This window comes from Silene latifolia, chromosome 8, assembly GCF_048544455.1.
Source record: "Silene latifolia isolate original U9 population chromosome 8, ASM4854445v1, whole genome shotgun sequence".
Taxonomy (NCBI): Eukaryota; Viridiplantae; Streptophyta; class Magnoliopsida; order Caryophyllales; family Caryophyllaceae; genus Silene; species Silene latifolia.
In genome coordinates, this window is record NC_133533.1 from 12,246,701 (window position 1) to 12,318,789 (window position 72,089).

Sequence of the window (72,089 nt, forward strand, 5' to 3'; positions counted from 1 at the left end):
CTCCGTAAAGACGAATTATATCAGAACTAGGTAAGCGATATTAGGGTGTCATACTGTCATTAGAATTCTACATACAGAACCAGAACCAGTGCGATGAACTGTAGAACAATCTTACAGTTTTTCATTAGGACACAAATTGTTTCTTGTTATACCTCCAAACTCACCTTATTATGTTAGAACTCGAGTTATTCAATATTATTTTATTAAGAGTTTGATGTTATCTAAAAAACTCCGATTCATAAGTATAAATACTGTAACTCTCCTTTAACATCTTACACAACTTAAACCATCCGATCAATTAAATCAGAATTGAGAATCAGCCTCTACAACAACATGATGAAGGGAGTTTTCGTTTTTCTACCTCTACTCTTCGCCATCACTTTTGCTCAAGGTCAATATTCCGCCGCCTCTGCTGATACGAATGACGAGAAAATCCACTTCCCATTCCACGGAATCCCGTTCCATGGATACCATCATCACCCATACATCCCCCATCACTATTACCTACCACATCCACACTTTCCTCATCGATTTCCACACCCGTTTCCATTCCCAAGCCAGCCTCCGTCTTCCCCTTCTACCCCTTCCGACAACAACGACAATTATCAAATCCCTGACGAGAAAATCCCATTCCCATTCCCATTCCACGGATTCCCGTTCCATGAACACCATCATCACCTATTCCCACCTCACTTTCCCATACATCCACACTTTCCCCATCGATTTCCACACCCATTCCCGTTCCCATTCCCGAGCCAGGCTCCATCTTCGCCTTCTACCCCTTCTGATAACGGAAGCCAGTGACGGATTCTTGTCCGTATAACAATCACTTTCTAGCACACCTTGCTGCTCAACATTGCGGAGCTCCATATCCTTCTAGTTAATATTATTTCGTAGTTTCATACAATAAATATTTTACGATAGTAGTTAAGTAGGTTTATGGAGATTGTTGAGCTTATTGCGTTGATGATGACAAACCAAATGTTACTAACGTTTTCTCTTAAGTTTACTTAATAGGAATTGTCGACTTGTTGATTCAAGACGATTGAAGCATTGGATGAAGACCGCCTTGTATTTAATTTGGGTCATTAGAATTGAGATAGAAAATATTGAGTTTGCTATGCCAAGGCAACAGTGTCGCCCACTGTTGCTGTTCTAGACGAATAAACCATGCTTTCCCAAAGATGTCTTTTAAATTGTTAAACAAGTTTGTGAAAAATTCCAACCAACTATTCTGAAAAGTTGGTTTAGTTGGTATCATGTAAGCTTTGCCCAAATTGGTTAAATGTTTTAAGGTTGATTTTTTTGAAAGCACTTTTACAACCTTCCTTTCTTGTCCAAGTCACATGTGTGACTCTTGGCTAGGAAAGGAAACTTATCTTTTCAAAAGATGGTTTTCAGATTAACCATTTTGGTGCAAGAAAGAAAACTCCAACTGAAATGTTTTGTCACATACTACTTGTCTTTGGATTGACTTTCAAACTTGATTTTTTATATTAAAAGACTCCTCCTTTTTTCTCTATAAAAGGAGTGCTTCATTCCTTGAGAATGCACGCACTTTTCACTTTGTCAAAATCTGAGAAAGAGATAGAAAAACATTTGCAAAAGCTCTTAATATTTTCAAGTGTCTAAAATCTTTTAGTTGCAAATTTTTCTTATTTCTTATGAGTCTCAAATTGGTTTATTCATCTAGTATGACATAGCTCAATATCTTCTTTCTCTTAGTTAGATCGACATTGAGTCTCTCCCGTTCTTAAGTGAACAAATTAGAGACATTTGATCTTGTAACTACTTGAGAATTAGATGAGCTTTAGAAACGGAGTAGTTTCTTGAATAGCACAATCGGAGTAGATTGTGGGGATCTCATTGTAATAGAATAATTGTAGTTAGAGTTAATTACATTATCAAATTATTAATGAGAAGTAGATTGGACGTAGGCCTATAGAGTGTAGGCCGAACCAATTCAAAACTGATTGTGTTGATCTTATTTCGTTTATTTATTTCCGCTGCAATTCTTAGTTTGTCGTTTTTATTATCTTCAGCAACAATCTACTATCTTTGTCACGTTGGTCCGTTGTTTACGCTTTATACAAAGACAACAAGTTACATCCGTTACACTGTTGCCTTCATCATAACCAACGACACTTCTTTTAATCTCCATTTAAAAGAGGTTGTGTTAGGTATTTGAGATATCATTTCATTTAACTAACTTAAATCAATTAAGTTAAGTTAAAATTTTAAAAGGTACCTAATTCACCCCCTCCCCCTCTTAGGTACTTCGGGATCCTAAACTTTTCAGAGATTTAGCTCAATTTACAGTTGTATTATTACGATTTATATTTAAATTTATATCAATAAATTTTAATATATTGTTAATTTTTTTTTTCTGAGGTACTATGTATGTATTTATTCCAGTTTCAAGTACTACTCATCATTGGTATATTGTTAATGGAGCCGAACAAGGTCACAATTTATTCAGTCAGAAAAACTCAATAATCCGTGTACAAAATTTAACTAAAACCAATCGAGAATAGCCAAAAACCGTATTTTTAACTAATGAGATAAACAAATAATCAGGACGGCAATATTTAACAATTTTGAGCTTTGAATCGTTAATGAAGCATATCACATACACTTGATGCGCTTTTAGTTCAAATACAAAAACTCTTAATAATACAGTCTTATTATTCTTTTTACTATGTGAATCAGAAGCGAGGCATTGTTCTCATTTGAGAACTAATAGGAATAAATATAACAGTTGGGCTTCAACCATCTTATATTTTTTATTCCTATTAAGAGCAAAGGTCGGCTTACGGCCCTTGTCGTGTGCTAAGCAAGCGCAGTAGAAGCTAGGGGTGAGCAAAAATTTCCGAAACGGTTTTTTAATACGGATACGATACGGTATACGGTTCTCATTATACGGTTTTCCGTATATACGATTTTTTTTTTCGTATACCCGATACGGTTTTCTATAAACCGTTTCGTATCCGGGTCAGGAAAAATGAAAACCGGATACCCGGTTTTGACACGGTTTTGAGTAATATTAAAAAAAAAAAAAAAAACAATTATATATATATAAATGACCTCACCAGTTCACCCTCACCCTCATAATTCATAACCCTAATTTCTAATTTTCTATCCCCAAACCTCTGCCTCCTTACTAGTCCTTAGTCCTCCACGCCTCCTCAGCCTCACAAAGACCTTTCGATCCCTAAATTCGATCCACAATATCGAATTCCTCCTCTCAAACAACGGATCTGTTGCACAAAATCACAAATAGTCACTATCAATTTTTGTGTTTTGGTTGTTCATGTTCATGTTTTCGATTAATTTGATTTTTTGTTTTTTTCATTATGTCGTCATGGTCAAGTACTCCTTACTTTTCTGGTACTATTTTGGCTGCTACAAACTTACAGTAGCGAAATTCTAAGGTAGGTGCTTGTGCTTTTCTGGTACTATTAACTTTTGATTAAAGTTGTACACAATAGTTATATCCGGTCATCTTCAGAACAATTGCACGTCATTTTTGGTGAATCGGGGAGGAATTGGAGTAAATTGGTTATGTTTATGAACACTTTACTTGGTCTGTTATGTAAATTATTGATAGAACAATAAATTCAGCATGTCAAATTGTCAAGTACTCCTTACTTTTGTAAATAAATCGTGATGGGCAATACAAAGTCTACAAGCCTACAATGCTACTGACTTTACAAAATCAGTGTTCTATTTTTTTTATTTTTTTTTTTTAAAAATCTATCTAATAGAGAAATAGGGTAACCGTATTCGGTACCGGATTTCGTCACGGTTTAATCGGGTACCCGAAAACCGTATACACGTTAAAATCCGTTTCGTATCCGGAAGCAAAAAATTGGTGTTCAAAAAACCGTATACCCGAAAACCGTATCGAAACCGTATCGGGTACCCGGTTTTGCTCACCCCTAGTAGAAGCGACATAGTGGTCGTACTAAATTTAATTATTAGCAACAGTAGTTAAGTTTATTATCCATTGAGACAAGTTCAATACACACGACTCGATGAGCCATTATAGGGAGCAGAGTAACTTGTTACCATGAACCCCAAAGATTCAACCTACTATGAGGCGTCAGTCATCCCTGTCGCCCCGACAAAACTATATTCCAGTATTTACGACACTACTAGAATCAGCTGATTTACCGACTGTTTCGAAATCAGTCGGTTAATTAAATTACCAACCGACCTTATTTGGTTGCAAGTTCAAAAAACCGGTCAAGTGATTTAGTGACTAATTTTTAACCTTACCGACCATAATTAGGACTAAGATTCTAGCTCCGTACAGTCAATCATATACTTTATCTTTTTCTTGTGACTCGAATTCGACCAAATAAAGTGATAGCAGGTTATCTATCATTACAGTTTCTCATTAGGACACAAACTGTTTCTTATTTCTTTTAAACTCACCTTATTATGTTAGAACTCGAGTTTTTCAAAATATTTTATTAGAAGTTCAATGTTATCTGAAAAACTCCAATTTATTGCTTAGGACACAAACCGTTTCTTATTACCTTTAAAAGAACTCACCTTATTATGTTAGAAGTCGAGTTTTTCAAAATTATTTTATTAGAAGTTCGATATTATCTGAAAAACTAACGTAGAAGATTCTTGCCCGTACAACAGTCACTTTCTGGAGCATCTTGTTGCTCAACATTGCCGCGTTCCGCCTCCTAATTAATATGAGTATTATATCATTGTTAATAGTTACCCTCTTTACAACCTCGAAATATATTATTTCGCTATATAAGTATAAGTTAGTCTTATGGTGATTTAGCACAGTTTAATACAATAGCATACCCTTTACCTTGCGATAGGCTTGTCATAGGCGGGAGTTGTTGAGACACTAGCTAGTAGGGTTATTTATATATACTCCGTGTATATATATGATGTCGTAATTGTTTATGAAATACAATGGGCAGTGTTTTACTTCGATTTATGATTTCGATATCCATGCATGTAGGTTAATATAACCGGGACCATCTTGTTCTGAATGACATGAGAGTATATTTATTGTATATTATTGTATATTGCACAACTTGCTCTTGATAATAAATCAGGGCAAATGGTTCATGTATAGTTAGTTAGACAAAAACTCTTTATAATATCAGAAAGTCTCGCGAGATGTATATTTAGCAAATCAGCACTAGCTTTAAAATCCTTATATTATATATGAGAAAACACTAACCATGAATAATTGAACAATTGCAGGCAAATGAAATAATGGATCAACTCAGAGTAGAATGATGGTCTTACACGAGTTCAGATAAATCGCAGGAAATCCTAATTTTATATAGCAAAAAGACTAACCATTAATTTAAGTAGACATACGCTTACCTCTGTGGTGTGTATAATTAGTTCTTCCAAGTGTTTTAAACTTTTCATCAGATGATACATGCCTAAGAGGCAGCTTTCAAAGAAGTCATCCAATTCCAGAATTACCCGCTTCCATCTACTTTGTAAAAGCTACAAGTTTCGTATTATATGAAGGAAATGCTAAATGGAAGGAAATCGACATTAACAATCACGGCTGTATAACAGTAAGTATTCTGATAAGTAGTCATGAAAGATTGATAGAAACCACTATAATCCAAGAATTAGCAGATTAGATAATTCAGAGTGTAAATAATAGGAATAATTATAATAGTTGGGCCTCAACCATCACCTTAAGGTTTTGGTTGAGATGGTTCATCTAGCATGGTATCAGAGCCAGTGTGACCGAAGGTAACTCGAAGTGGAAACCCAGCACACGGTACGGGGGAGCCGGTGCACAACCAACCACTCTTCAAGCCCAATGGGCATTTGAGTGAGGGAGCGTAATAGGAATAATTATAATAGTTGGGCCTCAACCATCACCTTAAGGTTTTGGTTGAGATGGTTCATCTATCAGTAAATACCTTCAAACTTTTCCAACATTTGATTTAATGCAAGTACTCCATCGGCATTCTTGAAGCGCCTTTGATATTTGATGTAGATATCACGAACAGATGTAACATCAATTATGTCTACTCGGGTCAAATTTCAAATACAAACTTTTAAGGTTTGGAAAATTAAGCGACAACGGATTGCTCCATCCATATGGACTTGTTTGTACAAGAGATAATTTATCAATGTTTGGCACACTGAAACTTACACTACAAGAAAACAAGACAAAGGCGACAGACATGCTACAGTCGCCAATTTGGCGACAGAAAAAAAAACTCGGGCGACCACTACCTGTCGCCAATTTGGCGACTATACCTTTTTATCCAAAAATCCGTATGAAATCCAAGGGCGACAGAATATTATCCAATTTGGCGACCGAAAACAGTCGCCAAATTTGGCGACCATTTCCCGTCGCCAAATTGGCGACCAAAAACGGTCGCTAATCCTCTGTATATTTTTTTTTTTGCCAGTTTCTTCACCCCGTCCCCTTCATTCATTCTATCATCAACTTAAAAAAAAAAATCGTCAAGAAACCCGACGACCCGACGCCACCACCAACTACAACGACCACCGGACGCCACCACTCGCCGCCGCCATCCGCACACTACATCACCACATCACTACCGACCCTTTGTTTTTAATAAAGGTTTGTTTTCGACTCAAATCGATTTAATTACTTCAATCCTTCATATTTTGTTTAAGTTGTGATGCTTATTTAGTATCTAGTTGTAATTTATACATTAGTGATGCTTATTAATGTATGTAGTTGTAATTTAATTAGCATTTTTGTTAATTAATTTGAGTTAGGGTTAGAAATTGGGGTTTTTGTTAAATTAGTAATGTGATTTGATTAGGGGATGTAATTGAAGGTTATCTTGATAATATTAGTATTATTGAAGGTAGTAACTTAGTTTTAGTAATATTGAAGTAGTATTGTTGAAGGTAGTATAGTTTTATGAAGGTAATATAATGTTAGGATTGTATAAATTTGCCTTATAATTAACCAAATTAAGTTAGAATGAGCATGATGTATAAATTTGTTAAATTAGTAATGTCATTTGATTAGGGGATTGTATAAATTTGCCTTATAATTTTGTTAAATTAGTAATGTCATTTGATTAGGGGATTGTATAAATTTGCCTTATAATTTTGACAACTTGTTTAATATATAATGACCTAGTAACCGTTCAAGAATTACTCATTAGGAGCAATTCTTGAATAGTCCCCATTTTGGGATCGTCTTTTACGCGTTCAAGTCACTTAGGTAGTAAACACATAGTTGTGATTTTATTAATGAGAAAAGAATTTGGTTGCAATTTTCTCCAATGTTCTCTGAATACATATGTGAAATATGTATCTTTTCCACATTGTGTATTTGGAGAACTAAGGGGAATTGCCGAATTTTTTTCTCATTAATAATTCACAAATGTGTGTTTGCTAGTGACTTGAAACGTACATTGATGGGTTTAGGTTGGAGTGATAAGGACCCAATTGAAATCTTGAAATTAGCATAAAATGGAGGATGAGATAACCATTGCTTTTTTTGTTGAAATTAAATATTATTATTTAAAATGGTTAGTTTGCTATATATTGCTTATAGATTAAAATGAAGAGATCTGAACGTAGTTGGATGTACGAAGAAAGAGTAGATAAGAAGAAACGTCCAATCGCTAGATTTGTAAAGGGAGTTCGTGGATTTATTGAATTTGCTAGATGTCAAGATTCATATGATTTGGAACAACATAAACTTAGGTGTCCTTGTACTAAATGTAAAAACTTAAAATATTTATTTGACATTGAAGTAGAAGAGCATCTTGTTACAAATGGTTTTTTTCCAAACTACTACAATTGGATCTCCCATGGAGAAAAATATTATCCCGAAGAGCCTCAAATCCAACAAAATGAGAACCCATATAGAGAAATGGTACTTGATGCCTTTCAGTCTAATGATTTCATTAATGACGACCGTGTACCAATGATTGATGAAGAACAACCAAACCCAAGAGCAAAAGCCTTTTTTGACATGCTAAGTGCTTCCGAAAAAACCTTATATGAGGGGAGTAGAATGACATTGTTACAAGTTGCATCCAGGATAGTTTCTTTAAAATGTGAGTATAATATGCCATTTAAAGCCGTTGATAGTATTGCTACGTTGGTTGAGGATGTTATACCCGATAATAATGTTATGACCCGAAATTTCTATAATACCAAGAAAGTGGTCAAAGGTCTTCAACTTCCACATGAAAAGATTGATGCATGTCCTAAAGGATGTATGCTTTTTTGGAAAGATGATGCTTTGCTTGACAAATGTAAGAAATGTCAAAGGGATAGATATGAGACAAGTGAAAGAAATATTGTTTTGAAGGGGAAGAAGGGTAATAAAAGGAGTGGAAAGAGAAAGAAACCAATATCAGAAAACACATTAATTTATTTTCCATTAGCTCCTAGACTTCAAAGAATGTATGCCACGAAAAATCTTGCCAACCAAATGAGATGGCACAAAGAAAATCCTCGTACACCAGGAAAGATGTGTCATCCGAGTGACGGGGAGGAGTGGAAGCGTTTTGATAGGTTATATCCCGATTTTGCCGAGGAACCTCGCAATGTGAGACTTGGCTTGTGTACGGATGGGTTTGACCCTTTTGGTCAGTTTGGTAGAAACTACTCGTGTTGGCCCGTAATGACCACGCCGTACAATTTACCTCCTTGGCTTTGTCTGAAAAGACAATTTATTTTCCTCTCTTTACTTATTCCCGGTCCTGATAACCCAAAAAACCATCTGGATGTTTATTTACAACCGTTGGTGGAGGAACTGAAGTATTTGTGGGAAGTTGGTGTAGAAACATTTGATGTGTCGAAGAAGCAAAATTTCCAACTAAGAGCTTCATTGTTATGGACTATAAATGATTTTCCCGCATATGGTATGCTATCAGGATGGGCAACCGCTGGGCGAAAGGCATGTCCTTATTGCATGGATAGGAGTAAAGCATTTTATCTTCCTAATTCCAAAAAAATTAGTTGGTTTGATTGTCATAGATGCTTCTTACCGGATGGACATATTCATAGAGAGAACAAGAAATCTTTCTTAAAAGGTAAGGAGGTGCGTGACAATGCTCCGGTTCGACTACAAGGGGATGAGATATGGGAGGTTGTACGTGATTTGCCAACAACTGTCGATGGGACTCAAGAGTTTAAAGAGTTGAAAAAGAAAAAAATGGTTGGTTTAAAAGAAGTATTTTTTGGGAGCTTCCCTCTTTGGAAAACAATGTTGATCGGACACAATTTGGATGTGATGCACATAGAGAAGAACTTCTTTGAGTTACTTATTCATACGATTATGGATGTAAAAGGAAAGACACGTGATGATATTAATTCAAGAATAGAATTGAAGAAATTTTGTGATCGTCCTAAACTTCATATTCGTAAGGATGGGGCTAAACCAAAAGCCATATTTACTCTTGACAAAGCTCAAAGAAAGGTATTGTGCGATTGGATAGGAAACTTGAAGTTTTCCGATGGATATGCATCCGATTTGAGCCGTTGTGTTGATTTGAAGGAACTGAAGTTGAAAGGGTTGAAAAGTCATGATTGTCATGTTTTCATGGAGCGCTTATTACCCGTGGCTTTTAAAAATTTACTCCCGACTACGTTTGGAATTCGATTCTGAGAAATAAGTCAATTTTTTAGAGATTTATGTTCCTCCACGATATCAGTTGAGGACATGAGTCGTTTAGAAGAGCAAATACCAGAAATTTTGTGTAAACTTGAGATGATATTTCCGCCTTCTTTTTCAATTCGATGGAGCATCTACCTATCCATTTGCCATATGAAGCTAAAGTTGGTGGACCCGTCCAATATAGGTGGATGTATCCTTTCGAAAAGTTTCTTAATCATGTGAAGAAAAAAATTGGTAATAAAGCTCGTGTGGAAGGTTCTATATGCAATGCCTACCTAACGGAAGAGATTGCCAATTTTTGCTCTCTTTATTTTGAAAAACATATTGAGACCAAAGCAAAATACTTGAATATTGATGAAGCGGATGAACTAGACACAAGTATACCCAAGTGTTTCCAAATGCGGGATGAAATAGGGTGTTCATCAAATGGGGAACAAGATTTCTGGATGACAAGGAGTATAACCGTGCCCACCTTTATGAGCTATCTAATTGTGAGGTTTTGGAGCCATATGAAGCTCAATTTGTGACAGATTTCATTAAAGAACACCCTAATGTGAACAGAGAGGATGTTTGGCATAAGCATGAGGATCAATTTCCAGCCTGGTTTCGGAAGCATGTATGTAAGCTAAATATTCAAGATGATGTGATAAGAAGCTTGGCTTTGGGTCCTTCTCGAAAGGTTGTGACGTGGAATCGATATTCAATTAATGGGTTTAAGTTTCAAACATTTGACTATGGCAAAAATAAGGCTAAATGCAACTACGGCGTTACTATTTCTTCTCTTGATGGCAATGAATATTATGGCATATTAGAGGATATCTTTGAGTTGTGCTACAATGGCCGGGATCGGATTTATAAAACCGTCTTATTCAAGATTCAATGGAGGGATAATTCCGTAGCTGGAACGAGAGTCCATGATCGTTACAAACTCGTGGAAGTGAATCATACTCGAACCTACTCTCAATATGACCCATTTATACTTGCACAACAAGCTCATCAAGTTTATTTTGCATCTCTTCCGAGCACAAGTAATGATAGACAACAAAAGCAATGGTGGGCCGTTTTTAAAACAAAGGCACGATCAGAAGTTGATACATCTTTTTTCCAAGAAGAGGTTGTATCAGAAACAGTTTTGTCCCCAGTTGATCATGATAAAATTATTTATGCAAATGAGATAGAAGGGGAGGAGGAGTTAGAAGAGGAAGAAGAAGAGAATGATAAGGAGAGGGATGAGATAGAAGAGGGGGAAGAAGAAGAAGAGGAGGAGGAAGAGGAAGAAGAAGAAGAAGAAGAAGAAGAAGAAGAAGAAGAAGAAGAAGATGAGGATGATGATGATGATGAGTAAGAGAAGGTATTGAAAGTATACATATCAAAATTTGGAAACAATTATTAGCGTTTTATTTTTTCTTTTATACCTGTTTATTAGGTTTTATTTTTTTGTATCTTATAATAATTATCCTGTAATATTTGCTAACACTTTTTAATCAATTGTAGTACAAATGGCTCGTGGAGGAGGTAGGCAGCGCGGAGGCTATAGTGAGGGAGGTAGTAGCTCCCGAGAGCAGGAGGAGGACGTTGACCGTTCTACTACGGAGGTGAGTGAGGAGGAGGAGGAGGAGGTTGGTGTACCCCGACATACTGACGGCAGGATGATCCTAAATCCGAATGGTCTTTGGTAATTTTTTATTCATTCTATTTTGTAATTTTTTTATTTAGTAATAAATGACTTTTTTTAGACATATGTTAATTATACATTATTTTTTATTCCTATATAATTATGTTTTTAACATGTTTGATTTCAGGTTTAGAAGTCAAACAGTTGTTCGTGGTGTGACTAATAGCACCCAAGAGAACATGACACACGGCGTTACTTGTTGGAGTAACGCTAGTGATGAAGATAAGGAGATGTGGTTCAACAACTTCCGGGTATCTATTTATAAAATATATATTATTAAATATAATTTATTTATTCTTTTTACCTTATTATTAATTTGTTTCTCATCTATGTGTTTACTTTTTGTAGCGTGTGTTCTATTGGCCAACCGACCTTGAGCGCCTAGTTTGGCAAAGGTATAATGACATTGGCAAGAAGAGGCTAAGGGACAACATGTATAAGGTGTCTAAGAGGAAGAAGGCGCCATCTTTCATGAAAGGTATTTAGTTTCTTTTAATACCCGTAATTAGTTAAAATTCATTACATATTTTGAAAATATATTAATTAATAATTGTTATTTTATTGATTACGGGTTCGTCATATGAGGAATATACCAAGTACCGGAACAGTCCTGAGTTCAAGGAAGCATCGGCCCGGAACAAGATCAACAGGAAAGGAGGAGATAAGGACGCGAAGTTGAGCCTACTCATTATGGAGGGTCTCAATCTTTTCATGATCGTGTGGTGTTAGATGTAAGTTATTTGTCTTAGCTTTTAATTTAATAGTCTTCTAATTTAATTAGTCTCATTAATTATCATGTTTGAGTAACAATTTCCTTGTTTTTTTTCCGGAAGACCAAGAAGAATAAGGGTAAGGTACCCACGATTGTTGATCTCTTTGTTGACACTCACGCAAAGAAGACAAGCAAGGGCAAGTTGATCTTCGCGAAGGAAAAAGATCAACAGTTATATGTAAGTGTCAAAAAATAAAAATTTCTTAGCTTTTTAAAGTATATGTTTTATCAATTTTTAGATAAGTAACCTCTAACCATTAATGTTTTATCAATTTTTTAGGAACAATTCCTTGTCCGTAGGAAGAACAACCCGGAAATTGATGACAATGAGCTTTGATCTTGTTGAGGGGTTCCAAAGAGGAGATGTGTATGGAGCCGGGTCGGCAAAGGAGATTTTCTACCCTCCTACAAGAAGAAGAGGGTCAATTTCCTCCCAACAACAACCTTATACCCCAAGTGTCGTGAGTGTGCTCCAAGCTCAATTAGCCGCCAGGGAGAGGCAGGATGCCGAGAGGGAGAGGCGGGATGCCGAGAGAGATGATGAAATTCGGAGGATGAAGGAGGAAATGGAACGGATGAACTCCTTCTTCGCCAATTGCAACACTGGGTGGCGTCCGCAACCAAAGGATCCTAGAGATCCTAATTATGGAGGTGGTAGTGGAGCGGGAGCAAGTTTCCCTGTTATGTAGTTTTTTAGAGAACATGTTATTCCCGGATAATGTTAGATGACCAAAACTCGTAGAACTCGTAGTTGTGTGTATGGAACATGATTTTCTTTATCAAGTTTGGTTGTGTTGGCTTCCCATGTGTTCTCTGCTGGAAGTGTTGGTTTATTTGCAGGTTTTTACGTATTTGGCTAGGTCAAAAACGATTTTTAGGCTAAAAAAAATGTAAATTTGGCGACGGATACTGGGCAATTGGCGACGGGAAACCGTCGCTAAGTTTCTGATCATGAATTAATTTTAGGGTCATTGGCGACGGGGAACAGTGCATTTGGCGACCAAAATCAGTCGCCAAAATGGCGACCAAAATCAGTCGCCAAAATGGCGACCAAAATCAGTCGCCAATTCTGAAGATATGGAGATGACGTGGATTGTAAAAAGGCGACTAATGACGATCGCTAAAAAGCGACTAATGACACGTCGCCAATTTTGGCGACAATTTGATCGCCCGCTTTAAAAAAATTCCGTCGCCAAAATTGGCGACGAAGGCCTGTCGCCAAAAGCGACTAAACCTAGCTACGAAGTGCGGGCGACGGGCCTTAGTCGCTTTATTCTTAATGGCGACTGTTCTCAGTCGCCTTATATGGTCGCCAATTACCTTATTTGTTGTAGTGTTAGCTTCTCCATCTGCAATGGATTTATAATAAACAGTTCTTGTAAGGAAGGACAACCATATATAAACCTTTGGAAATTTTCATCGATTCTTGTAAGGAAGGAAAAACGGAGGAATTCACTGGAGTCTAATAGTTAAAACTTGGATGAAATTTCAAGGAGATCCAGGTTCAAGGCAGTTGAAGCCTCCCCAAGAGCAATTTGTGGAGTATTTATGGTCTGAGTTTATGTCTTCTAGATTTTGAGCATGTCACCTTCGGGTGGCTTATCTTGGTATAAATCGGGTAGCGGCTGCACGTTTCCTTGTCAACAAAGAGAAAAAAAAAATGGAGGAACGACATTGTTAGAGCCGGACAGGTTAACTAGGTTGGGCAAACAGACAAGCCTGGTCCGGATGCAGATTGAGTTAGAGTATGGCGGGGTAAAGGTTATGCCAGTCATGGGTATAGGTGGCGATCGATTCAACCTAAGATAAATCATATCAAATTTGGGTCATATACCGTGCTATTAGTGTAATCCTTCGGGTCAAGTTGGGTTTGGATTGGGCCTTTATCATGTCGGTAGATGTTCCGGGTCGTCGAGTCGGGTTATCACATTATTATATTCAATTTATTATTCCTATTATAAGTTTAGTGTCGAGTTATCAGATTGCTAAATTCTCGGATTTTACGCGACAGGTCGTGTTAAGTTTGACGGCTCTTGTTGCATGGTTTTGCAGTCACTTGACAAATTGAGTATGTTACCCTACCTTGTTTATAACATTTGATTTAGGCTAGGGATATTTCTTCGTCTTGATCATTCTTGCATCATCTTGAGGAATAATTAAGTTTCAAATGCTATTAACAATAACTAAGAAGCAAACCATTAAATAACAATGAAACTTGACATCATCAATCATGTGAGGTCTAACAGGGGCGAAACTGAAATTGGTCGTTACAGTTCCATCTCGATAAGCGGTACCATGAGACGACAACCTTGAAGGTAGTTGATTTGAACTCAAGGGGCAAGGACAGCTCAGTCCAAAAGCTATTAGCCACCCTCTCTAAAACAATCACATGCATCAGTTCAAGACTTTAAGGTGCAAGAGTCAAACCCAAAAAAGAAGGCATAAAGATAAAAGACACAGATTCATGACAACATTTGTACTGCACAAGAGATGAAACTATAATTCTCATATAGTCTTATGATGTACAGTTACACGTGATGTTTCCTGGAATAGTTACATCGTTTTGTCATTCCTCGAATAATTGCTATACTACGAGGAGTGCTTCTCAAGCAAAGACTACCCTGACACTTGGTGAGGCCCTTCGGAAATTGGCAACGTCCTTAACAAATTCAAGCTTCTTTTCTGCTTTTAATTGATGACCTTTCATGGGGACAATTACTAATTTGTCCAAGACAGCTGCGCGTTTGAGCAAGAATTCTATTAATTGAAGCTGATTCCTCCAAGTTCTCCCATAGCCATACAGGGTGATGGTCTTAAGTTGTGGCGTCACATAAGGAGAAGGAAGTCGTTGTAAATAGGTTCTAGCATTGAATGTCTGGTATTTCGAAGACTTACCATTAATAAAGTAGGCAAATGAATATAATAACTTGTCATTAGACTTGTAGTACTAAATACACATACCTTTGTGGTGTATATATCGAGTTCTTCCAAGTGTTTTAGACTTGTCATCAAATGATAAATGCCTAAAAGGCACCGGTTAGAGAGCTCCTGCAATTCCAAAACTATATGCTTCCATTTATGTCGTAAAAGTTGTACATCTTGTATTGCATAGAGGAATGGCTGAAATGGAAGGGAATGGACATTAAATTAGTAGTCACAATAATTTCTCAATCATCGCATCGATACAAAAAGAGAAACATGAGAAGAAAGGTGAAGTACATACCTTAGAAGCATCATTTGACAGTTGAAAAACTTCAATATTTTCAAGTTTTCCGAACATTTTCTTGGTTGTAAATGATTCATCGCCATTTAAATTTAAATTCACAGGAACTTTAAAATATTTGACGTAGATATCACGAACAGAAGAAACGTCAATGATGTTTAGTTCCCAAAAGTCGATTTCCAAATACAAACTTTTAAGGTTGGGGAAATTAAGCGAAAAAGGATAAGACAATTGAATATCACACGTAAGAAAAAGAGATAATTTAGCAATGTTTGGAGCACTAAAACTTAGGTCGTTCGTCCAATAAGGATTTTCAATAACTAGTTCTTGCAAGGAAGGACATCCAGATATAAATCTTTCGAAAATTTCATCACTCATATCAACCCAGTAAAGTGACAATTTCTTTAAAGATCCCAAATTAACTTGCAATTCTCCCTCTAAATCGCAGTACATGAGATCAAGTGTAACTAGAAATTGGCTCGTAAGGTTAGGCAACATCGAACTGCAATCAATATTAAATTCAGCGTCATAAATTTCACCGGATAATCTGATTTCCTTGGCTTGTCTATCCAACGCAAACCTAAACCATTCTCTCAAATCATCCACAGCCGCCTTGTCGAACTCTATACAAAGATCAAATGTATTAATAGAGAGATTTTGGTGAAGCATCAGCACATTGTGGATGAAACGACAGAACCACTTATGTTGGGTGTTTCCCTTAGTACCTAACTTGTCCCGAAATTCAGCATAGTCAAAGTTAAGGGTATGAATAAAGGTCCAAAGGTTTCCGAAACGACGAAGTAAAACAGTTCTAACAGCATCTATTGTAGGCATACATGAGAGAATGTTAATAATTACCTCATCTGGCAATTCACTCAACCTATCTCGGTCTTCCTTTGACGAACATATATGCTTTTGAGGACAAAATTCCATGCTTATCAAGCGTAATTACCCTAAAAATTACGATTTCAAATTAAAACTTTCAGATATTAGACGACGACTCAACTCATAAAAATCAGGGTTATGCTAACACTTCCAACTTTTCAGTTATTTGTTTAACTTTAATTTAAATATCTCCGAATAATAAAAGAATATTGTGAAATAAAGAAAACATATAAAAATAATATAGAGAGCAGAGAGAAGTTAATATAGAGAGAAGATAGTGAAAAAATTAGGAAAACAAAACTATATATTCTTATTCCAGGGATATATTAGTATATATACACATATAGGGACACCGTTTCCATAAGATAATTTATTCTATAATCAATTATGATATGCATAATAAGATAACAACTGGATAATATATACACAAATAGGGATACCGTTTCCATAAGATTAAAAAACTCATATCCACCAAGTCACCAAGGAAAGCGAAGGTGGCTAATTATAAGATAACAAGTGGATCAAAGTAAAGCTAGATCCAATTGTCCATCAAAAGCATTTCTAAAATAAAAAAACAAACAATTTAGTGAGACACCAAAATTAAATTAAATACACAAATAAATAATCGAGTAGAGGGAGTAATATTTTATGTAAGAATTACCCCTTTCACTCTCATTTTTACTTTTATGCGTAAATTTAGAACCGTTAAATATTGTCAATATGTGATCCGGACCATTAATAAGAACTTACCTCTCCATTTCTTTTCGAGAATGGAGAGAAAATGGACTCCTACTTATTAGGGTTAGTTGTTCATCACATTCACCCGTATTTTAATTTATTTGCCAAATCCAAGTAATGGTGTCCGACCTCATCCTAATGGGTTTAAACACCTTTCCTAAAGGCGGTGTAACTTTGGACTTTAGTCCGAGAACAGGAAGATCCTTCCGATACTTAGGTGTAAGATATTTTGCAATTCAAGCAGTGTCCAACCGGCTTATGGTGGAGGCGCCAAAAATTCTTCATAAGATATGCTTGGCTTAGAATGGTCACCGATTTAATACCAAACCCGCCATTGTCTCTTGAAACGTGTAAATGTTGTTGAGATAGCCAATGAAGAGAACAGCGTGATGTATTTTTACTCCACCAGAAAGCCGCAATTAAGGAGTCAAGTTTCCGAGAAATGGAAAGAGGTAGAGGGACAACAGCTAGAATATGAACCAGCGAACCAAGCAGAATAGAGTTGATGATGACAAATTTGCTAGCCTGAGACAGATGAAGAGATGACCAAGATGAAGTACGGGTAGTGATCTTGTCAATTAGTCCGTGAAAAGCAGTCATCTTTCGTTTAGGGAGATCAACCGGGTAAATCACCGAAATTGCATCTTGCACCGATGCTTTGGCTTGGAAAGTTGGCAACGATACTTCAATTAATCCTCTTTCTAGTCCATGGGTACAGGGTAAATCACCGGAATTGCGTCGGGATCAATCTACTACCGGTCCAACTATCTCTGAGTTGGTTCTCGATGTTGGCTCCTGAAAACCGCAAATTGTCTTTGAACTTTTCGAACAATCTACTGCTAAGGATATCTTGGCTATGGAACCACCTGTTCTAGACTCTGATGACTTCCTTTATTGGAAATACACTGAAGAAGATGGAAGTTATAATATAGAGTCTGGATATACGTATCTCTTATCTAAACTTTCGACACCGGCACCGCTGCTCAGGTCTTTTCCTTGAAAAATGGTATGGCTTCTCCCTTTTTCAAGCAAATTTCCTCTTTTAATATGGCGGCTTGCACATCACATCCTTCCGACTAAGACGATTCTTGCCCATCAGGGACTTCGCCTTGATACAATCTGTCCTTTATGTCGATGCGATACTGAAACTCCTGAGCATTTATTCCGCTCTTGTGATGTTATTCAACATGTCTGGCGCTCTTCTGTACTTGGTATACACTCTCTTGACAACCCAAATATTTCTTTCATCCGCTGACTAGCTGATCATATATCCTACCTTCATCGGATTTCTTCAACGGAATTTAATTCCTTACTTTATTTCTATTGCATCCTGCGTTCCATCTGGCCCACTCGCAACTCCATTGTTTTTGAGAATTGTGATGTTGTTCCTGCACGGTTTCTTCAGCTGGCAGACGCTTTGCACGGTTCACATTTACGCCTCCCTTCTTTACGCCAAGATGGTCCTCTGCCCAGAGCAAGCCCTTTAACGGCAGGTAATCATTGCTCAATCCCGGCGTGTCTCTTTCTTACTATCTTTGCATTTGTAGGAACTCTTTCCAAAACGGCTACACAACTACTTTCTCAACATCTCTCTCGGGCCTTGCTGACCGCTACTATGTTCGTGCAATATCTCCTCTCGACGCCTATTCACAAGCTTTACTCAAGCTTATGTTGCGACCACACTTGGATCCGTCCTCATCGATCACCTTTTGGGTGACCTCCCGAAAATTATCTTTAGTTCTGGCTTCTCAAAAACCAGTCCCAATAGCTGCGCGAATTTCCTTACTTGGAATTCGCATTCTACTTCGTCTACATCGTAATTGGTCAGTTAGCTTTGCTACTGGCTAAACTACTATGTTTGGTTGTATTTGTAATGACACTATATTTTCTTTAATACATAAGTTTACAAGAAAAAAAATAAATGTTTAATTGTCGCTTGTCGGTAAAGGATGTCTTATCTTATGTTCCTTCGCCTTTTCTATTAGATATATAATATTATCATTTGTTTTAAGAGATGATGTATGTGTCAACACAATACTTTTCATATCGAAATGACTCGAAAAATATACTTCTTATATGGAGTTCTTTGTCAAAATAGGCGTTTTTCACCAGCTAATTATCAAAATTGATCAATTTTGAAATTTATTACCCAAAATGGATCCACGTCAACACCGAAGCTAGGCTCGGTCCAAGTCGTCATGTCGGTCAACGACCTAACTCAAAGAGTAACCAAACCTGAGTTTTGCAGTTAAGAGCCTTCTGGACACAAAATGCTATGCGGGTAGGCGACCCAAATTCTTATTCTGATAGGTGTTCTCAGAACCAAATCGCCAGGGAGCTGGCGTCTTGGTTTTTTTTTTTTTGAATAATGAACACCGGAATGGGGGATTAAGCTCTGTTTTTAGCCCAACATCAAGTCGCCAAGCGAGGTGGCAATATGATTCCTCAACCCCGGTTCGATGAATTCGATACGTGGACCTATTTTGGATAATAAATTTCAAAATCGACCCATTTTGATAATTAATTGGTGAAAAACGTCTATTTTTGCAAAAAATTCTTGTACATGATATTATTTAAATCCTTAATCTCTATGCAAAAAGTAAATGTTACAATATTTCGAAGGAATCGAAAGGAATATCTAATTATCTACCTAATAACATGTATTACATGTGTATTAAAGTGAAGTTGAGCATCCCCTTTCTTCTCGATGGTCAGATCGAGAAAACCATTCAAGCTCTAGAAGACATGTTATGAGTCTATTTCTAGAATTTAGCGATAGCTTAAAGAAATAAGCCTCTTATCAAATCTCGTATAACAATCGCTATCACGCTAGTTTAGGTTGTGCTTTTGAGACATTGTATAATACTCCGTAGAAAGTATGTGTCAGCAGACGAAAGTACAATAAAATGGGAGAGGGATTTAAACCTCCGATTCTCCGAACTAATGTGGATTACTATGATTAATGATATAAACCATCCAACACCAACCGAATTTAACATCATCATAAAGTTCGTTTTCGTTAGATTCCTAAAGAAAATACAATATTCAATTCTCTGAACTAATGTGGATTATCTTCAGGTAATATCCAGGTGGGTTGTCATCTGATGTTTTACACAAATCCTTGTGTAAGGCGACCTTACACAAAAATTTGTGTAAAATGGGTTTTTGGTAAACTTTATTTTTTTAAATAATATTTTCGTTTGTGGGTTGGTTTCTATTAGGAAATATAATATCATACAGAAATAAAATATTTAGAAGTATTATTGTGTTTCCTAATAGCTTCAGTATATTAATATAAAACCGTCTCAAATCATAAGACCAATTGTATATCTGAATGATTGAATATAAATCTCTTTTATTGAAATTGTGATCTGCTTATCACTTGATAATTACCATGACATCAAGGATCCAAAATCGTATACGTTCGTCAGAGGATAATATTAATGTCGACCGAGATAGATTGAGTGAATTACCAGATGATATAATTGTGCGCATTCTTTCATGTATGCCTACTATTGATGCTGTTAGAACTGTTTTACTTCGTCGCTTCGGAAACCTTTGGACCTTTATTCATACCCTTGACTTTGACATGGCTGAATATGTTCACAAGTTTTGTCATCGTCAGAAAGGCTGTCGCAGACATATTCGATGGTTTTATCGTTTCGTCCACAATGTGTTGATGCGTCACCAAAACCTCTCCATTGAGAGATTTCATCTTTGTATTGAAAATATAGATTTCAATTCTTATGACAAAAGAGAAAGGGCTGATCTTGATATACTAGTATGGTCGAGGTTTGAATTGTGCCAACAAGCTAAGGAAATCTGTATATCTGATAAATATTGTTGCAATTCCATCTTGCCTAATTTCACAAGTCAATTTCTTGTTACACTTGAACTCGGTTTTTGTAAATTCCAGGGAGAATTTCAATTCGAGCTAGGATTCCTAAAGAAGTTGTCACTTAACCGTGTTTGGATGACTGATGAAAGTTTCCAAAGATTTATACGTGGATGCCCTTCATTACAGGAACTTGTTATTTCGAATCCTTTTATGATGAAACAGCTAAGTTTAAGTGCTCCAAATATTGATAAATTATCTCTTATTCTTACGGAAAACCGTCGATGGGAAAATCGTCTATCGCTTTACTTTCCCAACCTTAAAAATTTGTATTTGGAAATTATACCAAGGCAACTAGATATCGTTGATGTTTCATCTGTCCGCAATATCTACATCAAATATTTTTTAATGAAGTTTATCTCCAGTGACGATCTTGTACGCAGGGGCGGCCCAATAGTTGTGCCATTCGGTCCTCAGCACAGGGGCCCAAGAAGAAATAGGGCCTCGAAATTTAAGCCCAATCTATTACATTAAAAATGAAAATGACTGGCCTTTTTCCTCTTCACAGACTACTTCCTAATCCGTATAAGTCAACATACAACTATGCTTGTCTACAGTTTACACACTAGACCATCTTTACTTCCCCCCATATACACGTGCATCAACAGATTTTTTTTTTCCTTTTCCTTATTTTTTAGTAGACCATAGGCTTCAAAGAATTACACTCTTTCACCTTTTTGGTTCTTTTGTTATTTACGGCGACTACGATATTCATCTTTCAACTTTTTAACTATATTTATACCTTATATTTATTTATTATTGTGTAAAATGGTTTCATTATGTAAAATGACAATTTATTTATTACAAATAAATTAATAGTTATTTATAAAAGTGAACCGTCTCATGATGTAAAACCGTCTTATTTATATAATTTGTGTTTTATATATGCCTAAAATAAATCATAGCATTTCCTTTTTTTCTCAAATTTTTATTTTTTCGTTTACTTAGTAAAAATGTACGATGATGATCAATTAGCTCGATGAAAAGTGATTAATAATTTGCATTTAGGACCTTAACTAAATGGCGATTAATAATTTTGGGGCCTCAATTTAATATTCGGAACAGGGCCTTCGAAATTCACGGGCCGCCCCTGCTTGTACGTACAATAAATCAAGTGTTAGTCGGAAAGTCTGAAGGTATTGAAGTTTTTCAACTGTCATGTGATGCATCTAAGGTATGTTCTCATGTTAATGTTTTTCGGAGTAACTAATATTGAGGTACTTGCTGACCAATTAAAGGCGGTTTTGTTCTGTATGTGCTGCTTGCTATTTTCTAATGTTCATTTTCTTCTATTTCAGCAATTCCTCCATTCAATTAAAAAATTGCAGCCCTCACAATGTAAATGGACGCGTATAGTTCTCGAATTACATGACTTCTGCGAAAGCTGCCTCTTAGGCATTTATGATTTGATGAAAAGTTTAGAACAATTGGAGGAACTCATTATATACACCACAGAGGTAAGAGTAGGACCATCTTGTAATTCGGAAAATTAAAATATATAACATACATGCGAGTTTAAATTGATTCATTTACCAGCAATTATTAACAGCTAGTCTTTTCTCTTATATAATATCAGGATTTCAAAGTTAGGGGTGATTTGCTCCGAATCGGCCTTCCTTCCCCTTATGTGAAGCCGCAACTTAAGACCATCACTCTATATGGTTATCGGGAATCATGGAAAAGTCAGATTCAACTTGTAAAACTCTTGCTCAAAGGCGCAGCTGCCTTGGATGAATTGATAATTGTCCCCATGAATCACCGGTTAGAGAAAGAGGAGGAGCTCGACTTTGTTAAGAATGTCTCAAGCTTCCCGAGAGCCTCACCAACTACGAGGGTAATCTTTTCCTGAGAAGTGTAGTAAATGCCCGAAAAAATAATTTTTTTTTTTTTTTTTGACAGCGGTAAAGAAAAGTTCTACAGTTCTACGGTCTCATGACCTGACGAGCCAGACCATGTGCTAGAGTATTAAGATGTCCGAAAAAATAAATTGACTGTTCATTTACACAGTTACACAACACCAAATTTAAGAGTAAAGTTGGACCATGATTGAGTTGCTAGTTTATTTGATTGTTTTAATATAGTTGAGTGATATGTTTCGATGGTAATTTGGTTGAAACTGAACCCATACATTTATAATGTGATACGTCAACTAAGTTACATAAAGTAAATAAGAGACGACTCACAAGACATTGCAGACCACTCAACAAAATATGATCTTCCTATTTAATTTGGAGCCGCATTATATATCATTATCATATCAACTATCCATAATCATAAATGTAACCGATACCACAACAATATTTTGTTGTGATAAAGTTTCAGAATTTCTAAAATTCAATCAGGATGATAACGTGCATTATCACAACCGAAATTTAATACCATCAGAAGATACACAGAGGCATTTGCTTTGAAAATTGAATTGAGAGGCAACGATAGGTCGATAGCTCATTTTATAATCTATAAAATATAGAATTAGTAAGAGATTGAAACAAGAAAGTTGCTCCAATCAGAAGACATTTAAGATAAGTTATTTTTGTGTTATTATTATTATTATTATTATTATTATTATTATTATTATTATTATTATTATATTAAGGGTAAAATTAAAACATCTAGTATAACACTACTTTTCAAATTTTATTTCTAAAATAACTTTTTTTAAAAACTTATACCTAAACTCTCAATTTCTTCCAAATTTAATACCTAAACTCAAAAAAAGACAGAAATCGACCATTTTACTCATGCTAATTAACTCATCCACACTCTCTCCACCACATTACCTCACCCCACCGCATCTACTATATATAAAAGCTACTCCCTCCTATTCCAGATAATCGTCCCATTGTCCATTTCCGTCTAGTCGGGTAACTGTCCCATTGTCTATTTTTGGTAAGTGTTGTGTGGTCCAAATTCAATTCCATTTCCGTCTATTCACATAACTGTCCCATTGTCCGTTTTATGTGGTCTAAACTCACTTTCTTAATTCTTGTGCCATTTTCACAATGGGACGGTTATGTAGAATAGGAGGGAGTAGGTTTTTTAAAGCATTCTTATTGGTTGCTCAATTTTAGGATAATGTGGGCCCACCATGCATGTTCATTTGTAATCTTTTCTTTCTAAAATTCAACTGTCAAAATACAACTTTTAACCCGCTATGCCTTTAATGTGATGCATATATAAAAGCAACTTATTTTAGGAATAATTTATGTTATAAACTTTCATCACTTAATAAATTTAATTAAAAAAAACAATCAAACTCAAAAAAACATTGAACATCATCAAATTATCACAATTAACAAGTATGTAAGCAAGTAAGAAATATATAATAAAGTATAAAAATACTTAATTGAATATATTTTTTTCCACCTTGTGTGGCGACACAACATAAAAACTTCTACAATTAATTGTCAAAGTTAACGCATTTTTAATGAGACCATATTCCTTTTCAACGAAATACATGTGTCGATAATAATTTTTTTAAAGCTCATAAATCATACTTCTAACAAACTTGATTCAAAATACTATTATCGTTTAATAATCTGCTTCGTTAATCAAGTACTTCGTATGAAGATAGGGTTTCTAGCCTCTTTAATTGTTGATTTTAGCATCTCTAACAAAAAATCATTAGTTTAACTGCAAAACTATTAACGATGTAGTACATAGATAGTGTGCTTTAGTAGTTAAACTGGTGATTTTTTATACATCGTTAATGGTTGATTTTAGCGTATATCTTGTGCACTAAATAGAAATCAACGTAATATATATATTTATATAGATATTAGGTAAATTTATCATTGGAGTACATACTAATTTACGTAAAATAATTGTTGATGTAGTATATTAATAAATTTGTACAATACAGTTATTAAAATAATTGTCAACGTAGTACGTGTTTATTAGAGGAGAATGAGTATGTGAAATTAGAGAGAATAGATTAGAGAGAAATAAGAGAGAGAGAATGGGAGGAGAAATGAGAGGCGTATAATTGTCAATAATGTACTGTGATGAATAAAATGTGTACTGCGAAAATCAGCACCCTAATTTTATCATGTCATAATTGCGATTACACAAAACTTTGAATTATAAATTCATTAGCAACACTACAAAGAAAAGGTTCCATAGCGACGGAAAACTCCGTCGCAAATATGTCAATCCCGTCGCAAAAATAGATCTTGCGACGGATTTAACCCGTCGCTCTATTTCGTCGCAAAATTTGGTTTTGCGACGGGAATTCCGTCGCAGCTAAATATCTGCGACGGATCATTGCGTCGCAAAAACCCGTCGCAAAAGAGGGACTTGCGACGGAAAAGCCGTCGCATATCACTGTTCATTGGAGGCCACGTAGGCACGTTGGTCAAACAGGAAGTCAATATCTGCGACGGAATTTCCGTCGCAGATCACTGTTCATACAGGCCACGTAGGCACTCAAGTCAACCAAAAAGTCAAAATCTGCGACGGAATTTCCGTCGCAGGAATAAAATAATATTAAATTCTGCGACGGAATTTCCGTCGCAGGAATAAAATAATATTATTTTTCCAGCGTGTTTAGAGGTGTACAGCTGGACACTTTAGAAAGTCTGCGACGGAAATTCCGTCGCAGAAAAATTATTATTTTATTCCTGCGACGGAATTTCCGTCGCAGAATTTAATATTATTTTAATATTGCGACGGAAATTCCGTCGCAGACCTTCCCGCCATGTCAGAAAATTTGGCGGTATGGGAAAATAGGCTGCAACGGGAAGTCCGTCGCAAGTCCGTCACAGAGTATGAGGCCCGTCGCAGGTTTAAATTTGCTACGGATTTTTATTTCGTCGCAGTGTGTCCGTCGCATCGAGACGTTTTTTTTGTAGTGCAATAAAGAGATTCATTATCCATAAAGAGATTCATTATCATTATAGGCATAATAAAGATATCGTGATTTTTTAACTACACATTTCGCATCCAGATTATAGTGCTCCGTACTTATCAAATGAAAATACGAAAAATAAAACAAAATATTATCACATTGTTATAATTTACAATATATTTGGGAAATTTCTTTCTTATTTAGCCTATCACATACGCGTTTATCGCTATATTAAATAACACTAGTTTTATACCCTTGTAAATTGCACGGAGTTGTTGTTATTGGTTGAAGTAGTGGGGTTGTTAATAGGATATGCTCTTTAACGGTAATATCAATTTCGGAATTCTGAAAGTACACAAATAAATTCTCGAAAACTTGAAAAGTTAACAAAAGTAGGCAAATTGAAAAGAAATAAATACAACAAAAAACTGTTATGGGGTTAACTATAGCTTCTCAAAAACTCTTTATGCACTACGTTATTTGTTCTATTGGACACGCGTTTATCATTATCGCAAATTAGAATCTTCAATATCTTTTTGCCTGTGACTCTTGAAATAGCGACATAGAGCTGTCCGTTCGTAAACACAACCTTTGGAAGATAAAGCCCAACATGTGCTAGGGACTTTCCTTGGCTCTTATTTATTGTCATTGAAAAACACACTACTTTTGATAAAATATTTTGTTATTATCGACACAATACCCATGTACATTTTAAATGGATAATTAATTAGTGAGTATACAGTTAATAGGGAACATGTTTAACATAGTTTTAAACCCGTGCAAATTGCACATGTTTGCTTTTTTAAAAAATTGTTGCTATAAGATGTAAATATTTTAGATTAATTGTATACTCACTAATTAATCATCTCCTCTAAATTTTACTTCCTCCATTCAACTCCACTCTACCAATATCATTTTTGTACACTATTCACGAGAGTGTAGTAATAGTGTAGTCAATTTCAATTTTCTCTCGATACGTAAGTGAAAATATATTCATGTGGGATCTTGTTTGATTCGTCTTTACGAGTACATTAAGAATATTTAACTTTTATAATTTTTGCAAATACGTAGCTAACGATATTTAGCGCGTAAAACATGCATTGGCAAATGTGAAAAAGGAAAGTGGTAGAGTGGAGTTGAATGGAGGAAGTATTATCTTTAAACATAAAATTTTAAAATTTATTTTTTGGTGCAAACATAAAATTTAAAAAGTAAAGCACTTAAATCACCCACCTTTTTTGTTTAACAAATTTAATTGAGTTATAAAGTTATAATTAAGACTTTAGATTTGAATTAAAAAATTATTTATAATTAACATAAATGATACGTTAGGATCAATTAACTGAGTACCAATTGTACGATATGTCCTCATGTAGTAGATATATGGCTTTTTTGTTAGTATATAGTATGATATGTCCTTTTAACCCGTGCACATTTAAATCCATATAATCAAATTGTTAAATATTCAATCACATACTTAAGAAATCTCATTAAATAAAAAAATTATATAAAAAGTTTGTAAGATATAACTTTTATAAGGGTAACTATTTAATTCACTTTTATGAAAGTACAAAGTTTTTACGTTCTTAGTAATTCTTGTGTAAGACGGTCTCACAGTGTATGAATGATTCACCTTTATTAAAAAACTTTTTTAGTAATAATAATAACAATAAATGAATGATTTTTTTTTAGATTATGACCGTTTTCATAGGGTAAGACTGTTTTATTCTACAATTTTTGTAACATTTTATACATTGCATTTAATTTAACACAAATTCTCATTTAAGACGGACAATATCCGTTTTAAACTTAAGAGGGGTCAAATATATACCAAATCACCCCATTTGTTGCCTAGAAATGCCAAAAAAAAAATTGTCTTTATTATCATCATATGATAGTATTTGACCCGTGTTAAGGAAGACTTGCTGTTAATTCAAAGCCTTTATATTCTCTCCTATTCTATATTTTTTTTTCCCCTATTTCTTAAAATGGATTATTCAGATTTTCTTGCTCATTCTTATTTTGGAAACTTTACTCTTATTTTATTCATCCCTATCTCCTACCACGAAACCCCACCCAACTCTTTTACTCATATATTATTATTTCCTTAATGCTTTGGGCTCACTATTCATTATTTAACTCCTAATTATTTATTCCTCTCTCCTATCACCAAAACCCATCCCACTCTTTTACTCTTATTTTATTTCTCTTCTTAATACCCGTGCCCACAAACAAAGGGAATAAAATATTAAATGGGAGGGAGTATAAAAATACAATACAATACAAAGCTTAAGGCTCAATTAATTTATAGGCCTCCTAACACATGTAATTGGAGTAGCATGACCATAAACGCAATAACCAATAAACACAACCCGTATAAGAAAGTATAAACCCTACCCTTACAATTTGTGAGCCTCCATACTCAACAATTTACGATTATAACGGAACTCATAAAAGCACTTTTTATCTCGCTCACAACTCTCTCATAAGTCACCAATCTCAAACGTTTAGTTAGGATCTCGTCTTGTTGCTTATATTTCAATGAGGATCATCTGTCCCATTTTTGTGTCTCATCTCCTGTCCCATGCTCTCCCCTTTTAACACATAGACATAAAAACCACATATATATATATGTATATTTATTATTTTTTATGTTGATGTGTCAAGCAAAGAGTATCATGGGATAGGAGATGGGACACCATATGGGGACAAAGGATCCTTTTCAATGAGCAATGAGGATCATCTGTTCCATTTTTGTGTCTCATCTCTTGTCCCAGTTGTTTAATTGTGTACACACTGCACAATGGAAAATCAAAACCTCACAAGCTCATCACTCATTTCTCATTAGTCCCCCACCATCTTCATCCCTCCATCTACTCTCCAATTCTTTGCTATCACCAACTCACTAATATTTATCTTCTCCTCCTAATTATTACTCCCTTTCTAAGCGAATGACGGCAGAGTACTACGGTAGATGGCGGATTTCGCTGAAGATAATATAAATTAGTTAAGTTAATTTCAGTATACTGCTATTAATATGGTTATGGTTATACAAATTTGTGGTATTCTTTTTATTTTTCGAAATTAATAGTAGTTATAAATATTTACTGATGTTTTTGTTATATTTCTATATTTTTCCTCTATTTCTTAATTCTTATACCATTTATTTCACTTTTCTTAATCAATTATATTTTTAAAAATAATTTACAGTAGAGATTTTACATTTGTGATCTAAATATAAAACTTTTTACATTCATTGCAAACTGCAAATTTTTACATTGCAGCACTGGAATTTTTCGTTTGTTGGTTTTGCTATTTTTTTATTTTTATGTCATTTATCTTTTTAAATAAAGATTTTAATTAGTTTATTATCAATGAATTTCATTAATGACCAAAATAAATAAATCATTGTGAATTGTAATTTTTTGCAAAAGTTTAGCCTTTGCTTCTTGAATAACAATAACAATACTGTGTAATTAATTAGTCTATAGAACGTGGCTCCTAAAAATCAGGGAAGAAAAAAAGGTGCTTTGACTTATTGACTTTTAACCACAGAGCGACACCTCAGCTCTGTGGTTGTTCGTTTAATAAATAGGATATTATCAACTATCATACCGTCAAACTATTGAACCCGTGCAAAATTACGTGGGTACTATGTTATAATCAAACTTGTGCAAAGGAGTTTTATTAAAATTTCAGATTTACAATGAGCATATGAAGATATTATCTTGTCTAAACCTATTAAAAATTGCCTTGACTCGTTTATCTTAGGCGAAGGCAAATAAATCATAACTTGCGACCTGATTAATCCCTTAATTTAGGGTCAAAATTTAAACCCGACGTAATTAATCTGATAGGCAAAGATAAGTTATTTTATAGAAAGAAAATTAATTAATGATTCAATTAATAAGGTGTTGAATTAAATTCTATAAGCCATATATTTTCAAAAACGTATTACTATATGTATATCTAAAATGCGAAATAGAGTACATATACTAATAATTTCGTGATTGATATTGTGGAGTATTTTTTACCCCAGTATATGTCTTGTAAATTTTTAGCCCGTCACTCTCGAGTAATTTACCTAATATACATATATACCCGTGTGTTTACCTAGCGTCACAGGGTCCCCTAGTCATAAACAAATTGCAAAATAATATTTAGATAGAGAGAGTATACTTTTAAAATTTTAATTTATCCAATAAAATTTTAGTTATAATAAAAAAATATACAGGATGGATTTTTGAACTTCTTAGGCGGCAGATATGTACGGTGATGCCAAAATGCCATACATGATGCATGATATTAAAAATAGACTGCTTAAAAACATGTCTAATAATAAACATCCCCTATATACTAAATGAATAGGCCAATCTACGTTTTTTCCCGCCTAAAATTTTATCTTCTAATTGGGCTTTTATTTTTTTGCATTCTACTATGGGCTAATTCTAATATAAAAAATGATTCCCAAAAAAATATTTTTATTAGCCATCTATTCTACTAAGTGCTAAATAACGTAAAAAAATATTGCCAGATTATGTAGTTCACATATTATATTATTTGATTGCCATAAAATTTAGATCATATATTATATTATTTGATTGCACGGATGATGATGTCAGCAAAATATAACTTATTATCTTGCCAAGTATGATCATTTGATTGCATATATTATTTTGCCCCAAAACGAAAATACCGTCAATTAGATCATTGCCAAAAATCTGGGTTCATATATTACAAATCTCGAAATATATCTTTCACTAATCGAAATATATAAAATCATTGCCAAAAAAAAATATTTGCACGTCTACAAAAAATATCTTCCAATTACTATTACTCATAAGACCATCTTTCACTAATCTTATATGGCTTCATATATTACAAATCTCGAAATCTTGATATTTTGCATATATTATTCTGCAAATTATAAGATATCAAAAAATCATTTCCAATTAAATTGATTAATAAACTTGCAAATAGTATTCTTCAGCTTATATATATAGACGAACAAATATGATTACCAATATATACTCAACCTTCTACACAAAAGAATAAATTATATTAAGATTAAGATACAATCATCCTATACTCATGGTGGCATTACAATCTTGACGCTTCAATTTTATCAAAGATGTCCACAACACTAAGAAAACTTGGAGGTTAAAGGTTAGAGTTATCAGGCTGTACGATGTACTATTATGGACCAATCCGAAAGAGATACGTCGAATAGATATGGTGTTAATGTAATTTAAAGATATATATGTCAAAATCTAATATTTAAAATAACCCGCTTAATTTCAATTTTATATTGCCCCTACAGAATGACAAGATTCAAGCGTCATTCAAGGATAGGCTCATAAGACCATTTCGACCTCTTCTTCATGAGGGGAAACTATATAATATTAGCAATTTTTTGGTACTGGAGAATAACGACAACCATAAGTCATGCCGTAATAAGTGGAAAATAAATTTCCATAGAAATACTTATGTTAGAGAGTGTGCTGAAATTGGACTATAAATACAAAAGTTTGGCTTTGAATTCGTATCATCCCCTATCTACTAAAAAAATAGGTGAACTCAAATTTTCCATCAAAAAAACATCTTTTTAAATAAGGAAGCTATTAATAATTTAATTGTATTCACTAAATAAGGAAATTAATAATTATAATATATTTCATTGTATAATTTCTTTCATTAAAATTAATCTTTTCTTCAAATTATATAATTTTCACTAAACACTAAACTAAAATTTAAAATATAAATAATATAAAACTATAAGATATTAAATCTTTTATTGATGCTATTATTTGAGAATGACTTGACTCATACTATGTATAAACAACACTATAAATCGTTTTGATTACTTTCATGACAAAAAAAATTGAGATAATTTATAAATTAGAATTATTAGTTTTGTGGTTTAAAAAATACGTCTTTAGAAAGATACGTTTCAGCACATTACTCAATTCGCTTGGATTAATTTTAAGTTTTAATTTTATTTTCTCAAAACAAAATATAATAACGAGAAAAATGAACAATTAATGAGATACCATTATTAATTTACGGTTCAATAATTGTAACACCCCCATTTATTTAAGGGCCTGAACTAGGACTCCTCAGATAAAGAAGGGTGTTACCATCTCGGAAACCCGAGGCAGTAGATAACAAAGGGAAAGATAAACAGTACTTTAAATTAAAAATTTATAAATGTTTACAACTGAAATGAAACATGTCTCAAACTGGAAATAAAGCCTGATAACTAAACAGAAATAAAAGTGGGCTAGCTCTAAGTCGGGTGATCCATGCTCTCTCCCCCCTCCCAATGTCTCAACAACTTTGTCAATCTGCTCCCCAATAAATGGATCATCACAGGCATACACGAATACACAGGGTCAACCGCGAGGTTGAGTAGGTAATACGATATAATAAAGAATGCAATGCTATGATCCTCCATTCAACTCCATCACACACATCCCCGGAACGCCCAGCCATACCGATCCCCGGCAGACTATATCAATCGACCGTCGTCGATATACCAGCTCGCAGCTGAGGACACCAGGGCAAGTCCTGCAGAACCCGCCTGGGCCTTAATCGCAATAAACTCATCTCCTCCAACTCCAACTCCGATGCAAATGCAATGTATGAAACGTATGAAACAACAAGCTCAACAAGATAAATAAGATAATCAGATATGTCATATAATCACCGAACATGCCAACTCTTTATAATCGTAAGAACTTGTAGATACCCGTATCCAACGATATTGGAATTTATAGAGAACCCGACAAACACCCGATGATGATAGGACACATGTATTCTTTAGTTGTCATTGTCATTATTTGGAGCTCGTTTTACGAGGTAGAATGGGCGTCGTCGATGAAGTATTTTATTAATTTAAATGATATTTAAATTAATGTTTTTTAAGTGAGTTCATTTTATTAATTTAATTTAAATGATATTTAAATTAAAGTCTTTTTTAAAGATGATTTCAATTTAATTTATTCTATTTTGAATTTTATTTTCCCAAGTTTATTTTATTGAAAATAAAATAAATATTTGATTTGAAAAATCATTTTATGAGTCATTTATTTTAATGGGTTAATTGATTTGAAAAATCGATTTTAAAAGCGAAGAAAACTCGTTTTTAAACATGTTTTTTGAGCTCGTTTTTAGCTCGGTTTTTGAGCCCGTTTCCTTTACGAATTGGCACGAATCTCGAGTACACTAACCAACCCAAGCCTCTACCCATCCACCCTTGTTCGAACCCCCTAACCACGGCCCAAATTCTCGTCCAAAACAGGCCCCAAACAGCCCGCACTAAACCGAGCAGCCCCCTGTTTTGGCAGCTCAATCCCGAGCCCAAAACCCGCTCCAAACACTACCAAGACCCATACCCATTAACCCTAACCCATACCCTAGTATCCTACCCATATTATCCTAGCTTAATCACCAAGAAAACTCCCCTCAAACCCTCACAAAAGCTGCTGGACAGCAGCCATACGGGATGAAGCCCGATTGCCTCTCCCTCTCTTTTACCCTACTTTAACTCCTTATAAATACCACCCCTTCACCATACATTCATTCCTCGAAGTTCTCCATACATCCTACCATCACCCACAAGCTTTAAACCTCAGAAACAAATCCTAATTGCCTCCCAAAAACCCTAAACAAAACCGACACACAAACTGAAACTGTTTGTGTGTCTTCCTCGAAAAGCAGTTCGTTCCTCCATCAAACCTCCATCAAAACTCGATTTTCTTGTTCCTAATTAACCACATAACATCCATCTACACATTAGACAAAGATTTACGAGCCAAATTGCCCTTGAGAGTACACGAAATCCCTCGAAAAACAGAGTGTTATACACTCTGTTTTCGCGGTTTATTCTTGTCTGTCCAGTTCTGTTTGTGCTCGTTTTTCGTGCCCAATAACCCAAAACGAGCAGGGGTTGCTTTAAGATTCCTGTTCTACTCTCTTTCTAGTTTTCAAAACATCTTTCAAATCGAATTTTCGTCGTGAAACGAGGGAGATATCATCGTTTGAAAATCGCTGTCCAGAAAGTTTCAAAAACGCGTGTTTGCTTTGCTCTTCGTCGACGACGGCCTCTCGAGATAAAATCTACCATCGATTACGACCCAAGACGGTGTCAACGATACATGTAGGTTGAGGGTGCATCAAATCCTCTTCTTTTCCCTTTTATTTCGTTTGTTTTATGCTTTTTTTTATTGTCTTGTTTTTGTTTGTTTTTCGTTTTGTTTATCGATTGTTCTAACTAATTATGAAACTAGTTTAGTCCGAGTATGAGTTAAAGTACCACCATGAACACCCGCGTTGACTTGAGATGGGAAAATAAACCGCTACTTCAGTCGGTCGTACACCCCCGTCTCATTTACATATCCTCGTGTTCAAGGTAGGGCATAAATAAAACGAGTTGTCTAACTTCGCTCTTCGCTTTCGACCCCCTTATTATTTCGGCCAATTCGACACACCCTAGGATCCGTTGTATGTTAGTTTAACCTCTGATTGTTAACATATGACATATTTAGACGACATTAGATTAATTTAACAACCTAATTAGACATGTTAGGTGGCATCGACATAGCTTTAAAAATCGATTAACAATTCTATAACCTAATTGAATACATCTTTCTTTTCGCCTAATTTCTCGCTAGTATAAGAGTGCGTGATTAGCACCTTCTTATTAACACTCGATGAGTTAAATTAATTAGCGAACTTGACCCAATTCGACCCCTTTTGAGCCGTGTAGAATACACAATTGCAAGACCTCTTTTCAATCGATCAACGTCGTTTATAACTTGTTTTCTAACTCATTTTCTAATCCGTTTCGCAACCATTCGATCTAACCAATGAATCTAACCTAGGAACTAGGGTGGCCTTGTCTTGGCCGTGAGGGTGGTCGTGGTTTTGGGCCGTGAGCTTGGCCGTTTTCTTTGTCTTTCTTGCTTCGTTTTTTATACCTTTTGTTCTTCGTTGTTTTGTTGCTTGTAATTTGTAATTTGTTTATCGAGTTGTAATTTTCTAATTAGTTTTATTTTATCAAGTCCAAAACCTCTTTCAAAAACCTTAGTCTTGTTTGGTTAAACGGTTGTGCCCCAATGCAAGTGAGAGCGTAGTAAATCGCATGTTGTTTAGAGCAACATGGCCCGATTTATGCTAATACATGCTTTGGTGCGTGACCCAATGTTTAATTCGATAAGATTAAGTGAAAGCACGCATTACGAGGAGTGACCCAAGGCCGTGTGTCATGTAGGCCGTGAGTCACCCCTCTTGTGCACGGTTTTCTAGGCCAAATGGCCGTGTATTGCGTCGTGTGTATAGCTTTGTATTTAGATCGAGTTGTATCTTTAATTTGTTGTTGTGTCGGCATGAAATGCCTGGTTTGTAATAGGTAGATCCCAACGGCTCCCCCATTCCCCCTTTAAGCCTTGTTTGCTTTTATTTTGTATGTTGTTAGATTAATCAACCCACATGCTAAATTACAACTTTGACAAAGTTAGTTTAGTTGCATCTAAAACGACATAGAAATTGTTGTCACATGATAGGGTTAAAACAACGTTTGCATATCATACATCGTAGTAGCTATGACCTTGTTTGAACTCCGACACTTGACTTAGTAGAGGCCGTTATTGACGGGCGGGATTGGGTGTCCTTATGGGCTTCCCAACACGTACCCTCACCCCTTACTCAAGATCTATGGTTTGTGGATCCGTCTAAATACCATTGGATTACGAGAGTCATTCAAATTGAGTGATATAGGGTACAAGTCTTTATCTTTAATCACTCGTAGTCGATGGGCTTTATGCTTTTCGATGAAAGGTGTAAAGTTGACTTGAACGGTTCCAAGTTCCCAAAAAACTTGGTGGCGACTCTAATTTGTCTTAATTTGATTCGAAAGAACCTCGAGTCGATTATGCCTAGTGTGGATCCCGCGGACGCAGCGATTCCCGAGGGCCTTGTCCACGATTTGGCGACTCACTGGGGAAAAGAGGACTAGTTACACTGTTTTTCTAGGGTCTTTTCCTCCGAGGTGAAACTTGAAAAGAAAGTGTTGGAAAGTAAAACATTACTCATAGTGCTACGATTCATGCATAAACCCTTAAGGACTTGCCCGGGCCGTCCCAGCGTTTCTTCGTGATGCGTGGGGGGCGACGTCCCACTATGCCAGGAAGCTGCACATTGCTCGCTTCCACTTCGCCTCGCGTGGTTCTTGATGGTGGGGACGATCTTCTAGGTACTTTACCTTAAGACACCTTGCTCTATAAGACCGCAAAAGGATGGAGGGCATAGACCTTCTCGTAGAAGACTTGCCGAGACTTAGAGATGTCTAGGAGCATACATCCTTATAACATGAGAATGACAATGTGCAACTTGTTTTCCCAAGTCTTTTTTCGAAAATTCCCATGTCCTTTTCAAAACCGAACTTTTGAACAACTTACTTTCAAAATAGCATGGTTTTAAAAACGCGGAATGCTGCCCAAATAGGACTAGAAATTTCGGCCCAAAATGAGCTTTTATAGCCGGCATGCTGCCCATTTCAAATCTCATTTTCGAATCAATCTTTCGTTTTTTTTTCAAAACCAATCCAAAATGCCTCTCGAACCTCAACCAAGCATGAAATGTGTCAAGTCGTGTCCAAGTCATGGCCGTGTTAGGCCGGGCGTGTTTCGTTCTAAGAGTCTAGAACACGACCTTGTTGGGTCACCCAAGCTCACCTCTTGGGCCTCGAGTCATGTTGGTCGACCTTTTGGTCTAGGATAGTCCACAAAAACGCCCAAGCTAGGCCATTTAGGGCGTTTTCACCCGAACCTATGGGCTATGTTAGTCCAATCACGGGTTTGGCCACACCGAGTCCGGTTTATAACCGATTTATGACAGTTTGAGTCATGTCGTTTTGTCAAGTCTAAAATGAACCAAGGTCTAGATCCAACCGTAAGTCGAACCTCTGGTTAGTCAATCTCAAGTCGAGTCTTTGTTTGAGTCAAGTTGGGGTCGTGTCCTTAAGTGTGCAGGGGCTCTTACTTTAAATATTGACTCAGTACGGGGTTTTCTTGTAGAAAGGCCGCCAAAAACCCGACGTCAAGCAATGGAAGATGCTGTTAACAAGCTTACTGAGGCCGTGAACCTCATGATGACCCGAATGGATGCAATCGAATCTAAGCTGGGTGAAGATTCCCCTCCACCGTTGACTGATCTGGAGAAACGGTTCAAGTTCATCGAAGACCGTCTGAAACTCTCCCAGGGGAAGAACATCCACTATGAAAATGCTAGGGCCTATGCCCCAGTTCAGGATAAGTTGCCCACGGACATGGTACTCACTGACATCCCAAAGTTCAAGGGCACAGAAGATCCAGTCCACCATGTTAAGGCCTATAAGGGGTACTTAGCACTGAAGGGAGTACCTGCTGACATGCTCTCTGAAATTTTCGCTCAATCTCTGGATGAACACCCGAAGGCGTGGTTCTACAATCTGGACCTTAAGAACTTCCCTACTTTCGAAGATATCACGGTGGAGTTCTGTAAGCATTATGCTGACAATGTCGAGATCCAAACCAACATAAGAACATTAGAGGTGATGACACAGAAAGAAAAAGAAGGCTTTACTGAATTCCTTGCAAGATGGCGCGCTGAAAGCGTGAAATTAGCCAAGAAGCCTGACGAAGTTGAAATGGTAGATAAGTTCGTAAAGAATTTACGACCTATTTATCGCAATGCTCTGAAATACCAGAATTTTGGCTCTTTCAAAGAATTGATAAGAATCGGGATAAAGGTAGAAGATGATGTCATAAGGGCAGAGGCTGAAAGGCCGAAAGGGTACCAAGGGGCCTCATCGTCTAAGGGCAAGGCCCCAACAACGACCCATATTGATGAAGCCATCAATCTCTTAGAAGGTCAATCGAAGAAACAGCAGCGCCAAGCTCCGAGGGCATTCACCGATATCGGATGCACTTATACATACGCTCTCCAAAGGCTCACAGCCCAAGGAAAGCTGAAGCCTATTGGTCCAACTCCGGACCCTCCCGCTGAACAACAAGGCAAATGGTACAAACCGAATGCCTACTGTGCCTTTCATCAAGGAAAAGGCCATGATACTGAAAGGTGCTATCGACTGAAGCACGAAATCCAAGACATGATTGAGAATGGAACACTCCCAATCCCAGCCATAAAACCCAATAACATCACCAATCCATTTGGCGACCACGCCAACTTTGTTTCTGTCGAAGACAATGTCGATTATTCCCATCTTATCCACCCATGTCACTTGAAAGGGGTGTTTATCGGGAAAATATTTGTGGATTGCTTTGAATTCTTGCTAAACCCGAAGAATGAAATTCAAGTCGGGAGTCTTGCTCTAGAATGTACTCCTCTCATTAACGAAGTTAATAAAAGACAATTCGATTCACCAACCTCCATCACTAGCGTAGATCCTCAGAGGACTACCTCGGGATGGAGGCAAACTATCACAGGGATCAAGCACAAGAGCCGAGCATCTAAGCTGACATCCGAACAAGGGAAAGCTCAAGACCAGATTTGAAAAATTATGAGTCGGGATCTGTTTTCTTTTCTTAGTCGAGTCGAGTCTAGGACTTTCTTTTCTTGAATTTGAGTCGTTTGTTCTGCGATGACCTAGGATGTGTCCTAGGAATCGTTCCTTCGAGTCTGTTAAGCTTTTGTCATTCCAATAAAAAGTTGCAGTTTCGTTTCCCAATATGTCTTGTTTCCAATCCTCAATCATTCCGAAACATGATAAAATGCACAACACACTCAAAGGCATCCCTGGGGTGGAAGTATGTCCCGTTTCAAAATGTAAGGATACTTTAGGATCCCATGTCGGTTTCTTTTACCTATTCCATGTCTGGCGGTAGAAAACCTCCATCTGAACCAATGTTTGTGACAAGCTTTTAGATGATTCTATGACGAACCCGGACTAGCTCCTTGTTTCCCCTATCGACGATGGAAGGCAAGCCTTTTCCCCACAAAATCATCCCATCTCGAAGAGAGAAGATATCAACCCGTTCTAACAAGGAATTGTTAGTTCCTACCCAAATTAGTTGGCGAAGCCCAGTTTTCAAGGTGTATCCATTTATGACTAAGAGAATGAATAGAATATCATTTTCAAAGAGAGAAAAAAGATGAAAAAGAATGAAAAATGAGAAAAGGAGAAAAATTGGAAAAATGAAAAAAAATGAAAAAAAATGAAAAAAAAAAAGAAAAATGAAAAGATGAAAGAAAAAGAAAAAGAAAAAAGGAAAAAATATGTTGGAGTTATTGCGGAATGCTTTTTGGTTGAATGTCGAAGTTACGAAAGCCAGAATTCAAGTCAAGTACCCATAGTTGAGGTTCAATGGGCGAAGCCCAAAAGCGTAAGTAGTAACCTCTTTACCCTCTAAGTCCTTCTTGAGATAGTTACTAGGGATAGTCGGGAATTTTGAGAATCATTCCGCTTGTGCTGTTACACCCAGCCTTTAGGGTCCAGATATGGAGATTTGAACCCACATTGTTTTCCAACCCATTTGCACTCGGATTTCGTCAAAACCGAGATACCTTTCCAACCACGATGTAAGCCATAACCCGTTAGCCTTAGCACCACAAAATGAACCTTCAGAATGACGGTCCACTATTCAAGCCTTTTTTTACCAAACTCCACATCCCAAAGAATCACAACCTTTTGTACCAACCCTAGACACGGGATACAATGGTACCTTACAGGCTAGAATGGTATACGACATGATACCTTAGGTGAAACCTTCGAGTGTGTACACACAATCAAAATGCCATGTTTATGCACCATGATCAAACTACGTCGGATTTGATTTCGCTCCACGCGAATACGTAGGCAGTCCTTCAGAATAAGGGATTCAATCCACTCATCAACCAAGTTGTCATCTTGTCGGTTTCTTACGGGTCTTAACCAAGTCCAAATGAAGCCACCTTTGTTTGAGTCGGTCTTAGCACTCGATGTAGGCTAGGATAAGGATATAGGTTCAGATGAGTAGTGTCAAGTCTCAGAATGAGCTTTATCTAACAATTTAGGCAAAGATGTTGAGTCACATAGATGTGAGTTTGTGTTGGAAACAGAAAATATGAAAAACCCGCTGAAAAGAAAGAAGGCGTGGAAGAAAAATAGTAAAAGCCCGCTGAAAAGAAAGAAGGCGGTGGCAAGAAATGATGAAAACTCGCTGAAATGAAAGGAGGCGAGGAGAAGAGTGATAGAATGTTCCCGACAAAAGTCATGTGTGATGTCTAAGTGTTCTCATAAAATCAGTCTGTGTTTAGTGTCGGGCGAAGCCAACGTTGTTGCTCTGTGATTTCAATCCACCTTGTCAATGCCAAGTGATCTTGATTCCCGTGTGCCCTCGGGAGCACGCCCATGACATACGATATCTACATCCCAAGTCGACGACCTTGTGATTCCCATTTGCCATCTTTTGGCGCCAGAACGGCCAATTTACCTTTCTACCCCCAACAAGTCAATAATTGAATTTAAACTCGTGCACACTTACGGTTTTATTTTCCTTTTTTGTTTTACGGTAGCGGGCTACGCCCACGTTTGTTTACGGGTCATACAGAGTGTCTGAGTCGTATTTCCTGCTCACCCGTCAAGGTTCGATTTCAAAATGCCAAAGATTTCAGAATTCCGAAATTTCAAAAACTTTTTGCGAATTATGGGATAGATGATCCAAGCAGTGGTACATTTCAAGTCAAGGTTCAAATCTCAAAGTTCAAAATCAAATTTTGGGTCGACGACCCAATATCCAAGCGATTCATTTCAAATTCAAAATTCGGGTCGATAGCCCAATTATTCAAAATTTTCAACTTGTTCAAATTTTGGGTCGATGACCCAGTCATTCAAATTTAATTTTAGGTCGACGACCCAGCATTCCAACACTTCAACTTCAAACCTCGGGTCGATGGCCCAATATTCTACGTGATTCAATTTTCGGGTCGATGGCCCAATCATTCAAAATTTTCAAATTCAATTTTCGGGTCGATAACCCAATCTTTCAAAATAATCCAATTTCAAGATCGATGATCCAAATGTGCTTATGTGATGATTATTGCTAGTACGTTTTTGTGTTCCAATTATAGCAGGATATGCTTCAACTGGGGGCTCTAAAGTCTTCGACTTTAGAGCCATTGCAAACTGGGGGCTCTGAAGCCGTGGGCTTCAGAGACCATTACCAAGATGCAAAGGATGATATCCACCAAGAATTCAATTCAATACAAGAGTACGAAATGGAAGAATTCCATAGCTGAAAGCAAATGATGAAAGTGGCGGCAACCTCCTCGGAAAGTCCCGTCCCATTTTGACACCTGCCAGCAGATGATAAATTTTGGGCAAATGTCAACAGATGACGAATTTTGGACAAACGCCAGCAGATGATAAACTTTGGGCATGTGTCAGCAGTGCCGAACTACGACGCGGGTTTGATTCCGTTAGAAACGGATACGTAGGCGCCTAAGGATAAGGCTCAACTCACCATATATGCAATTTTATGGGTCGACGACCAACAACGATAATTCGACGCAACAGAAGCAAGAGTTAATCCCCAACGAAGTTTCAGGTATGATCTCTTCTTATGGCTGGCGAGCTTATATACGCAAGTCTAATGGACTATAAACGACCCGCAGAATCCTCAGGTCGAGAGGGACCTGGGGTATACTTTGACTTTCGCCTTGTCCAAGCCTCAGTCAAAGTGGGGGCTCTGTAGATACCCGTATCCAACGATATTGGAATTTATAGAGAACCCGACAAACACCCGATGATGATAGGACACATGTATTCTTTAGTTGTCATTGTCATTATTTGGAGCTCGTTTTACGAGGTAGAATGGGCATCGTCGATGAAGTATTTTATTAATTTAAATGATATTTAAATTAATGTTTTTTAAGTGAGTTCATTTTATTAATTTAATTTAAATGATATTTAAATTAAAGTCTTTTTTAAAGATGATTTCAATTTAATTTATTCTATTTTGAATTTTATTTTCCCAAGTTTATTTTATTGAAAATAAAATAAATATTTGATTTGAAAAATCATTTTATGAGTCATTTATTTTAATGGGTTAATTGATTTGAAAAATCGATTTTAAAAGCGAAGAAAACTCGTTTTTAAACATGTTTTTTGAGCTCGGTTTTAGCTCGGTTTTTGAGCCCGTTTCCTTTACGAATTGGCACGAATCTCGAGTACACTAACCAACCCAAGCCTCTACCCATCCACCCTTGTTCGAACCCCCTAACCACGGCCCAAATTCTCGTCCAAAACAGGCCCCAAACAGCCCGCACTAAACCGAGCAGCCCCCTGTTTTGGCAGCTCAATCCCGAGCCCAAAACCCGCTCCAAACACTACCAAGACCCATACCCATTAACCCTAACCCATACCCTAGTATCCTACCCATATTATCCTAGCTTAATCACCAAGAAAACTCCCCTCAAACCCTCACAAAAGCTGCTGGACAGCAGCCATACGGGATGAAGCCCGATTGCCTCTCCCTCTCTTTTACCCTACTTTAACTCCTTATAAATACCACCCCTTCACCATACATTCATTCCTCGAAGTTCTCCATATATCCTACCATCACCCACAAGCTTTAAACCTCAGAAACAAACCCTAATTGCCTCACAAAAACCCTAAACAAAACCGACACACAAACTGAAACTGTTTGTGTGTCTTCCTCAAAAGCGTCGTTCCTCCATCAAACCTCCATCAAAACTCGATTTTCTTGTTCCTAATTAACCACATAACATCCATCTACACATTAGACAAAGATTTACGAGCCAAATTGCCCTTGAGAGTACACGAAATCCCTCGAAAAACAGTGTTATACACACTGTTTTTGTGATTTATTCTTGTCTGTCCAATTCTGTTTGTGCTCGTTTTTCGTGCCCAATAACCCAAAACGAGCAGGGGTTGCTTTAAGATTCCTGTTCTACTCTCTTTCTAGTTTTCAAAACATCTGTCAAATCGAATTTTCGTCGTGAAACGAGGGAGATATCATCGTTTGAAAATCGCTGTCCAGAAAGTTTCAAAAACGCGTGTTTGCTTTGCTCTTCGTCGACGACGGCCTCTCGAGATAAAATCTACCATCGATTACGACCCAAGACGGTGTCAACGATACATGTAGGTTGAGGGTGCATCAAATCCTCTTCTTTTCCCTTTTATTTCGTTTGTTTTATGCTTTTTTTTATTGTCTTGTTTTTGTTTGTTTTTCGTTTTGTTTATCGATTGTTCTAACTAATTATGAAACTAGTTTAGTCCGAGTATGAGTTAAAGTACCACCATGAACACCCGCGTTGACTTGAGATGGGAAAATAAACCGCTACTTCAGTCGGTCGTACACCCCCGTCTCATTTACATATCCTCGTGTTCAAGGTAGGGCATAAATAAAATGAGTTGTCTAACTTCGCTCTTCGCTTTCGACCCCCTTATTATTTCGGCCAATTCGACACACCCTAGGATCCGTTGTATGTTAGTTTAACCTCTGATTGTTAACATATGACATATTTAGACGACATTAGATTAATTTAACAACCTAATTAGACATGTTAGGTGGCATCGACATAGCTTTAAAAATCGATTAACAATTCTATAACCTAATTGAATACATCTTTCTTTTCGCCTAATTTCTCGCTAGTATAAGAGTGCGTGATTAGCACCTTCTTATTAACACTCGATGAGTTAAATTAATTAGCGAACTTGACCCAATTCGACCCCTTTTGAGCCGTGTAGAATACACAATTGCAAGACCTCTTTTCAATCGATCAACGTCGTTTATAACTTGTTTTCTAACTCATTTTCTAATCCGTTTCGCAACCATTCGATCTAACCAATGAATCTAACCTAGGAACTAGGGTGGCCTTGTCTTGGCCGTGAGGGTGGTCGTGGTTTTGGGCCGTGAGCTTGGCCGTTTTCTTTGTCTTTCTTGCTTCGTTTTTTATACCTTTTGTTCTTCGTTGTTTTGTTGCTTGTAATTTGTAATTTGTTTATCGAGTTGTAATTTTCTAATTAGTTTTATTTTATCAAGTCCAAAACCTCTTTCAAAAACCTTAGTCTTGTTTGGTTAAACGGTTGTGCCCCAATGCAAGTGAGAGCGTAGTAAATCGCATGTTGTTTAGAGCAACATGGCCCGATTTATGCTAATACATGCTTTGGTGCGTGACCCAATGTTTAATTCGATAAGATTAAGTGAAAGCACGCATTACGAGGAGTGACCCAAGGCCGTGTGTCATGTAGGCCGTGAGTCACCCCTCTTGTGCACGGTTTTCTAGGCCAAATGGCCGTGTATTGCGTCGTGTGTATAGCTTTCTATTTAGATCGAGTTGTATCTTTAATTTGTTGTTGTGTCGGCATGAAATGCCTGGTTTGTAATAGGTAGATCCCAACGGCTCCCCCATTCCCCTTTAAGCCTTGTTTGCTTTTATTTTGTATGTTGTTAGATTAATCAACCCACATGCTAAATTACAACTTTGACAAAGTTAGTTTAGTTGCATCTAAAACGACATAGAAATTGTTGTCACATGATAGGGTTAAAACAATGTTTGCATATCATACATCGTAGTAGCTATGACCTTGTTTGAACTCCGACACTTGACTTAGTAGAGGCCGTTATTGACGGGCGGGGTTGGGTGTCCTTATGGGCTTCCCAACACGTACCCTCACCCCTTACTCAAGATCTATGGTTTGTGGATCCGTCTAAATACCATTGGATTACGAGAGTCATTCAAATCGAGTGATATAGGGTACAAGTCTTTATCTTTAATCACTCGTAGTCGATGGGCTTTATGCTTTTCGATGAAAGGTGTAAAGTTGACTTGAACGGTTCCAAGTTCCCAAAAAACTTGGTGGCGACTCTAATTTGTCTTAATTCGATTCGAAAGAACCTCGAGTCGATTATGCCTAGTGTGGATCCCGCGGACGCAGTTCCCGAGGGCCTTGTCCACAGAACTCAATCAGTGTATTCCCCTACCTCAGTTGCAGTCAAATAGTCGGGTGCTCAGTAATATTCCACAACAAATTCGCCCTCTGAAAGATAAATAAATGATAAACAATTACTTAAACCATTCCCGTTCCCAAAATAGAAAGTTACTAAAATAGAAACCTCTTAAAATGGAAAGTTTCCTCAAATGGAAACTTTCCCGATCTAGCAGCTTTTCCATTTTAACAAACCCGACTCAAACCCGTCTCTAAACATTTTAAATGACTCGGGAATTAAATTAGCTAATTAAGAATACGATAAATAAAAGATAAAACGAGTTATACGATCAAGAGAATCGAAACAAACATTGAATAATCCTATCAACCCGACTCTTACAACCCGCGCCTTTACTCTCGCCCACACCCCTCACGCGCCGCCTGAACCACCACGACAACCACCAGGCCTGCTCCCCTCTTCGACCCCACCACCAACAACCGACCCCAACCTGGTCGACTGCCGCCGGCGAGTCGAACCAGGGCCGTCATTTGGCCTGGTTCACCACCGTGCCTCACCAAACGCCCCCTGTCCTCGACTCACAACCACCGCAGCCATCACCTAACCCCTGCCAAACCACCACAGCCCTGCTCGCCGTCAGACCATGCACCCAGACGCCGTGGCACCGCCGTTCCGACCTCCCCCGAGTCCACGGTGGTGCCACCCTAACCTAACCATCTAAACCCGCCTGAAAACCCCAGCTTAAACCCGTCTGATTGTCTCTGTCGACAAAGCCTCCTGCCGCCATTTCCACCGCCTACAATCACCCTAACCGCCACCAACAGGGGCGCCTCAAACCACCCAATACAATTTCCCGACACCAACCACCATTACCACCTCCCTGAGACACACGGTGACAACCAAAACCACCCGACAAACGACAAAAGAGAAAAAGAAAGGGGAACTGCTTACCTAAACTGCCACGTAAACCACCACTACGGCCGCCTCAAAGCGTCGACAACCACTCTAAGCTCTTCCTTGCTGCGCCGTCAACACCCACACTCACTCTCTCTCTCTCTCGATTTGCGTGAATGTTGAGATTTGTGCCGCTGAAATGAGGGAGGCGGGTGAGGGAGTAGAGTTTTGTAGTGTTAGGGTAAAATTAGGTTAAAATTAGGTTAGGTGGTAAATGGGTCATGGGTAATCGTGCCTGGGTAAATGGGTAAATGTCATGGGTCAGCGTGGTTGGTAAAAGGACTAGCTAACGTGACTTCGATCAGTTAAACCCGTCTCAACAAGTTTACGAATAACTCGATCTTACGATATCAATACGACTAAACAATTAACTCGATTCAATTAGCGATATAAAATACGGAGTATTACAATAATACTCAGTTTTCTTGAATAATTTTAAAGTTTAATTTTTTTCTCGTATCAATATAATGACGTGGAATATGAAAAATTAATGAGGAATTAATTTAGCATGATTAAGTAATACAAAAATAAAAACTCTATAAATACCGCGTATTAAAGCGCAGGATCTAATCTAGTGGGTCATTAACCTATTAGTTTAAATACATGACCAACCACAAAAATTAATTAAAATCCCTACTTTGCTCACATTTCGATTCCTCATTCATTCAGCAGTCAATCTTCTTCTTCAACCCTCAAGATTTAACCCTGGCCTACAACGGAGTAAATTCCCTTCTCATTTCACTCTGTCTCACCTACGCTGCTACACTATTTCCATTTCAAGATCATCGGAACACCAGCTAAACACTATATTTCTCAATCCCCTTTTCTTTTGATCCTTCATAAAATTTTCCCATACTTTTTCGATTTCGATAAATTTTTTATTTATAGTCTTTTATGGCTATATTATTTGGGTTCGGTAAATTTTTTATTTTTTTATCGAAATATGTCCGGGTATTACTATTTAACAAAATTTAAAAATTGATTATTTCGGTAAATATTCAGATATCAACAATCAGATATATCCGTAGTTCCTCGGATCAGACATCGAAAAATTTGAACTTTTAATCGGATATCTGATTCACGTAATTTCAATTCCAACAATTTTTTCACTCCTCTTTTTTTATTTTCTAGTATTTTTAAATTACATTTTTTGTTATATGTTTTCCTGGTATTTTTATTTTAAGAAAATTATTGCTTATTATAAGGAAGTTATTTTTTTTTGTAATTTTTGCTCTATTATAAGCAAATTATTATTATTTTTTCGGTGATTTATGCTCTATTAAGTTGATAAACTGAATTTTTTCACTTGTTGATTTTGTTAATTTTAAATATATATTTACCCATTAATGTTTAATTATTTAATAAAACTATAAACTCCTACTACTCTATACTATAAACTACTCGTACTTTACGGACTAAGGAGTAATTGATTGTCAACGGTATAGATAAAGGAGTTTATTCATCAAAAGATGTTGGATAATTAATTCACATGCAGAACATGGGGCCTAAAAATCAGGAAACTAAAAACCGCCTTTGACATATTAACTTTTAACCACAGAGCGACACGTAAACCTTGTGGTTGTTGCTTTAATATATCAATTGGTCTTCCTTGTGACGGGTTACCATTTGTGACGGATATTTTGTGAGATAAAATGGTAACAAAATGGGTTAGTGGAGAAAGGGGACCACATGAATAGTGTTGCAGAGAGAGAAAAAGTGGGTACATTGTGAGGTAAAGTGGTATCCGTCACAAGCTTGTGACGGATATATCATGTCTTCAATGAGAATTTGTGTTAATATATAGGATAGCTTTGTTACCAACAATTTGGACTAATAGACAAAAACAATGCCAATTAAATTATTTGTTTAGACAAACTACACTTAAAAAGGCATCTAACAAGTTAGTATTTGTTCAGACAAACATATCACATCTTTCCAAAAAGGACAAATATCAGTTTCTTTGTCCAGTCAGCAGTGGGTGAATGACTTCAAACGATTTCTTTTCAACACGGAAACAGAAAAGAAGTGGCGTGGATTCAACAATAGGGAGAAAAACCTGTCAATGAAAATATGGATGCTAAGTCAAGGTCAATTGTTAGTATGTATTAGAAAGTGTAACACATTTAAACTATTAAAACACTGACTGAAGACACGTCGGTAAATCTGATATCGAGTGCTGAAATCTGGAAATTTAATTAGGTGACGGGTTAGGAATTAAATTTTGTAGCTGATAACGCAAACTATAGACAATTAAATAACGTAATTGCTAAATTCCGCACATCATTTTACTAAATCCTACAAAAATTACCAACTTATTCCAATTTTGCCCCTCTCATTTCACATCGCTAATGAAAATTAAACCCTCGTAACTCCAAGTCTTCATCCTTCTCCTCCTCTCTACTCTCTCAACCGACCCAACCGACTACCCTCCTCCGGCCGCCGGAAACACCGTCACGGGCCACCGACCGACGATAATTATTATGTCAATTACCTCTCCGTCGGCGCACCTGTCGTCACTCTTCATCGCCCCTTGAAGTCAACTCCGCCTCCTTTGGTAATGCGACATACGATGTAGTTCTGTTAACGACGTCGAATTGGACTTTCCATATTAGGTTTTCTTTGAAGTTTGTGCAGCATGTGTTTCCATGGGGACCAAAAAGACGTTATTTGAGGCAGCGGAGGAAAGGAGTCAACTGGGAGAGGAGAGATAAAGAGAAGGGGGAGGGATTGGAGTCGGAGTTAGTTTCAATTTTTTTAACCGTGTATATGTAGGAAGGGTAAAACTGGAATGAAAGGGAATTTTGTGTAGGATTTAGTAAAATGGTGTGCGGGATTTAGCAAGTCCCTTAAATAAAGAAACTCACATCAGTTGAACTTGTTATAAACAAACGGAGCGGTGAGTTCTGCTTTCTAAATTGCTCTGGGTGATTAAGAAAATCGCACCAAGCACTGATGACGTCGTGGTGCACCTTACAACCAAGCGACTTGAGAGACTATCGTGTAAGGCTGATCTTGTGATGGCGGAACAAGACATCGCTGAAAAAGCATACAAAATAATGACGGCATCACTAATAATGTAGAAACATTAGATTATTCTTCAACAAAACATGAGAACTAACTGATGTGATAGATGAACCATCTCAACCAAAATCTTAAGGTGATGGAGGCCCAACTATTATAAATATTCCTATTACGATCCCTCACTCAAATGCCCGTTGGGCTTGAAGAGTGGTTAGTTGTGCACCGGCTCCCCCGTACCGTGTGCTGGGTTTCCTCTTCGAGTTTTTGAGGAGTTTTGAGGTTGCCAGGATTTGAACCCGTGACCTTCGGTCATACTGGCTCTGATACCATGATAGATGAACCATCTCAACCAAAAACTTAAGGTGATGGTTGAGGCCCAACTATTATAAATATTCCTATTATGATGCACATAGACACATTAATGATGCACATATACAACTACCTGGTGCACATACTAAAAGATTAATGAAAGAGTGGTTATTATTATTGATAATAAGTCAGTAAGATGTACAAATATATATAATAACAAGAAGTATAGAGCTAGCCTAAAAACTAGGATAGGAGCTAGTTTACAGCTAAACAAAATGCTCAACAATAGGTAACAAACAACAATAAGATATGAACAAGTTGTTGCTAACAACCGAGATACTCAAGGGAAGATTTTAGTTGACTAGTTTGAGGAAGCTTTATCTTCAATACTCCCGCTCAAGATGGACGGTCGGGAGTGTAGGCCAATCTTGGAAGCTAGGTCGAGAAAACGAGGCTTGTGTAGAGGCTTAGTGAGTGTCTCAGCCAACTGATCGCTACCATTAATATGCTGCATGTGGATGTGACCAAGTCGAACTTGTTCTTTGACAAAGTGAAATGACAATGCTAAGTGCTTCATCCTTGAGTGAAAAACCGGATTTGCGGAGTAATGGGTAACAGACAAATTATCACAGTAAATGGCGGGTTGCCGAGGGACACGAATGTCGAGCTCCTGTAAAAGCGAGATAAGCCATAAAAGTTCAGAGGTCGTGGCAGCCACGGCTCTGAATTCTGCTTCAGTGGACGAGAGCGAGAGCGCTCGTTGCTTGCGTGAGGACCAACTTATAGGATTGGAGCCAAGGTAAACAAGATAACCGGAGGTATAAACATAGTCTGAGGTGTCTCCACCCCAGCATCACAATAGGCATGAAGACGTAAGGGGGAGGATTTGTGCAGGTGGATGCCGAGATGAAGAGTACCCCGTAGATAGCGGAGCAATCGTTTCAAGGCAGTCCAATTGAGGTGGTCGGGTGGGTTAAGAACTGGGCAAGCTTGTTGACAGAGTAAGCGATGTCGGGTCGTGTAAGTGAGAGGTATTGAAGGCTGCCAATGATGGCACGATATGTGGTGTCATCGTGAATTGGTTGGGCAGTTCGGCTAATAATGGTGGATGAGGAATCATAGGCGTGGAGGAAGGATTACAATCTTTGTAATTAAATTTATGGAGCAAATCAGAAAGGTATTTGGTTTGGTTTAGATGAAGGCCGGTTGAGGTTGGAGTAACTTCGACACCAAGGAAGAAGGAAATGGGTCTCTTGAGGGAAAAAATTTGTAGCTAATTGGTTTATAAAGGTTTGGATGTGGGTGTAAGACGGGCCGGTGACGATTATATCGTCAACGTAAACAAGGACGAGAAGCTTAATGTGGGCCGTGGTGTAGATGAAAAGGGACGGGTCAGATATGGAGGATTTAAAACCGTAGCAAAGCAGGTAGGATTTTAGTTCGGTGTACCAAGCTCTCGGGGCTTGTTTAAGACCGTAGAGAGCTTTGTGTAGCTTACAGACATGGTCGGGTTTTTCTGGGTCAACAAAGCCTGAAGGTTGGGTCATGAATACAGTGTCAGTGAGATGACCTTGAAGGAAAGCATTGTTGACATCAAGCTGATGAAGATGCCAGTTTGGAGTGACCGCAATGGTGAGGATGAGGCGGATGGTAGTGGGTTTTACGACAGGACTGGATGTTTCCGAGTAGTCAACAACCGGTCGTTGGTGGAAGCCTTTGGCAACTAACCTAGCTTTATGTTGTTTGAGACTTCCATCCGGATTATATTTAACACGATATACCCACTTGCAGCCGATAACATTGTGGGCTTGAGAGCGGGGAACAAGGGTCCAAGTTTGGTTTCAAAGAAGGGCTTGGTGTACATCGATCATTGTAGCTCGCCAACGGGAGTCAATGAGGGCTTGTTTAGTGGTAGTGGGTGTGGTGTGGGTAATAGGAGCGACGGCTGTCTTGGCATACCGAGGATCACGTCAAATTGAAAAACCTAGTATGATCCTCAGAAAACATTGTACGGAGTAATACATAAACAAAGATTAAAATATTATAACAAATTCATACCCGTCCGGGAAGTCATCTGCGAATGCGAAATCCCCGATCTCTTTCTCTGACATAGTTAAACTCCAAAGAACGTCATCTTCTTTTGGTCTGATATAATTGAATTCAGGACGCATTTCCATTTTGAATTTAGTAAAGGACTCGTCATTTCTGTGATGCTATATTGTGTATGATGGAGTTTGCAAAATCGGCCCTTTAGCTAACTGCCTTTTTTTTTATTTATTTATTGTGAACTACGAAGTAGTCATCATTATCTCCCTTTTCAACTTTGATTTGTAGCATGCAATTTACAAACTTGTGAAGTTTTACCACAAAGTTTGCATTCTTGTACCTTAAAATTAGGAATTAATCGAACTAAGATGGTTCATTTGAAAAACTTTGGGGTTTTCAATTACTAATCCACTCATTACGTTGTCTTCTTCTTAAACCCTACGACTAGTACAGATGGCAAGTTTTGAAGACTTGGAAGCGGGTTTATCGAATGAGTCAGATGATGAAAACGGGTCTCATAAACACACTCGGGTGGTGAGCAAGTACAAAACAAGGGGTTATTGTGCACTCAAAAAAGTTGTGCCTGATGATATGAGGGATTTAGTAACCTTTATATTAGTTGCCGTATGTATGTGGTTATGCATTAGGATCATCCTCGACTCCTAGAAGTTCTTTTACCTCCTTTTACATGGAGAAAGGGGGTGCCTGGATAATTGCCCTACTTAGGTATTTTGATGATGGGATAACTTTTTCGGCATTCTCTTTAGGAAGAGAATCTAACCTTGTGTGTCTCTTGAAGAACATGTATGGTCAATGAGTTTTGTCAACCTTTGAAGGTGTATTTGTATAGGAAGTTTAACAGGTAATCGTGTACGAAAAATCTAGGAATAGGGCAATGATAGTGTCTAAAGCTAGTGTGCCCTCTTTTGTAAAATTGGCTAATGTAATCCTGCCTTTCACGTTTATATATGCAAAATTATAAAGCAATTGCTTTTAATTTGGACCCTCTCTATTTGTGTTTTGTTTTTTTTACATAAAGCACTCTTAAACCTTGCAGCTCAATTCTTATGTGTACAAAATAAGTGGTCATTTGCATATGAATTACGGCTTTCAAATTTAATATGTTGTTCTAGGTTAGCATATGAATTACGAATTTCAAATTTCAAAGATTTCCTCTTTTGATGTAATCGACGAATTTTCCTAATTATTCTATAAAAGCTAACCTAGAATTACGAATGTCAAATTTCAAAGATTTGCGTAATTCATATGCAAATGACCACTTATTTCGTACACATCAAATTTCAGTCATACCCATATAAGAATTGAGCTGCAAGGTTTAAGAGTACTTTATGTAAAAAAACAGAACACAAATAGAGAGGGTCCAAATTAAAAGCAATTGCTTTATAATTTTGCATATATAAACGTGAAAGGCATGATTACATTAACTAATATTACAAAAGAGGGCACACTAGCTTTAGACACTATCATTGCCCTATTCCTAGATTTTTCGTACACGATTACCCGTTAAACTTCCTATACAAATACACCTTCAAAGGTTGACAAAACCCGTTGACCATACATGTTCTTTAAGAGACACACAAGGTTAGATTCTATCCCTAAAGGGAATGCCGAATAAGTTATCCCATCATCAAAATACCTAAGTAGGGCAATTATCCTCGCACGCCCCTCCCCCCCCCCCCCCCACCCCATGTAAAAGGAGGTAAAAGAATTTCTAGGAGTCGAGGATGATCCTAATGCATAACCACATACATACGGCAACCCTAATATAAAGGTTACTAAATCCCTCATATCATCAGGCACAACTTTTTTGAGTGCACAATAACCCCTTGATTTGTACTTGCTCACCACCCGAGCGTGTTTATGAGACTCGTTTTCATCATCTGACTCACTCGATAAACCCGCTTCCAAGTCTTCAAAACGTGCCATCTGTACTAGTCATAGGGTTTAAGAAGGAGACAACATAGTGAGTGGATTAATAATGGAAAACCCCAAATTTTTTCAAACAAACCATCTTAGTCCGATTAATTCCTAATTTTAAGGTACAAGAATGCAAACTTTGTTGTAAAACTTCACAAGTTTGTAAATTGCATGCTACAAATCAAAGTTGAAAAGGGAGATAATGATGATTACTTTGTAGTTTACAGTAAAAAAAAAAAAAAAAGGCAGTTACCTAAAGGGCCGATTTTGCAAACTCCATCATACACAATATAGCATCACAGAAATGACGAATCCTTTACTAAATTCAAAATGGAAATGCGTCCTGAATTCAATTATCACCAAAATAAACACATGGTCTTGTTATGTGCGATACCGGTGAGATTGAGTGTAAAAATAGCTTACGAGTATTACATGATTGAAATTCATCTATCAACAAATCACGTAATACTCAATCAATTTCAGCACATAACAAGATCAACTGATAGCCCACCATCAGCAAGCTGATCTCTGATCTCACATACCGAAAAAGCGATCCTAAACATCATAATTGTATTGTTTTTTACGAGGTTAAGTTATGAGGCACCTTCATAGCCTAAGAAAAATTATATAAGAAAGTGCAACTTGCGCGTTATATAAAAATGTGCAACTTGCGTTTTTGTCTGATGTTAAATATATGCAATTTGCGTTTTTTAATAGCGCTAGATAACTTGCATTTTCTAGCATCAATATATAACTAGCACTTGATTATATGCAATGCAACTTCATAGCCTAAGACAATGCAACGAGCCTAAACCCGTGGAACCAATCACGATTCCACATAGACTCGTCGGTTTAATTTCGGTCATTACACGATAAATGCGACCAATGTCGTATCATATCAAAATAATGCTCTGAAGTTAAACAATAATCATATATCCCTTGTTGGACTTGAACTTAAACGCCGCGCCTGATCTTCCAAAACAAAGGGAACCAAAAAATCACAAAACCACAGTCTGGTGTTAAGACTACATTAAAAAACAAGGGAGTCCTTTCTGTAGGAGCTCGGCTATTTTCAATTTGGGTGTGGATGTGGATGTTCTTATTCAAATCACAATACCACAGGTGTGGTGTTACGACTACATTAGTAGCTGTTACGACTACATTAGTAGCTCGGCTATTTTCAATTTTTCACACGACTGACGTAGTATTTGGGCGTGGATGTTCTTATTCAGTTATTCACCCCACATGGGCGAAAGTGGATGTTCGCGGTCGATAAAAAGAAAAATAAAATACAGAAACGTACCTTCCATTGTTTGTCTTTTCGTGCTGTTTTTTTCTTAGTAGTGGGACAACACCTCCACGACGCCTCTTCTTATTCTGCCCGGGCTGCTCAGCGCCCTGATCTACAAAACTCATGGGCCTCTGCATTATGCTCCTCTTCATTATACTGGTTGTTCGAGCTTCCGTTAAAATCCTGGTTATTCAAAGTGTTCCTCATATAGGAGCTCCTGCTAGGGCTTGCGGGGGAGCTCGAAATATGGGAAGAAGAAGTAGTGGGGGTGTCGATAACTCCGCAAAGTTGCTTCTTTTTCCATATCAACTCCTCCTTAGCATAATGTTTAGTAAGGTTGGGGCCATCTGGTCCTCGATTAGCCTTAAACTTGATCCGTTTAAGATTAGCCCCAACACCATCCAGGTTCACCACATCAAGAACTTCAAACTGTCTAGCTAAGAGATGTGGAAGGTGATGTTCCACGAAGTTAAGGCAAAACAACGGCAACAAACGTGTCCGGAAATGTATCTAACTACGGAGCACAAGAGGTACCATCTCGGTTCTATAAGGGTGTTAATCGATATCTTCTTTATATAAAAAAGAAGTAAAATAATTAAAAATCTCACATATTATCTAAATGACCCCAATACTAAGTTCATTCTATTAAAAAAATGATAAGCTTGCAAATTATTACCCTGGAGATTATTGAAAACAGGAACCACTCCTTTCTCATATGATCCATAATGGTCCCGGCCTATCTTCTGCAAGGCCTCCGCAACTGAAAACAACAAGGAGGCTTGCGGCTGCTCCACTGGTAGCTCAATATCAAGCTTTTCCCACAATGTCTGAATGTGGTATACAAAAAAACCCTATATAAAAGAAAATTAAAAATATCAACAAACTAGAGCCAGTGTCTATGTTACTCAAACTCGGATACGGGTCCCCTTTGACCGGGCCCTGGCTCCAATATAGCCAGCCCGTCCGTTTGGCCAAACTTAAAAAAAAAAAAAAAATTGGTTCAACCGCGGGCCGGCCCACCAAGGCATCGCCAGGGTCAAGCTTAGGCAAAGCCCGCCCTGGCCAAGCCAAGCACGGCCCTCCCACCCGCCTCGGCCCTCCCACCCGCCTGGCTAAGGTCTGACCAGAAGAGTCCGGCCCACCCCTGGCCGGGCCGGCCACGCCTGAAAACAGGTATACCAGGATTAATATATGAGGTGCAGTTTTCAATTGGGGATAAAGCGGAGCGATTGAAGTGAACCGATCGCCAAAATTGGAATATATGGAACGAAAATTTGATTTGAACCCTTAAAATGGTAAAATACAAAGTATCAATTTGATCAAAATTTTAATTGATTTTTTTTTTTGAAAAACTTTAATTGACTTAAAATAATTTAGCCTTTATAATCTCTTTTAGGAGACGAAGAAATATCATAAATTTGACTTTTATTTCCATGAACCCAAAATATACCATAAATTATACGGAGTATTTTTTATAATTTATTTAAAATTTCAAAATTGTATAAAACTAGGTATTTGTTATTTCCAATTTCGCGACAATATTTAATACTCGTAAACTAAAGTTGAATTAAAAGTAGTTAAGATTCACTTTACAAAGATAGCCACTAAAAAGTTAAAAAACAAAAAACAAAATTATTAATATTTCAAATTCATGAATTAGTTACCAACACAACCCACACGTTGACGTCGCACGTATTCTTATATCCTTTGGCGAACTCCCTCATCCCATAGTAGAGGTATGAAAGCAATGCAGCTCCCCACGCATAGTTATTTACATCTTCCAATTTAATTTCTCGATGAACTGGATGTATGCAGCACGACACACATTCCCATCTCCTGATGGTATTATCATACAATTTATGACCAAAAGTAAGAGCGCTTTAATCTTTAACTTCATTTCCCAATCTCCAAGTACAAACTCTTTTAATTTAGAAATTGTAAGGGTCTTTTCATTTATTCCAAATACTCTGAAAATGCATCATCGTCTCGCATTTTAGTTGAGAAAACGGGTTACCCATCAATGGGTAACCTAGTTTGGAAAAGAACGTCTTCAAGTGTTACGTTCATCCACCGCTCATTAAGGCAAAATGCATAGAAGTCCAACTTTTTGTCGCGGAGTTGGTATTTTCCCATCAAAGTTGACCATAAATTGGTGGGAATGTCATTATTTTTCTGCACCACCTTCAATAAGCGGAGCAAGCAACTACCTAGATCATTTGAGTCTATTATCTTGTCAATATACCTCTTTACATCAATACCCAAGCTCTCGTACATATCTGCTAATGTATCCAACCTTCCGCAAAATTTAAAATTCATACCTACAAAACCAGTCTTGCAATTACAGCATCGCACCAAAAACCAAATAACGCGGCACCATTTACACAGAAATTGCAGCAACCAGAAAACGCGGCAACATAAGAAGAAATTCCAGCATTGTTCATTATCAACACCACCAAATTAAGGTCTACATAAATGCCCATACATGCATGGAATAAATGGACTAGAAGATGGAGTAAGATAAGGAAGCATGTTTGAAACGCTTACATAATGGGCTTTCAACTTCTTCTTCAATGTTACCATCCTTAACTCAGAAGAATAAAAGTGAAGTAGCACGCTTGAAACACTTTCACTAAGGATCTTGTCAACTCTAGAATTTGTGCGGTAATAAAACCACGCCTTAAGTAGAGGCGTGAAACAATGCAATTCAATCATCGACAGACGCTCACCCGACCTCTCTAAGCCTTCCACCATCTCAACAACTTTCATGACCCTTCTGAACATAACTTTCACCCAGTTAATCTTCTCGAAGGATTCTATATCCTCGACAAGATGAAAGCCATAACTACCAATAGCCTTTTTTGCAGCTTTAATAGCAAAGACGTAAGTGTACAAATATATGTACATAATTTTCTTGAAGTCGTCTTTGGTGTCCTCACTTATCGTCATATTAGTCAAAAGAGACATAAGAGCGGCTTTAGTCACAACATTATTAGTAGCATAATTGAGAAAGTGTTCAGGAGGAAGAGGAGGAGGATTGGTGCTGGTCTTAGGGATTTCAAACTCCCTGCCCTCGTTTTTCATGCCTAAAACTTGTGCCGTCTCTTTGGCACACAACTTTAGACATTTACCCTCAACCAAAAATGCTCTATTTTGTATTGTACATAAGAGCTACGAACTTAAAGGTGGAACTTGAGTTTGCTTTGTGTTTGGAACTCAACATATTCCGAAATGGAGAATTTCTGAAGATCTCCAATTTGGCTTTACGATCATCCTCATCCCGGTAAAAGATAGGCAGCTGGGCAGGACACTCTAAACTAGGGAAAACAAATCCAGGAGAACCTGGAGAACCAATGTCTGCTTGAGGATTTGCTTCCATCTACAAAGCCATATTAACATTAAAGGCAACAAAAACATTGTTTATTTACCAATGCTTAAGTTCAGGAAATGAAACGGACATGGGGATAGTAGAATTTAGAAAATATGTAATGTATTTTTACGGAAGTGCAACAAAAATATGTAATATATTTTTAGGCCTTGTTCGGTTGCCACTCTTAATGTGGGGGAATTGAAAAATCTCATGAATTGGTAAATATAGTGTTGTTTGGTTGCCCTAATTCCCATCATTTCTTTTTTCCTGGGAGTTGTCAACTCCTCAATTATGGGGGAGTTTAATTACCTAGTCCCTCCTAGGTAGTTGGAAACTCCTGTGTCCATTTAATTCCGCATATCAACCAAACGAGTTTTAAACAATTCACATGAATTATTCAATTCACGTGTTTTTAAAACTAACGGGAGATTAATTCCACCATGGCAACCAAACAACACCTTACAGTCTATATCAGTCGAATGGAGGTAATAAAACTAACTAAAAAAAAGGACTGCAAGATCAACTGATCAAGATTTGTTCAAAGGTAATTACAACACTTGCCAGAATGTCATGGGTGGTGAGCTTTTTACAACCCGAGCCTTAATCAGAGCCATGTTATAGCACGGATATAAGGTGGTCTAATAATTAATGCAGTGGACATTTTAAGCCACATAAAAAAAACCCTAACTAATTTTCTTTACCTCAAGACAAGTGCCCGTTTGACCCATTTGTCAGGTCTACTTGCGGCGGGAAGCCGAGAATCATACTAATTTTCTTTACCTCTAGACAAGTGCCAGCACATGACGAGTAAAAAATTGAAAATCTGAAACAAAAGGTTCGCGCAATAGCATTTTTACCTAAATTACACATTTTGAATATTTTTAACCAAACGCTACAAATTCCCAAATACAACCGCTCACTCTCACCTGCCGCCTCACACCTTGGTCGTTGCCGTCCACGGACCATTTCCGGCATCCTCATCTTCTCTTACATCTCACTTGTTACTTATCCCCTTACTCACTGTCAGCCGCCTCCCGTTGCCTCCTCCGACCGCCGATCTCTCTTTGTTGCTGTCTACCCCGTCGACCTGCTCATTGTTCGGGTAGCTTATTTTTCACTTTTACCTAATTTCTCAATCTAGTTTAATTTCTATATTAATCTCTACATAATAATAAGTTTATAAGTAGTCATATTAATAAAAAAATAATCTGTTATTATTACTGTTGTTGGTGTTGATAAATTTAGGGGTTTTAAATTTGGATTGTTTGTTTGATTTGGGGGTAATTTTCGAAAGTTAGGGGTTGTTTGATGTGGCTTAAAATGTCCACTGCATTAATTATTAGACCACCTTATATCCGTGCTATAACATGGCTCTGCTTAAGGCTGGGGTTGTAAAAAGCTCACCACCCATGACATTCTGGCAAGTGTTGTAATTACCATTGAACAAATCTTGATCAGTTGATCTTGCAATCCTTTTTTTAGTTAGTTTTATCACCTCCATTTGACTGATATAGACTGTAAAAATACATTACATATTTTTGTTGCACTTCCGTAAAAATACATTACATATTTTCTGAAATTCTACTGTCCCCATGTCCATTTCATTTCCTGAACTTGAAGCATTGGTAAATAAACAATGTTATTGTTGCCTTTAATGTTAATATGACTTTGTAGATGGAAGCAAATTCTCAAGCAGACATTGGTTCTCCAGGTTCTCTTGGATTTGTTTTCCCTAGTTTAGAGTGTCCTGCCCAGCTCCCTATCTTTTACCGGGATGAGGACGATCGTAAAGCCAAATTGGAGATCTTCAAAGATTCTCCATTTCTGAATTTGTTGAGTTCCAAACACAAAGCAAACACAAGTTCCACCTTTAAGTTCGTAGCTCTTATGTACAATGAAAAAAAGAGAGCATTTTTGGTTGAGGGTAAATGCCTAAAGTTGTGTGCCGAAGAGGCGGCACAAGTTTTAGGCATGAAAAACGAAGGCACGGAGTTTGAAATCTCTAAGACCAGCACAAATCCTCTTCCTCCTCAATACTTTCTCAATTATGCTACTAATAATGTTGTGACTAAAGCCGCTCTTATGTCTGTTTTGACTAATATGACGATAAGTGAGGACACCAAAGACGACTTCAAGAAAATTATGTACGTATATTTGTACACTTACATCTTTGCTATTAAAGATACGAAAAAGGCTATTGGCAGTTATGGCTTTCATCTTGTCGAGGATATAAAATCTTTCGAGAAGACTAACTGGGTGAAATTTATGCTCACAAAGGTCATGAAAGTTGTTGAGATGTTGGAAGGCTTAGAGAGGTCGAGTGAGCGTCTGTCGAGGATCGAATTGCATTGTTTCACGCCTCTACCTGAGGCGTGGTTTTATTACCGCACAAATTAGAGTTGACAAGATCCTCAGTGGAAGTGTTTCAAGCATGTCACTTCACTTTTATTCTTCTGAGTTAAGGATGGCAACATTGAAGAAGAAGTTGAAAGTCCATCATGTAAGCGTTTCAAACATGCTTCCTTATCTTACCCCATCTTCTAGTGCATTTATTCCATGCATGTATGGGCATTTATGTGGACCTTAATTGGGTGGTGTTGATAATGAACAATGGTAGAATTTCTTCTTATGTTGCTGCCTTTTCTGGTTGCTGCAATTTCTGTGTAAATGGTGCTGCGTTTTCTGGTTTTTGGTGCGATGCTGTAATTGCGGGACTGATTTTGTAGGTATGAGTTTTAAATTTTGCGGAAGGTTGGATACTTTAGCAGATATACGAGAGCTTGGGCATTGATGTAAAGAGGTATATTGACAAGATAATAGACTCAAATGATGCAGGTAGTTGCTTGCTCCGCGTATTGAAGGTGGTGCAGAAAAATAATGACATTCCCACCAATTTATGGTCAACTTTGATGGGAAAATACCAACTCCGCGACAAAAAGTTGGACTTCTATGCATTTTGCCTTAATGAGCGGTGGATGAACATAACGCTTGAAGACGTTATTTTCCTGATTGATGGGTAACCCGTTTTCTCAACTAAAATGCGAGACGGTGATGCATTTTTCAGAGTATTTGGAATAAATGAAAAGGCCTTTACAATTTCTAAATTAAAAGAGCTTGAACTTGGAGATTGGGAAATGAAGTTATAGATTAAAGCGCTCTTACTTTTGGTCATAAATTGTATGATAATACCATCAGGAGATGGAAATGTGTGTGGCGCTGCATACATCTAGTTCATCGAGAAATTAAATTGGAAGATGTAAATAACTATGCGTGGGGAGCTGCATTGCTTTCATACCTCTACTATAGGATGAGGGAGTTCGCCAAAGGATATAAGAATACGTGCGATGGCAACGTGTGGGTTGTGTTGGTAAGTAATTCAAGAATTTGAAATATTAATAATTTTGTTTTTTAATTTTTTAGTGGCTATCTTCGTAAAATGAATCTTAACTATTTTTAATTCAAATCTAGTTTACGAGTATTAAATATTGTCGCGAAATTGGAAATAACAAATACCTAGTTTTATACAATTTTAAAATTTTAAATAAATTATAAAAAATACTCCGTATAATTTATGATTCATTTTGGGTTCATGAAAATATAAGTCAAATATATGATATTTCTTAGTCTCCTAGAAGAGATTATAAAGGCTAAATTATTTTAAGTCAATTAAAGTTTTTCAAACAAAAAAAATCAATTAAAATTTTGATCAAATTCTTTTCATGATACTTTGTATTTTACCATTTTAAGGGTTCAAATCAAATTTTCGTTCTATATATTCCAATTTGGGCGATCGGTTCACTTCAGTCGCTCCGCTTTATCCCCAATTGAAAAGTGCAGCCCCATATATTAAGCCCCATATATTAACCCTGGTATACCTTTTTTCGGGCGTGGCCGGCCCGGCGAGGGGGTGGGCCTGGCTCTTCTGGTCAGACCTTGGCCAGGCCGGGGGGAGGGCCATACTTGGCTTGGTCGGGGCGGGGTTTGCCTAAGCTTGACCCTGGCCATGCCTTGGTGGGCCGGCCCGTGACTGAACCTTTTTTTTTTTAAGATTGGCCAAACAGTCGGGCTGGCTATAATGGAGCCAGGGCCGGGCCAAAGGGGACCCATATCCGAGTTTGAGTAACATAGACACTGGCTCTAGTTTGTTGATATTTTTAATTTTCTTTTATATAGGGTTTTTTTGTATACCACATTCGGACATTGCGGGAAAAGTTTGGTATTGAGCTACCAGTGGAGCAGCCGCAAGCCCCCTTGTTGTTTTCAGTTGCGAAGGCCTTGCAGAAGATAGGCCGGGACCATTATGGATCATATGAGAAAGGAGTGGTTCCCGTTTTCAATAATCTCAAGGAACAAGTAATGATTTGCAAGCTTATCATTTTTTTTAATAGAATGAACTTAGTATTGGGATCATTTAGATAATATGTGATATTTTTAATTATTTTACTTCTTTTTTATATAAAGAGGATATCGATTGGCACCCTTATAGAACCGAGATGGTACCTCTTGTGCTCCGTGGTCAGATACATTTTCGGACACGTTTGTCGCCGTTGTTTTGCCTTAACTTCGTGGAACATCACCTTCCACATCTCTTAGCTAGACAGTTTGAAGTTCTTGATGGGGTGAACCTGGATGGTGTTGGGGCTGATCTTAGGCTATGAAGGTGCCTCATAACTTAACCTCGCAAAAAACAATACAATTATGATGTTTAGGCTCGCTTTTTCGGTATTTGAGATCGGAGATCAGCTTGCTGATGGTGGGCTATCAGATGATCTTGTTATGTGCTGCAATTGGTTGAGTATTACGTGATTTGTTGATAGATGAATTTCACTCATGTAATACTCGTAAGCTATTTTTACACTCAATCTCACCGGTGTTTCGCACATAACAAGACCATGTGTTTATTTTGGTGATAACACGTAATTCACATTTTTTATCAACCTGGGTAGTGATTTCGTTAGGGTGGTTGGATTATGATTTAACGAAAAAAATCGTTCGCTAACCATGAATTGCTTAGAAACCATAATATCACATTTAAAGCCACAAGTATCCCTAAAAATCTTTACTATATGATCAACACGCTTCGTATTCGGCAAACATTTTCAAAACTACGTCATCTCTAAACTTATCTCATTTTTAAAACAAGTCCATATGTTATCAGTAGAGAGTAGATAGGAATAAAAACAAGACAAAAAACTTGGTGTTCTGATGTGGCTGTGAAAGAGGCTCTGGAATGTCCCGGTTTGGCCCCGAGTGAAGCTGTTCTTTTGGCAACTGTGCAGTGAAGCGCTGGCAACGAGAGCAAACATCGCGTCTCGTATTCGAGGTGATATTTCTTACTGTTCTTTATGTAATTATTTTTATGAAACAAGTATCCATCTTTTTAAAAATTGTGGGGTTGCTCAAAAGGTGTGGGAGGGGCTTGGGATAGGGGACGGGGAGGGAGCCATGGCTGGCGAGATACGTGACTGGGTGGAGGAGAGATGGAGGGAGCTCGGTGGGAGGGAGCATAGGCTGTTTATGTTGGGGTGTTGGGCGATATGGGAGCATCGCAACAAAGTTATATTCGATGCAAAGGAGGTCGATCCTATGGTGATTATTCGACGAGTAGGAGATGTGGTAGCTGAACTCGAAGGGTCGGAGTATGAAGTGAGGCGAGGACGACGGAGGAGGGAGGACGGAATGGGGGCTGAGGAGGGAAGAGGATGGCGACTGCCACCGATGGGGTGTGTTAAAATCAACGCAGATGCGGGGGTAAGTGAAGGGGTAGGAGTGAGTCTTGGACTTGTTTGTCGGGATGATAGGGGTGCGGTTTTGTGGGGCATTTCTGTCGTGCAGGATCAAGTTTGGGAGCCGCATGTGGCGAAAGCTGTAGCAATGTTGGAAGGTGTCAAGGAAGCGAAGCGGCTGGGTTACAAGGACATTGTGATGGAGAGTGATTGTGCACAAGTCATTGAAGCGCTCAACAAGAAGCAAGCTGGCCGTAGTTCTTTTATGCTAGTTATAGATGAGGTCTTATGTTTAAGCGAGTACTTTAATTTTGTTGTTTGGTCTTTTTCGAGTCGGGTGAACAATTCTGTTGCCCATGCTTTAGCTCATATTTATCCTAAGATTTCTGGTCGAATGGAGTGGTCGAGTGTTTTACCACCGACTGCGAACGATGCTGTTTTGTTTGATCTTTCGATATTAAAGTAAGCCTTCGGGTTTTCCCCTAAAAAAAAAAAAACTTGGTGTTCTGATAATCTGATTCCATATTCAGGTTCCATATTTTAGTGTTCTTTAATTGTATGACCGCAATTATTTGAGGACAATTTAAGCGACACGCATATAACTCAAATATGAATATAAATTCAGAAATTTACTTGACTCACGATTTTTTGCTAGCCTTTTCCTCCACCCGTCTTTCCAAGTATTTTTTTATCGACACCTTCTAATGCAGCCACTATTCGCGACTCCATGCATTTCTCGAGCTTATTAAAATGAACAGCCCGATTGTCCAGTTTGTCGGTCATCGTCGGTAGTAGATGGTAGTCGGCTGATGGTAATGGGTAGGGCTGAACAAAAGCGGTTAGCCTGCAAATCACGACACATTATAATAAGCCACGAACTCCCCCAAATTAAGCATACACACACTTAGTTAAATAGACTTCAAGGAGTTTAACCATTTAAATTACAAAAATGAAAGAAAAAATCAATGAGACGGAAACAATAAACAAACACAAAAAAAAAAAAAAAATCATTGAGACGGAAACAATCAATCAATAAAAACATAAAAATCGAATTAATGAACAAAGACGGAAATATATATAATAAAATACGAAAGAAACAAATCATTGAGATCGAAACAATGAACGAAAACAGAAAAAATCGAATTAATTATACAATCAATCAACAAAAACATAAAAATCGAAAACATATATAATAAAAGACAAAAAAAAAATCAATAAGATGTATAAAGGGATAAATATACAAACCTGGGTAGTTAAGAACTCGAAAATTTGAAGAAGGAAGATCTAATTGTTGTCGAAAATTTGATGAAGATGGCCGGTAGATCTAGGGTTGTTTAGTTTTTGAAAATGCAAATGATAGTGTTAATCTGAGATTTGGGGAGAGAAGATAGGCTTCAAAACTTACGATTCAAGTGACTTATTTTCTCTATTTTTAAACTCCCCTACATCAGTTAAATAGGTATCTTTTTGGTGAGCTAGAATACGTAGCCATTTAAAGCAGTTAGAAACATACAAACACATAAATCAATTAGAATACATGATCAGTTATGTCTTGCATTTTGTTTTAAGTTTAGCTTCCATGTAACACTCTCATATTGACAACCATGAGTAATGAATAAGGGTATGTTTTTGGTGAGTTAAAATACATATTCATTTAAATCAATTAAAAACGTACAAAACCATAAATTTCAATGAATATGTTTTTGGTGAGTTAAAAATCATTCTTATTTAACTCTATTAGAAATATACAAACCTACAATTCCTTTTTTTTTTTTCAATGTTCATTTGTTGCACACTTAAAAAGCAAGCCCAAAAAAATAAAAATAAACGTTTTAAGTAAAAATTGCGAGTATTGCCAATTGAAAAGGTGGATTTTGCCGGAATATTCAACAACAAAAGAAGGATATAATCATTGCCCTAGAATCAAAGCTCGTGTTATCATTAATGGCTTCAGTTACTTAACTCCTGATTTCTCAAAAACGTCAAAAGATGCCAAAAACTTGGCTGCTAAGCTTGCTATGGAATATATTGATGGTAATTCCAGTTGATAGAATCTAGCTACCACAATAATATGATAAATTTTGAAGGATAATATTCCTCAATTCATGATAGTATTAGTTTCTTATAGTGATAAATCGAAGTATTAAACTAATAATATTTATTTAAATGACAATAACATTAAAATATAGTATCAAAATGGCATTCGAAAATGTACCATGCCACAAAGAAAATGCAAAGTTAATATAAACGCACACATTTTGCTATGCACGAATCTATCGTTACAACTTGATACCATTCTCTTTTCAGCAATAGTAACTAAATAGTTAACTTGATAGTTTTAAAAACACTAAGATAACATCTTGTTTTCTATGAAGTGTAATGAAGTTGTATACGTCAGGTCTTTGATTTGATGGTTATCTACCATAGTATTGTTGAGTGCTAACCCTGCATCACTTGTCCCAGCCATTTACGGTACTGTCCAACCATCACAACCAAATGAAGCCGTGAGAGCTACACCATTCAGCATACTGACTCCGACAAATCAGGATGATAAGAAACTTAAAGGTGAGGAAAGTTGTGTGTTTATTATTTAGAAGTTTTAATATCTTGTACGTCAACTATGTGCAATCTAGAAAATTAACTTGATTATGTGTGTCAATTTTGACTTTTTTTTTTTTTTTCCATTATAGTTAAAAGTGTAAACATAAATTTAGAGGATCTTGATTGCAGTGATAATTACAGATGAGTACTTACGTGGAGTAGTCATTAGATCTGATAAGGAGATTCCTTGAAATCAACAAGAAGATAAACTCCAATCTTTTGCCTTCTCCTGCCTTCCTTATTCTCTAATTCTCTTCTTGTGTGTTTCTCTTAATGAATATGAATTAGGTTAAAACCACAAACAGGTGTAGCTTTTATTATATAGGTGGCAGGAGGGGCATAATTAGATAAGTGGGCCTAATATGTTAATGGTCTGTAAACATTAACCGTAATCCACTTAGTCTATTACTCCGACTAAAAACCCGAAACATCATATTTAGTCATTATCTATTAGAGTGACGACGTCGTAATTAGGTCCACATAATAGAGAATTAATATGATAATTCTTACATTCTCCCACTTGGACCATATTACTTGACCTAAACATAATGTCACGTGCAAAAACGAGTCATAAGTCGCGCAGAAAACTAAATGAATACATAACGGGTTTATCTTAATTACCCTGATCATTCCGAACAACTGGTTGAGTCATGGCGGAAACACTACTATACAAGAGAAGTGGTCCTTCCATGTACTACGGACCAATCATATAGAATAATCAGTCTGTACAAGGAGCAAACATAATCCCCGATAATGTCCTTGAGGAAAAGGACTGATTCTGTTAATCGTGCAATAATAATGTATACAATAACAATAATACGATACAGAAAATCGTTCGAAAACCATCACCATAAGAAAACATAAGTTGATTAATCAAAACATAAGTGTCATCATTACAAAACACTAGCATGATCCAAACACAAACGAAAAGCCTTAATGATTATCCTCCAGACCCATATCAGTAGCATGCTTTAAAAATGTCTTTGGAGGTAACCCCTTAGTTAAAGGATCTGCTATATTGGCACTAGTCGTGATGTGCTCAATTGACACAGTGTTTTTCCGAACTTCCTCCTTAACTGATAGGTATTTCATTTCCATGTGTTTTATACTTTTAGAATACCTATCATTCTTCGAAAAGAAGACGATTGCGGCATTATCACGAAAATTTTCAGCGGCCTTGCAACAGAATTCATAATGCTAATCCCTGAAAGAAAGTTTCGCAACCATAAAGCTTGAATAGTAGCCTCAAAGCACGCTACAAATTCAGCTTCCATAGTGGATGAGGCAATAATTGTCTGTTTAGCACTCTTCCAGGAGATTGCCCCCCCAGCTAAAGCAAACACATAACCAAAGGTGCTTTTCCTTTAGTCCACTCATCCTCCAAAATCTGAGTCAGCATATCCAATAACCTCAAGCTGATCAGTATGTCTATAAGTGAGCATTTTGTCTCTTGTTCCCTTTAAGTACCTTAAAACTTTCTTAGCCGCACTCCAATGACCCATTTCAGGATTTGACTGATATCGACCCAACATACCCACTGCAAAACTTATGTCAGGTCTTGTACAGACCTGCGCATACATTAAGCTTCCAACTAGAGATGCATAAGGAAAGTTTTTCATGGCATTTCGTTCTAGTTCAGTCTTAGGACACATACTTAAGCTGAACTTATCCCCTTTCTGAATAGGAACATCATTGGGATTACATTTTACCATGTTAAATCTTTCTAAGACCTTCATGATATAGGCTTTCTGAGACAACCCTAATGTCCTTTGTGATCTGTCTCGAGATATTTCCACCCCGATCACATAGGACGCCTCTCCCATATCTTTCATCTCAAAGTTGCTTGATAGAAAATCTTTAGTTTGTGTAATAGTCCCAAATCACTGCTTGCGATGAGTATATCATCGACATATAAGACCAAAAATGCAAACTTACTCCCACTGATCTTCAGGTATATACACTGATCAACAGTGTTTTCTTGAAACCCAAAGGAGGTGATGGTATTATGGAACTTAATATACCATTGCTGAGAAGCTTGCTTAAGCCCATAAATGGACTTCTTTAATATACAGACTTTGTCCTCTTTGTCACCAATAATGAAGCCTTCAGACTGAGCCATATAGACTTCTTCTTCCAAACTCTCATTCAAGAATGCCGTTTTCACATCCATTTGATGTAGCTCTAAGTCAAAATGAGCTACTAAAGCTAAAATGATCCGTAAAGAATCCTTCTTAGAAACTGGAGAGAAGGTTTCATTATAATCAATGCCTTCTTTCTGATTAAAGCCGTTAGCTACCAGTCTGGCTTTATGTCGTTCAATATTACCTAAGGAGTCGCGCTTGGTCTTAAAGACCCACTTGCAGCCGACAGCCTTATGACCTACTAGTAAATTGACCAACTCCCAAACCTCATTCTTAGCCATAGACTCCATCTCTTCTTTCATGGCATTAATCCATTTATCGGAATCATCACTATTCATAGCTTGTGAAAACGTAACCGGATCATTATCCACACTAATGTCAAATTCACATTGATATACTTCATAGTCATCTGAAATAGCTGGCCTTCTAGGTCTTGTGGACCTTCTTAATGTTATTTCAGTCTTTGTATCAACGACCTCGATGTGATGTTATCATTTGGGAGTGGAGGATCATCAACATTAGGTTCCACAATATTGACTGAGTCAACATTATCATTATGTGGAACTTCATCAATAGAAATTGGGGGCGAAAGAACTGGAATTGCCACCCTAACCTCATTGACGACGACATCCCTTACCTGATCACTCCCACTAACTTCGCCATTCTCAAGGAATTTGGCATTTTCGGTTTCAACAATTCTTGTCTTGTGTGTAGGACAGTAAAACCTATATGTAACACCCCCATACTCCAAGTGCCTTACCAGGACCACTCAGGTATGAAGACATTACCATCTCGGTTACCCGAGGCAATGATAATCAAACAACAATAAAGAAACAACGTTTATTATAAATAATTTAGCGAATAGTTACAATCCTCAAAACCAAACCAAAAGTACGATACATGATCTCAAACTGACTGTTCTAACTGAAATGTAAATAAACTAAAGGCTACAGCGGAAGACTCCTATCGTCATGTCGTGGCATCCCAGCTATCCCAGTACTCATCTCAATACCTCGCTCAATATCTCGCTCACCATCCCCGAATGGATCACCGCAGGTTTACAAAACAACACCGGGGTCAGTACTAATCACACAATCAATATGTATAACAACAATAAGATACACAGACAGCTTAACTGTCACACACACACACAACCAACCAATTCCCATCATCTCAATACTGACTGTCCACTGGACCAGCCCTACCAGTGGGGGACCGCAGCCGTACCCACCAAATCCCCGCTCCACATAGTGAGCGATGACCCTGTCCATTAATGTGCACATCCCTTCTGTGGCGGGTTCCACAGAAGGCGAAACTAGGGCGTGAAGCCACTCCCGCAAGTGACTTCACTCAGCCGAGGCCACGCCCCGCGAACCATCAACAACGATCACAACCACAATCACATTACAATTATTATATCAAACAACCAAATACAATACATCAACCAATATCCCATTATGGGACTAATACTGAGTAGGAAATCCTACCTGGTATGCACACAATCAGACGGTCTCTACTGCTGAGTCCAAAAGCCTCTTCTATGAACCCTCCTCCTATCATACAACACATAGAGGCTACCAATCACATACTACACATAAAAACCCCCTATCTCTAAATTAGGGTTTAACCAAATCAAAGGAAAAACAATAAAAAGGGTACATAGATCTTACCCTCGACGCAAGGAACCCAACGATATAAACAACGACAAGAACTGACCGTCTGAACTCCGGGAATTGCTAAGAATGCGATTAGGAAGATGAACTTGTTGCTTTCTCTCTTAAACAGGAATTTAGGTTTTGTAAAAGTGGTTTAGAATAATGACGACGGAACTTAAATACCATAATCGCATAATTAACAAAACCCGAGAAAACTCCCCGTAAAACCGGACACTCGATCGAGTACCCAAGGTACTCGATCGAGTACCCCCTTACTCGATCGAGTGCCCCAGCTACTCGATCGAGTACCCAACAGGTCAGAAACTATTTTATTTCGCAACTTTCCCTTACTCGACAGAGTAAGGCCTACTCGATAGAGTACCCCAAGACTTATAAATACGGAGTATTACAGTCTTCCCTCCTTAAAAGGAACTTCGTCCCCGAAGTTCAAACCACTACTAAACAAAGGTACTCCCCTAACCTTCCCGACTCAGCAACCAAAACAAAATTCAACATAAAACATGATACTAACCCAACTCATCCCGACAAACATCCCGACACAACATATAAAAGGGGTATAAAACTCTTAAAAACTGCTCGCGATCATCTCCTACCCCCCTAAAAGAAACAAGGTTACGTCCCCGTAACCCTACATACCTGATCAAAAAGGAAAGGGTAACGCTCTTTCATAGCTTCCTCTGGCTCCCATGTAGCTTCCTCGGTCTCGTGGTTAGACCACAGGATCTTAAGCAAAACTGTCTCACCACTCCTAGTCTTTCTAACCTTTCGGTCTAGAATCTGCTTAGGCACCTCAAGATATGATAAGGACTCATCTAGCTCTAAGCTCTCTGCCTCCAACACATGTGACGGGTCACTCACATACTTCCGCAGCTGCGATACATGAAACACATTATGCACTCTCTCTAACGCAGCTGGTAAAGCCAGACGATAAGCAACTTCCCCAACTCGCTCTAAGATCTCATAAGGCCCTATAAACTTCTGACTTAACTTACCTTTCTTCCCAAATCTCATAACCCCACGCATAGGAGACACTTTCAAAAGAACCTTGTCCCCAACTTGAAACTCTATGTCCCGACGATGTAGATCTGCATAACTCTTTTGTCGATCCTGGGCTGCTCTCATCCGTTCCCTGATCATCTTAATCTGTTCCACCATCTCATGCACCATCTCTGGTCCTAAAACCATTTGCCTCAAAGACTATCGTCCCAACAGATTGGACTCCTACATCTCCTCCCATAAAAAGCCTCAAACGGTGCCATACCTATACTGGTGTGATAACTGTTATTGTAAGAAAATTCTATCAAGTCCAGCCTCTGCTCCCAGCTACCACCAAAATCCATCACACAAGCTCGCAACATATCCTCAAGAGTCTTGATTGTTCTCTCGTCCGCCCGTCTGTCGCGGGATGAAATGTCAGTACTCATCTTCAAAGTTGTTCCCAACGATTCCTGCAACTCCTTCCAAAACCTCGATATAAACCTCGCATATCTGTTAGACACTATGTCCTTAGGGACTCCATGTAACTTAAGCACGTTCTTTCGATAGGCCATAGCCAATTGTGCCTTAGTCCATGTATCTTTCATTGGAACAAAGTGAGCTGACTTGGTCAGACGATCCACTATCACCCAAATCATGTTGTTACCTTGTTGACTCTTCGGCAAACCCACAATGAAATCCATGGAAATGGATTCCCACTTCCACTTAGGCACCTCTAAAGACTGAATCTTACCTTGTGGTCGTCGCTGTTCCCCTTTAACTCTCTGGCATGTCAAACAACGGGACACAAACTCAGCTGTCTCTTTCTTCATCCCAGGCCACCAAAACGTTTTCTTCAAATCCTTGTATAGCTTGTCTCCACCTGGATGAACTGAAAATGGTGTGCAATGTGCCTCTGTCATGATAGTCTTTTTCAACTCCTCGTCATTAGGAACACACCACCTACCATCAAACCTCAAACTACCATCTGTATGAATAGAATACCGGACACTTTGTCCCTTTCTCTACTCCACTCTCCACTCCACTATCTTAGGATCCAAAGCCCGCTACCCCGAATATCATCATAAAACTCCGGATGTCTTTGTCATATCACCCATGGCATCTCCTTTCCGCATCATATGTATCCCAAAACTCGCTACCTCATCCCTCACCTCATCAAAGATAGAGCTGTACACAGGGAATGTACACTCTTCCTACTCAAAGCATCAGCTACAACATTGGCTTTCCCTTCATGGTAGATGATTTCCATGTCATAATCGCCAATCAGCTCCATCCACCTCCTTTGTCTCATGTTCAACTCCTTCTGCGTGAAGATGTACTTGAGACTCTTGTGATCAGAAAATACCTTAAAGATTGCTCCATAAAGGTAATGTCTCCAAATCTTGAGAGCAAACACCACTGCACCCTACTC

The 72,089-nt window shown here is 37.5% G+C and overlaps 3 protein-coding genes and 1 long non-coding RNA gene across 4 annotated transcripts; 3 read left to right on the plus strand and 1 right to left on the minus strand.

Moving 5' to 3' along the window:
• The first annotated feature begins 11,984 nt into the window (after nt 1-11,984).
• Nucleotides 11,985-12,408, plus strand: LOC141594126 (uncharacterized). Its single transcript, XR_012522011.1, has 3 exons — nt 11,985-12,034; nt 12,137-12,253; nt 12,356-12,408. It is a non-coding gene; the product is annotated as an uncharacterized LOC141594126 (long non-coding RNA).
• Nucleotides 12,409-14,680: 2,272 nt separating this feature from the next.
• LOC141594697 (putative F-box/LRR-repeat protein At5g41630) lies at nt 14,681-16,231 on the minus strand. The gene is made up of 3 exons (XM_074414698.1): nt 15,299-16,231; nt 15,037-15,195; nt 14,681-14,950 (listed from the first exon to the last, which is right to left on the minus strand). Exons 1-3 carry the CDS (start codon nt 16,229-16,231, stop codon nt 14,681-14,683), a joined length of 1,362 nt encoding a protein of 453 aa, XP_074270799.1.
• A 4,084-nt stretch (nt 16,232-20,315) lies between these two features.
• On the plus strand, nt 20,316-22,665 carry LOC141594698 (F-box/FBD/LRR-repeat protein At5g56420-like). Its single transcript, XM_074414699.1, has 3 exons — nt 20,316-21,191; nt 22,115-22,273; nt 22,393-22,665. Exons 1-3 carry the CDS (start codon nt 20,316-20,318, stop codon nt 22,663-22,665), a joined length of 1,308 nt encoding a protein of 435 aa, XP_074270800.1.
• Nucleotides 22,666-62,983: 40,318 nt separating this feature from the next.
• Nucleotides 62,984-63,730, plus strand: LOC141594699 (uncharacterized). Its single transcript, XM_074414700.1, has one exon. The coding sequence runs from the start codon at nt 62,984-62,986 to the stop codon at nt 63,728-63,730; it is 747 nt and encodes a 248-aa protein (XP_074270801.1).
• Nucleotides 63,731-72,089: the final 8,359 nt, after the last annotated feature.

Coding starts and splice junctions, on each gene's coding strand:
- LOC141594697 (XM_074414698.1), bottom strand. CDS start 16,231: ATGGAATTTTGTCCTCAAAAGCATATATGTTCGTCAAAGGAAGACCGA. Junction 15,196..15,298: donor TGTCAAATGATGCTTCTAAG/GTATGTACTTCA, acceptor CTTCCATTTCAG/CCATTCCTCTATGCAATACA. Junction 14,951..15,036: donor TCGATATATACACCACAAAG/GTATGTGTATTT, acceptor TCGAAATACCAG/ACATTCAATGCTAGAACCTA.
- LOC141594698 (XM_074414699.1), top strand. CDS start 20,316: ATGACATCAAGGATCCAAAATCGTATACGTTCGTCAGAGGATAATATT. Junction 21,192..22,114: donor TTATCTCCAGTGACGATCTT/GTACGCAGGGGC, acceptor CTTCTATTTCAG/CAATTCCTCCATTCAATTAA. Junction 22,274..22,392: donor TCATTATATACACCACAGAG/GTAAGAGTAGGA, acceptor ATATAATATCAG/GATTTCAAAGTTAGGGGTGA.
- LOC141594699 (XM_074414700.1), top strand. CDS start 62,984: ATGGCTGGCGAGATACGTGACTGGGTGGAGGAGAGATGGAGGGAGCTC.